This window comes from Peromyscus maniculatus, chromosome 11 (genome assembly GCF_049852395.1).
Source record: "Peromyscus maniculatus bairdii isolate BWxNUB_F1_BW_parent chromosome 11, HU_Pman_BW_mat_3.1, whole genome shotgun sequence".
NCBI lineage: Eukaryota > Metazoa > Chordata > Mammalia > Rodentia > Cricetidae > Peromyscus > Peromyscus maniculatus.
The window spans coordinates 101047554-101101959 of NC_134862.1; the positions used below are offsets into that span (position 1 = coordinate 101047554).

Consider the following 54406-nt stretch of genomic DNA (forward strand, 5'->3'; position numbering starts at 1 on the left):
GGACTAAGAATATTTAAGGGGCAAGAGGGAACGTTAATATAACATACTTACCTAATAATTGAACTTTGTACTTTTAGCCAAAGTACTTCATATTTTTAGAAATAACAACTGTTATCCCTGGCTTACCCCCATATCTATTACTAACTAAAGGAGGTCCACATTAAGACATTGCGCTCTTTCACTTTCTTGTATGTTCTGTTTGACTCAATTGTAAGTTTATTCTTGACCATAATTTACCTTTGTTTCTATCCATATTACCATTATTTCCATACTGGAATTAAATACTTTTTTCATTAGTTTTAACAGATGTAGCAACAGTGTGATTTATTTTTAGTTATGCTATAAAAACACTTTGGTGTAGATCTCTCAAAAAAGGTAACTTCAGAATGAACGAAAATGGTCATTAAGAGATTTCTAGGCTTTGCTTTTTACATATATAAAAACCTGTATTTAGAATTTCACAGTGAAGAGGTCCTAAATTCTCACACAACACAAGGTCATATAAAAATAGAAGACATGGACACCTTTAAATCTTTAATCCTTTAAGCGGCAAGCATATTTCTCTTCCAGGCCAAACACTGCTCCAACAGAAAGGAAAATAATGACGTGCAAATTATTTACAAAGTATGCAAAGCACACAATAAAGACATCTCACTATATACATGTGTCATATCACGAACGAGTCTACGGTTTTCCTGCCGTGTGCTCTAGTGTTTATGAGTAGAACTGCAACACATCCCTCAGGTACAGCACCAAGGCCCATGTCTGCGACAGAGCAGATTTTAAATGAATCACAAGATACTGAACATCTGGGCAGAGGGTGCTGACGGACTTACTGACATTTCCCGACAGGAGACAAGACAATGAGAGCTGTCCAGGTGGAATATGTACACACACAAGACAAGAGCTTCAAAGAGAACGCTCTAGACAGTTCACGATACATAACCGTCTTCCATGGCTTTTAAAGTAAAAATAAGTATAAACTCTTTAATATTACTTTTAAATCAGTTACATTTTATATGGGGCATAAACGATTAAGGTGATCCAATGAGAAAAAGGGGCCTCTCCTGCAGGCCGCTTTCAGTTATGTCGGAATGGAGGGACCTTATGAAGGGAAACCTGAAAGTTAAAACTGACCAATGACTTTAAATCTAGGGCTCCTTAAGGCTGGGGAGCCTTTACATAAAGGGACTATTTTCTCAACACTTAGGGAATGCATGACCCCTTTGAGGTGGGCAGCCTGCCACACTAGCAATCTGTCCCTCTGCAACAAGCCATGCTTCCAATCTGAAATCATTCTATCAAAACTATCAGGACACACTGTCGAAATGCTACCATTGTAAAGTATTCTTTGTGGTGCTAATGATTTCATGTTGGAATAAAAAGACTTTCAGTCTGTTTCTTCAAAACAAAAACCTGGGTCTCAGTACTTTAGTTAACAGCACAATTATTGCAATAACACAACAGACTCTCAAGTTCATCTTGTGAAGGGTGCTGATGATTTAACCGTAAATCAAACCACAAGCACAGGTTGGCTGCAAGAATTGCACAAATGCACAGTAGAGATTCATCAAAAAAAGGAAAAACACCCTTCGTATTAAATGAAGACCTTACTAATGAGTGTGAGAGCAACTTGAAGTTCAGAAGATAGACTGTAAATAAACGCTGCTGTAGCCACCGTCTCTACATAACTGACAAAATATATATTCTGTCCTAAATTTCCAACACAGGCAGATACTAGCTAGAAGCGAATAGCATTTAGAAACATTTTTTTTTCAAAATTAACATTTTCAAAGAACTTAAAAAACATATCTCACCAAATTTTAAGTCCTTTTTCTGCAAGTAAATGATTCCAAACCTCTATTACTGATAGACAACAGGGTCAATGACCTTTAAACAAGGACTTTGAGCTAGGACCCCAAACTATGTTAAAGGATTAGCAGGTTCAATACATTCTTTGTGGTTTCATATAATTGCTTTGCAATTGATTTAATTGCTTTCTTTTAAAGGAATATATTAGAATTCCTTTAGAAAAAAAGCAACATATTTTGAAAAAAGGGTTATGAAGCTATAATTTCTTAAATATGAATATGAACATATCAAAATCTGAAATGCAGGCTATTTATTCTTGCACTCCTAACATAGGAAAGTGTTTTTTTAAAAAATTTAAATTAAAGAAAAAAGCAAAAAGCTAAAAATCCTTAAGGAACTTAAGGAGTTTTTACAATTCTTAAGTCAATATTTTTGTACTAACAGCTTTGAGTAAGAAGAGGCAGGAAAATAAGAAACCTCAACAAAATAAATAGAGTGAAAATAAACAAAACCCCCTTGGTATATAGAATCCTTTTCCTCCCATGAGATCCCACTGGTGAACACTGGAAAGGAGGCTCCCTGGGTGTCACTCCCACTCACTCTAGTCCACGGCCACAGAACTAGTCTGCAGCCTCAGTATCTAGGAAGGATGCTTTCCTCTTTTGGAGCAGATGAGCACTGGGATAATGATGGCTGAAAAAGAACCGCCACTTTGTCCAGTTTGATTTTTAGTGCAGTGAGGACTGTGAATCTGTCTGGATTCCAATGAGTGAAGGTGGCTGCTGAGCACCAACCGTGGTCAGCACTGGTCTTGGGTTTAGGCGGGGTGGCATAGGGTTAGCAGGGCGAATGAGAGGTGGTGGAGGCTGGTTGAGAGTTGGCCGGGGCTGGATGAACCGAGCCTGCTGCTGGAGTGGAGGAGGTTGCCGGTGAAGAGCAGGGGCAGCAGGCAGTGCGGGACGAAGAAGTGGTGGAGGCTGGTTCAGAGTGGCAGTGGGGACTGATGGTGTTGGAGTGGGTGATGGGGCAGGAGGTGATGGACCCAGAGTCCGAGGAGCCTGTGGGGTCTGTGCCTAGAGGTGAGGAAACAAAAATACACGTATGAGGTTTGAGTCCTAACAAACTTGACACACTATAGTTCGGGCTGTCACAGGAAAAAAAAAAACCAAAACAAATAAAAACAAAACAAAACCATAACACCAGTGTTTATTGGAAGCCCAAGTTTCTTTCTTTTATTTTTAACAAAACAAAAAATAAACCCTTCCTTCCCCACAAAAAAAAAAAAAAAAACCCAAAAAACAAAAAACCCAAAACAAAACAAACAAAAACCCGACAAAGCTACCAAACGGACATCTTTATTAGTAAACAGCTTAACAGTAGAAATAATACACTTTCCGCTCTGCTAGGACCAGAAATCGGCAAGTCATTGTGACTTAGCAGTCACAAGAGAAGCGTCACTGAGGAAGTGTATTGTCAGCCTCGTGCTCATGTACTAGTCCTCACAGATCACCCTCACGGAACACCACACACAAGGTGACTCCTCAGCTCAGAGCAGCTCATACTCCAGACACAAACACACCTCCTCTTCTTCGTCAGTGCTCTTTCCTGACGGCACATTAGAAGCACTTTTTGTCTCCTCCCCTAAAGCGGAGGCATCACCATTAGAAGCCTGGATTCCTTGTTCTGCTTCCCACTCCTGCAATACCTCCTCTAAGTTAAACCGACGCCTGTAGTTTACAAAGAAGTTCTTCACTTGGCCAACAGTCTTGTTGCCAATTACATCTGCAATAGCTTGAAAATCTTTACCATATCTGCGGACACCTGGAAGGCAAAGTAGACAACACACCTGTGAAGGGTCGGTGAGGAGAGCTGTGTGTACTACACATCATGCACACGCACATACCAGCAACCACCAACCTTCTGATAACTCTGCTCACGTCTCAGCTCTGAGACAGAGGCTAAGCTACTACTCAAGGTCACAGATGAAAACCGTCAGTTACGTCATTTCATGGAGCCGGCCACTTGCCTCAACTGAACAATCAGAAACTTACCATTTTTACATACTCAGTTATTTTCTCCCATCCTCTCTTGAACTCTGACACAGTCCATTTATTGTAAAGCACTGAGTTCTTTGCTCCATCCTCAATCCACATTCATTTATTTCCCTAGTAGCCAGCCACCTAAATTTGAGCAACACTGTTGGTGAACAAACTGGATGGGAAGGCGCCATCTCTTTATCCCCTCAATGGACCAAGTGTGCCGTATGGTTCCCCCGTAATGAAAAGCAATTTAATTTGGGGCTTAATAGCAACTTCACCACGACTGCTTGCCTAGCCCACCAAGTTACCAACAAATAGAAGTAATTAAATTATAAAATCAGAATTACCACAATCCATCACTTTTAGCCCATCCAATAGCTCTAAGACCTTGTGTGTGAAGACTGCTAGTACTCTCTTCGGGGAGACTCAGGTCTGTGCTCATCACCTTGAGCTTAAGAAGGGCACACACTGCTACTAGAACATCTTAGGAATAAGGAAAGGCAGTAGTTGGCTTATGGGTTGAGATCAACAATTGTGCTTCAGATCTTAAAATGGGAGATAATCTGTTGAGGTGAATTCCAAGAGATACAAGGATTCATATTTAGAAATAGATGTACCTGACTCAAAATACAAGTCAAAAGTTTTTTATTTATACTTGGGTAACTGTATTGATATCAGAAAATAATCATTCATGAAAGAGATGAGAAAGACGACAAAAAGGAGGCGTAATAAACACCACGTAGTCAAAGATGAGAGCGTAAGATAAAGCCTGTCAAACTCTCCAGAAATACCATGTTCTTACTGACACTGACTGACATGAAATACCCAAAATACCAATACAATGGGGAGTGATTCTGCTCGAAAATTCTACTCTTATTTAGAACTGAGAATTTGGGAACAAATATCTCCAAATAAATTCACCCAGCTGGGCTTGGCCAATGGGGAGTCAGTCTCATGACTTCAGAGCTTTTTGGATGAGAAGTCTGACATCACCACTAACTACATCCCACTGTAAACAGAAGAGGGTTTATAAGCTATGCTCACATTCTGTTCTAAAGGAAAGCCGTGCATGCCAACACAGACATCAGTTACAATGTTTAATCAACATAAACAAGTGTATACTTTCTTTAAACCCAAACTGATTTTCATGGTTCAAGATGAATTCTAACAGTGGCCTAGTTACACTGAGGGTTTGTATGGCAACAGAAATCCCAGGTTACCCATAATAGTTACTGTTAACACTCAAGTGTCCCCCCACCCAGTGTTCTTCAGGAAGCAGTAGCTGTAAAGGGCTCTGTGCCATCTACACACAACCTTGAGAAAGCTACACTGATGAGCAGCCAGACAGGATGCTCTCTCGGCACTCATCTTCACAAGGGCTACTTAATTTACACACGCACTCCTCCCGGAACTTGATTACTTTTGACTGTTCCTTCCTCCTCAATTCTCTCTTGTTAACAAGCCTGATTGTGGCATCAGCACTGTTACACGTGCAAACAAATTCCAGCCTCTAAGCTGAAAACTCTTCCCATGAGAGCGCAGTGTTTCTGAAGACTCTGCTACAGGCTTTCCTCTGTTCACCCAGGCAGGCTTATGGTGAACCCAAGAGAGGCTCTCACTACCCTGCAGACCCTCTGGTTGTGTGGATGACCCCAACTGGTGTCCCAAGGACAAATGCACCCAGATACCAATCTCCTCGGCCTGCAGGGCAGGCTTTGAACTAGCCGAAGCTCCTTGTGGTTGCCTCGAGACTGCAGCTGTCCTGTCTGCTTGCTTCTATGTTCTGACAAACTCCAGAGTTTCTCACCACGAGGTGGAAAAGTCCAGAGAAAATGCAGAGCAGCACAGGTATTACTAAAATACTAAGTCTGTGCAGTGTGCCCAGGAAAAGGGATTTTCTTTATCATAAGGCTTTCTTCTCTTGTTCTTCCTCAAACTCTGGTGGCCACCACACACAGTGGCTTGGTGTGTAGGTGTGTGTGTGTGTGTGTGTGTGTGTGTGTGTGTGTGTGTGTACACGCATGTGTGCGCACAATCATATGGAAACCAGAGGACTAGTTTAAATGTTGTTCCTCAAGTACCATCCACCTAGTTTTCCGAGCCAGGGTCTCCCTGTGCCCTGGAGCTCACCAAGCATGCTAGGTTGGCAGGCCAGAATCCCCCGGATCGGCCAGTCGCTCCTCCCGGCACGGGGACGGCAGGTGCGCACTCCCACACCTGGCTTGTTTTTTTAACCTTGGTTCTAGGGATTGAACCACGGCCCTTGTGCCTTGCACTTCTCTGGCCAATGGAGGGCTGCTTCATCGTCTTTGCACTCCCTGATGACTCCACAGTTTGTTTTATCTGAAGATGGAATCCTTTAAAAATCTACACAAAGTAACAGCCGTCAGCACATTATCTAGAAACTCTTAAGGTCTATATCGTGGTGACAGCCAGCTGGTGTCCTGGGACTGCTTCTTCAGAAGGGTCTCCATCAGCCAGCCAGAGGACAACCTGGTGCAGGCAGTGGCCAGGAACAACCAGACTAAAGACGTGGCACCAGAGCCACTGAGTGGCCCTCCCTCTTCATGTGGTCAGCAAGGGACTCAAATACAATGGTTAAGTCCATCAAATGGTTTAAGGCACATCTGAATGGAAAGTCCCTCTGCTAAGGTCAGGGGGCAAACATCTGCAGACCCCTCCAGAACCACAGCTGTAAATCCTGAGAGGAAAATACTGTTTCTAGTCAACTTTCTAAACTCCTTGCTCTTGCAAATAATTACTTTCAACCCTTGATAAAATTTTAAAAATTTTGTCTGGGAGTTCAGAAAAAATGGAATTGTCACTATCATATTTTATGAAGGTCCCATTTTCCCATCACTATTCTACATTACTCAATATAAATACACCACTACACATACACTTTCAAACATTTCCTGTTTCTCTTTTGTTAAAGGTAATTTTCTTTCTAGTAAAGTGACACACACAGGCAGACTCTGAGTTGGGGGGTCGTGTCCGCTCACACTCTAGGAGCATGTAGACAGTGGTTTCCAGTGACAGTCGTGGACTCTGAGAGCCGGACGACAGCACGGTGTGACCCGCTTCTGGTGTCTGGAGACAACAGAACGCTGAGCACCCACAGCGCCGAGGGACTTGAAGGCAGCAAAACTTCAGGGCACTTACTTTCTCCTGCTTCTCACATCAAAATTTCTTAGAAGAGAGATTTAATATACTTAATATATTTTATCAAAAGTCTATTTTTGAAATAGAGTATGGCATCTAGAACCTCTGAGAATGTGGCTCTTGTCAATAACCAAGAGATACATTTGGACAGTGAAGTCCAAATCATGGCTTCTCCTTCCATTGTCTCCTGCTGCCCTCTGGGTCCTGGACTCACACCTTCCATGCTGTAAATTTAATCCCACTCCAAAAAGCAATGGGAAATTTGAATGGTTACCTGAAGTAAGCATGCCAGAGGCTGGCGGACTCAAAGATGCCCACTCTTACAGCCTCTGTTATAACGCAAAGGCTACTCAAAATCAAAAGCGAGTCTTTAAGACAGAAAAGTAAGTTTTCTATCTCCATCTCCTTTTGATTACTCACACACTAGATTTACTAATCTTTGCATTTTTAATCAAAGATCAAACCAACTGCCTTCTACTTTATGAACCACTCCAGTCTTGGGTTTAACTATGAGACAAATCTGAAAAGGCCGTTTCTAGATCTGCAACCTCACTTCTCTTTGAAGGCTCACCACTGTGGGCTGCAGAGGAGACAGTGGCTTCTGCGCAGGCGCAGCCCTCGACACGGTGCTTCCTTCCAGTCCCCGACTCAGAAGCCACGGCAGGGAAAAGGAAAACTAAAAACTAAAGCTGGTATCTTGATAAAATTTTGTTTTTCCTGAAATAGCATAAAGATCAGAGAGCTGAATCTTTTAAGCACTAGGAAATGATTATACTTCCGAGGTGGACTAAAATAACAAGGGTGAATATTCACACCACACTCCTCCTGTGCTGTCACATAAATGCATGTTTTTCTGAGAATAGCCAATTGCCAATAACCGCTTCATCCCATGAAAAAGGCCATGCACAGGGGGGAAATGGGGTGAGAGCTTCTTACTGGCGCACTACTGATGTCCCCTTGGACTCCTAAAGAACACCACTGAGATCACACAGGACTAGAATGCACACAAGGAAGATACAAAAGGACACAGAGTCCTGCCAGAGCCGACTGATCCCTGGTTCCACTTTCCACTAGGGGAGAAAGGAAGGGAAAATGCTTCAACTGTCAGTAATCAGTTGGTAACCACAGGAAAGGTGGGATATACTATTTAAAACCTAGGAATGAGGCGGGCGGTGGTGGCGCACGCCTTTAATCCCAGCACTTGGGGGCAGAGCCAGGCGGATCTCTGTGAGTTTGAGGCCAGCCTGGACTACAGAGTGAGATCCAGGAAAGGCGCAAAGCTACACAGAGAAACCCTGTCTCGAAAAACAAACAAACAAAAAAGCTAGGGATGAAAATTATCTTGTTATGCTTTTCGGTTTTAAAAGAGTTACCAAAGATGCCTACTCAGATTGAGTTACTGATCTCAACAATGGCATCGCTCTTTTCTCTAGGTCACTATAACAGTCCACTATGAGCAAGACAAAGCATTTTACATAAGGTGTCATAGCAACATACATGTATTAAATATCCCGAATATAAAGTGCCACACAAATTAAAACATGTCAAAACAATTTATTATTGCTTTGCAATACTGAAGCGGCTGTTAAAGGATTTACCACGTAAAAGTTTATCATAAATACTAAAGAAAAAAATTCTTGCTAAGTAGCATCTTACTAGCAAAGTCTACATGTTAAACCGACACTGTAGTTAGATGCACACCTCAACCAGTGAGACTCAGGGCATTGCCCCAGTACACTGTCTATAAGATACACTTCTAGGTTATTTACGCAAATGTGTGGGCATACAGGACAAAACAGACCTTTTAGTCCTTTCTAGAACAACTGCTTTAGACACAAATAGATAAATATTGTTTTATTTTATGAACTAACAAAGAAACAAAAAGTTCAAACAAAATGAAAACAAAAATTCCAAATAATTTTAGTCTAAAGAACTAAAAATGAGGTATTAACATATTGTTTTAGAAAGACCTTCAAAATCCTAAGAGCAAGCATATTTCCATGAAAACTGCTGTTAGAGTAACTTATTTAAAGGTCACTTTCTAAATGTGTATCACAGAACCCTGCACAGGCCTCAGCAGGAAGGAACTGCTGGGCTCTGGGCATCAGCACTCTCTTGTTTCGGTACCTTTGAGCTATGTGCACATAAACAGCCCAGGCCACACACAGGAGCCTTACCACTCCCTTCCCTTGACTGCAGCTCTGTACAGTCCAACCAAGCTGTCTGATTCGGTGGACTCTACCCCTGAAAGCTATCAACCTCAAGTGCTATGTGGAGAACGATTACCCCAAATTTCCCTTGGAGATCCTCTTCAGAAAATCCTTTGCTGGAATAATTTCTATTGTGGTACAGAATTAACATACTAGCCAAACACTAGAAGTCAGGGTTCGGTTGTCATCAGGCCACACTGCAGGGGAGGAGAACGGGCTTTGCATGGATAAAAAGAAGGCCTGCTCAAACTCCTGGCAGAGTTCTAAGGCCCAGTTCTAAATGCACATAATGCCACCTCTAAACAAAGAAGGATGAGTGTTTGGAAATATTATCAACTCTGTGCCCACACTTCACAGAAGCCCCCCCTCACAGCAGTTAACCTCGGTAGAAAGCTCTTAGTACTCAACACAATGAGGGCTCACCAAACAATAAGCAGACCACATTTAATTCACACAACAAATTCTGCAGATAGTTCATCATAAAGAGAAATAAATCCATGCTGGACACAAAAACTATACAATTTGCCCTTAAGCAGCTCAAACAGAAGAAAACCCAAGTTTACAATGTTCCCCATTTGCCCAGGGGTGTGAGCCATTGAGTGTTCGCACGAACAGCCGGTACGCTAGCGCACCTCCCAGGGTGGACAGCCCCTTACAGGTACTCCGTGGGCTCTCTCTTTGAAGGGATGACACAGAAAGCACATCGTTGACATTTTCATAACCTCGCACTTATCAAGTAGAGGAACAAAGAGCAATCAGACAAGTCAGAACTTATAGTTTATGTTCACAGGCGTCATCAGTGTGACAGTGACAAGCGGCACACCCTCAAGCTGAGCCGCAGAGCGCCATGGGATTGCTTGTGCTCCTCAGCACCCTAAATCAACAGATTCAGTATGCCACACCAGAGACACAACACAGGACCCCTGGTCACCAGGACGGTGTGGTGGACGCAGCCCTTTCTCGTCACCTTTCAGGACAGTCAAGAATAAACAACAATAACTGCTTATCTTTAGTATACCTTGCACTGCTAGAAGCTGCTCCTCTGTGGTCCAACGGGCATTAATTTTCTGATTTGACTACAAAATTAAAAAGAAGTTTCCTAATGAGGATATGAAGACAGACATTTTTCCAACTTGCTTTTTTAAAAACTTTTCACCAAATCATAGACATGAGACTAATATGCTGACTCTTGGAGGTTTCATTTTCAGAAGGATTAAATACATCTTGAGTTACCTTTTATCCACACAGAAAGATAACAAAGGAAAAATGCACTCATTTGGGAGACTGAACAACACGGATATTTCATTCATTTTTCCTATTACAATGTTCCTGTTACACACCACAGATACTGGTTTAGCCAGCTTTTAACATTTAAGAGACTGTTTAATCTCGAGAGAGCCTGTGACTCTAAAGTTTCTTCACTTCATGTGAAATAAAACCTATGCTTTCTCCTGTAACAGTTGTACAAACCAGACTAAGGATGGAGGATAAGCCCAAGCCCTAAAATATTCCTTTAAATTTCTGAAGCAGAAAATGATTTATTGATAAGACCTTTTATTTTTTTTTTTAAATCCCAGGACTTCCTAATGTTGCTCTCAAAGTCACGGTTAAAAACCCCACAGCAATCACCACCTCGCCAGATTTCAGGAGCTCAGTCGGCTGGTGAGTAAGTCAAGGACCTTTAGTTAGAAGGAGAGAAACGGTACAGCAGCTCACAGATGACCACCGGGGAGACTGCCAGGGTGAAGTCCAGATGACCACCGGGGAGACTGCCAGGGTGAAGTCCGCTGGCACAGGGCCTGGACTTAGGACGAGTGAGCGGGCAGCGAGCGTCCTTTGAGACGGCACATCAGCTCTCACCTCCGGGGGCACCAATGAGATGAGGTTTACACCTCCTTATAAACAAGTACTCAGAAGAAAGAAACAACTTCAAAGCCAGAAACAAAATTTGAGAGGACAAAAGGAAAAGGATACAGAGCAAGGAAGGAACAAAACCAAAAACCAGCAATGACTGAATTTCAGGAGAGATAAAGGGGGCAGCAGACAGCCCGGGCAGCAACCAGATAACAAGCTTCGAGGACACCGATGGAGGCAGAGGAGCACAGGTTCTGAGACACACAGAGTTGGCCAGCTGGGCCTGGGGTCACAGGACTGTAATTCCAGGGGCGCGGGAGGCTGAGGCAGGAGGAGCTCGAGTTCCAGATCAGGATGGCTACAGTGTACAAGGATAACTAGACAAGATAGGATAGACCTATCTCAAAATGAAATACACAAAGAGGTCTAGGGACCCCAGGACCCTCCCTCAGTGAAAAGGAATCAATAAAACAAACCCGGAAACTCAAGCAGGTTCACAGAAAGAGAGCAGCATGGAGGAAGGGCAGAAGCTGAGCTGGTGTGAGTGCTCTGAAGCTGTTAAGTCAAAACCAAAGGAACTCACTGTCATCTCCTCGAAATTGGTCCTGGAACCATTTAAAATGGGTCCAAATATTTCAGAGTGAATGGTGGAAAAATAAAGGGCTTACTGCAACTTAATCTGACCTAGAAACAAAAACATTACAGACTGGCTCATCCCTGTTATAAAATTAGGCTCTTATTTATTACTGTTGTGTGTGTGATGCATGTCTATGCTGTGCACACAAGCGGCTAGGTGGAGGTCTGAGAACAACCTCGGAGAGCTGGCTCTCTCCTTCCACCTCTATGTGAGTTCCAGGGACGAAACTCAGGGCTCCAGGCCTGTGTGGCAGGTTCCTTCCCAGATGAGTCCTCTGGAGGCCTGGTTCATCCTTTGAGGCAGTTAGTGACTTGGTCACCATGCTTTCTCTTCATTTTTGACACTGCTTCTTGGACTACAGAATGGACCTTATCCTTTGGTTGTGAAAACCACGTGGGGCTTTGTTCTTTGAAGGCTTCACTGTTTTTCTCACGCCCTTTAACTCTTTGTTGACCTAATCATTCTTTCAGAAGTGCTTGGTTATTATTTTTTAACTGTTGCTTCTGAGGGAGTTATCTGTCAACAGTCTTGTAGACAACAGAATTGGTTCTCTTACATAGACATCATCAGGTTTTCATCTGGGCAAAGTCTAGAGTTTCATTTGGTTTGTACCGTATTTGCATTTTATTAACTACGGTAATGGACATGCACAGTGCTGTGATGGTCAGGACAGACAGACAGCAACTGAAGTTAATGGGGAGAGTGAGCACGTCCTTGTTGGCTAGCTTCTCTGGTCCAGTTTTGATACTGGGTCTCTCCTGCACAAACAGCGACCCTTACTTCAGAAATTGCTGAGGATGATACAGAGATAGTGCCTGAGTCAGTGAAGGCTGATTGGTGACTGAAATCTGCTGAAGCTTGTGGGAAAAATATCACGAAAAGGGAACAAAAATGAAACAGAAATATGTACACTATAAAAATGCATTTTCATGTAAACTTTAGAAGTGTCGGAAAGGCATGGTCCATGTGCAGAGTCCTGAGGTCTGTGCGGGAAGAAGGGCCAAGTTCTCTCAGCAGCTCTGCAGGGTTTAAAGCAGAACTTACTTACTGCCGCTCACCACAGGAAGGCAAAGAACAGGGCTGGGGGTCTGCACTAGGCCTGACAAGCCACAGCCAAGCCACAGCGGTGCGGGGGAGGGGAGGGGGAGGGTGTGCAGTGGGGCGTGACTTGACCAGAACCAGACTCGTAAGCTGGAGAGCCAGCAGAAGGCGGTGCAGCCGGGAAGTGCTCATCGGGGAGATGATGGGGAAAGGTGAAGCCAAGATGAGTTTCATTTGGGACACACTGAATGTGAGGTACTGGGATATTCAGGTAGAATTCAGGTTTCACACGGATGAAAACACAATATTCATGTATCCAAACCATTTTTGAAGGTTTGAGAAAATTTTATAATAAGAGAGTCATTCACACATTGCTTAAATGTGAAGTTCTTACACTAGGCTACAAGTTGTAAAAAATCTTATGCTGTGTCCCCTCCTAATGGCTCCTGAACGTTCTCCCAAAGGCAGCCGAGGACACACACTGTCCTAACACATCTACCAGCACTGGGACAGAGCACTAGGTTTTTAGCTGAACCCCAATATGACTGCTAAACTGATTTGGGCCAGTGTTGCATACAGACATGCATCATATACTAGGAATCGCTCGCTCTCCAAAGGGATACACCGGGCTGTGTGAAAACGAAGAAGAACTGAAGGAATGGCACTCAGTTTGCAGTCGTGACTGTGCGGTCTGGCGCATGCCCGTGGCGCATGCCCCGTGACGCGGTCCAGGGGAACTGCCGGTGTTGCCGCGGCGGCACTGCTGTGGCTACTACCACACATGCCTGCTGGTCCCTCCCTTCCCTAGCCGGCTGAACAAATTCATTTTAATGTATTTATAATGTAACTTTAACACTGTGAAGGGATGAGATCATATATCTCCAGGAGAAAAAGAAAAACAAGAATCCTGAGCATAAGAACTTAGACCACGCCTGCATACACGTGTGTGAAAACTACTGTTGAGGGAAGACAGTACTAACAAGAGAAGGCACCATCTCAATGGCTGAAAAAGGAGGAGGAAAAGGAAGGCTAACCACCTAAAACAGAGCTTAGGAAAGGGCCCGGGAACCCAGTTCACGTTGTTGGGTCTGGCCTTCAGCGACGACAAGTCAGTTAGCCTTTAAACCATAGCTCTGGTGGCAAACTGCAGGAAGGAGATGCTGAAACTGGTTAGGACTGAGTGTTTGATAGAATGGAGACGGGAGCAGGGGAGACTGAGGGAAACAGGACAACGTATTTTAAACATACAGGAGGTCTTTACGTTATTGACCCCAGAAACTTTAATTTAAAGAAAGGATAACTAGAATTTGACTCATGACGAAAACTAAACTCTGTAGCTGTCGTAGCAACCCCTAGTCTGAAATGCCTGTTTTAAAAGTAACTATACAAAATCAGACAGTAACAGTAACAATGTGGAAGGTCACAAAGGGCAGGCCGACCAAACACCAGACACTTGCAGTGACCCTCCCTGTCACATCAGCTTGTCTTATCTGATCTCCATTTTGTCACTGGCACGTCATATTATCTCAGAAGAGCTGGAAAAAGTTACCAGGTTCAACTTCCTGCTCAAAGCTGGAAACTTGAGCACCCACCATAACGGTCGGAAGCGAACACACGGGATGGGAATCCCAGTGCCATCCCTTTCGGTTACAGCTCTTCCTTCCCAGGCCCACGGATGTCACTGCTGCCACCTATCTGCCACAGTCATAGCCAAACACGCCTCCTCCACCCAACACCGAGTTTCAAGGAGACCCACGCATCTCTAACTTTGAAGTGGAGGTGTCTCTTGTTCTCCTACGGCTAAACCATTCCACTCACTTCTTACTTCACACCTCAAGCATGCTTGCCTATTCTAGTTTACCTCGCCTGGACACTGCCAAAACAATTTTCCTATAATGACATCATTTCGCCACCTGCAGGGATCTCCCCTGTACCTGATTTAAAGGTATACTTCTCCTAGCTCTCCCAAAAGCATTGACACCCTGGCCCCTGCCTAACAATCTCTATAACAAACACCCTTGTTTATATTTCCCATTCCATGTGTTCGTTCTTCTCTGCATCTACGATCGCCTTTCTAGACAGAGAAGATTCTCGACATAGTACCAGGTTACCAGCTAGCCTCCATCACTGTCACCCTCTCTCTGCCTGGAAGGCCTTTGAACTGTGCACATGTGCACTGTTGCTGGATAACCCCATTTATCCCTGTCCTCATCAGGTCTTTCCTGATGGTCCAGCCAGACGAGTAATGTCCAGTTGCTTCCCTACAGCATGTTTCTAAGTCTAACTTCCATCAGTTTATCAGATAATATCTGGATTACAAATATTTTTTTGTGCAAGGGAGGGTGATTACCCTATCTCTATGTGTTCTCCCCTCCTCCCACATTTTCCACGGCACCTAAATACTGCCTCACACAAACAGGTATGCAATAAATAGCTGTAGAAGTGAAAGTACTTTCTTCATTGATTTTTATTCTAGATAAAATAAAAAATCTAAAGCCAAATTCATAAGTAAAGCTCCTTAATAACAATGAGCACTACTCTTAATGACATAATTACTCAAAGGTTATTAACAGTTTTGATTGGGTGAAGTCTAATCCAAGAGTGAAAGGTTGTCTTTCAGTGTCTTTGATGTGATATAACTGGTATTTCAGAATATATCCATTCATGTTGCCTGGTCCCGAAAGCAACAGACTATGACAAACAAATACACTGTGGAGGCTTTCTGGATGATGGTGCTTTATGTACTTCAAGTCAGATGAGATCATTAAATCAGCCAAATGCATCCAGACTTCGGGGAACCCATATACGAGGCTAAGATTTTGATGATTTCATTTTGCTCATTGTTCTTATATCAAAAGATATAATAAATGTTTGATAACTTCTCTCCCAGTAGCTGACGGTTCTGCTATTCTCTGATGCTTTCTGCAAGTTTCTGGCAGCACCATGCACACTGACCAATCGGGTCTAACCCTGGCTACAGGAGATGCTACTCTGCAGTACTTGGTGATCTTGAGTAAGTCAGCAACCCCTGAGGTGCCATCTCCTCACATGCAGCAGCTGTACCTGCTTCAGTTGCCCGTGTAGAAACCAAAGAGGGAGTCACAGTCAGACAGGCTGCTTCCGGCACTCCCCCGTCTTACACCATGGTAATGAGTGAAACTACCCTGCAATACTGTGGAAAAAGAATTCACTTTTCCTTGAGATTTCTACTTCTTCTGTAAATTATCTGGGCCTATTTTCTTGTGAGAGAAAAATGTTGTTTATAAGTTATTTAGCCTTTCCCCATACCTTTTGGGAACTTTAGTAGAACATCTAGAAATTCTCTATTTTATTCAAATTCTTAAATTTTTTTTTGTTTTTAAATTTTATTTGTGTGGGTGTTTTTGCCTGCATGTATGTCTATATACCATGTACATGCCTGATGCCTGTGGAGGCCAGAAGACAGCTTCAGACTCCCTGGAACTGGAGTTACAGAGAGTTGTGAGCCATATTGTAGGTGCTGGGAATTGAACCCAGGTCCTCTGGAAGAACAGCCAGTGCTCTTAACTAATGAGCCATCTCTCTATCCTCTAAATTTTCAAACTTTTGCATGTAAGTTCTTAGTAGTAGTCTCATAGTTTTGTTTTTTATATATAACATTTATTCACTTATTTATTTAGTGGGGGAGTATGCATGTACCAGGGTATATATACAGAAGTCAGAAGACAACTTCCAGGACTCAGTTGTTTCCATCATGTGGATCCTGGGAATCAAACTGAAGTTGCCAGAATCGGCAGCAAGCGCCCTTACTCACTGCGCCATGCCGTTACCACACCCTCCCCCCACCTGCCAAGTTTGGTGGTTTTTTTTTTTTTTTTTTTGAGACAAGATCTCTCTATGAAGTGCTGGCTGTCCCTCTGGTCTCTGCCTCCTGAGCACTGATATTAAAGGTCTGCACCACCACACCTGGACCCTGCCCTGTGTTTAATACCTGCTGTACTCATATAATTTTTAAATTAAGAATCTGTTAGAATATGAGATTTTATTTTATATGTATTTAGTGTATGATTAAGTACAACATTAAAATAACTAATTCAAATTTTAAAGTTTCATCTTGCAATAATAAAGGAAAATAAAATATTTTGTATTATACCTCCCTTAATTCCATGTCACTGGAATGTATTTAGTTTACTTATGGGGCTTGAAATGAGATCCTGATCTATGTGTTTTTCTTTGCTTCCCATAACCTAACCTTGATGTGCAGAGCACTGCTCTATTGTCCCCCTCCATTTTATCTGCAGATATTTCAGTCAAATGTAGAAAGCATGGAAAGGACCCACAGGAACATATACAATGATTTGGTCATTATACACATAGAAAGGCCAATTCAGAATATGAATTGTAACTTGGGAATCTTTAAAAAAAAAATCAAAAATTTTACAGCTGGAAATTTTGTAAAGAGACTTGTTTGGATTTCAGGGGCATTCAAGTTCTACTATAATTACCATGAACACAGAAACAAATCACAAATAAGGCTGAAAAAATGGGTAATGTATATAATCTTTATATATGAGATTTTATATTTTCAGGCAGAGTGTAAAAAAAATAAATACACAAAGTAAAATCCTCATTGAAATTTGAGCCCAAAACAAGTGTTTTAAAATAAGATTTTGTTTAAGATTTGTGATTTATTCGTGTTATCAAGTCACATGGCGGGAAAGTGCTCTGAACAAACACTGCTTGTCCCCAGACAAGTACCGCCTTCCCACAGACCTTCCAGCTCATCAATGTTTTTCAAAGTACTTGCTGAGGGCAGGAGGAAGTGAATTAACTTAAATATGAAAAGACTCAAGTCACTCAAGACTCAAAAGATAACTATGTAAGTGAAAAATTAGGCACAATAAATTGTTCATATTGTGAAAACTTCAAAAAGGACCAGAACTCAAAAGAACAAGGTGCTCACACATGGATTTTCAGCATCATACCTCAGGAGGTTTGAACTCTTCAATTCCACCTTCCATTTTCTGCTTAAGGGCACTGTTTACTTGCTTAGCATTCTGAACCTTCACAAAATAACAAAATGTGAGTCAGACCATGTTCTCAGTACATTTTTATGAGCATTCCATAGTGAACAGGACATATATCAAAACCATCTTAGGTTTTAGTTCAGGAGAAGGACATAATTATCACACCGAAGCGTGCCTTGCTGCTGCCATTCAAGCAGCATATACTTGATGGATTGGTAAGACCTTGAACAAGACAATAACACGGATTTTTTGGAGGGGCGGGGGCAGTGCTGAGTACTGGCTGGGGCTTCACTCCTGGTAGGCAAGCACTTCACCACTGAGCCACTCTCAAATTAAATCACACACTTTTTTTCTTTAAGAAATAAAAAATTTTATTTAAAAATCCAGATATGCTTCAAATGAAAAGTCCTGTCGTTCTTTTTGTTTGTTTTATTTTTCAAAGCAGGGTTTCTGTGTAGCCCTGGCTAGCCTGGAACTCCCTCTATTGACCAGGCTGGCCTTGAACTCAAAGATCCTCCTGCCTCTGCCTCCTGAGTGCTGGGATTAAAAGTGTGAGCCACCACTGCCCGGCTAGTTCTGTCGTTCTTTAAGCACTCAGAGTCTAAATCCATCTTTAAACGTCATTTAATAGTTGACTTTTATAACCAAAGGCAGCTGGCACACAAAGATTAAACTCTATCACCACTTCTCATTACTATAATGTCCTCACAAAATGGCAAATGTTCCTGTAATAATGATGATGATCATGTTTAATATTTGCTAGGTATAAAACATCATTCTTGATACATTAAAAATTGCTAAATTCTTACAACCATTCTGTGTGGTCAATACAATTAGTTCTGCTATAACACAACAAACATGTTCTTAAAAGTTATTATATTATATAAACTATTCAATTAAAAAAACCTACATCTTATGGGGAAAGGATACTTATTGGACTGAACATTCAAAACCTTCAATGAGAAACATGAAAAGACAGGAATCTAGCAAAAATGGGAATTTGATTACTCTAAATGGTTAAAAAATGTATAACTGCTACAATAAAGATGGCACTGGACCTGATAAAGATATCCAGGCTGAGTGTGGAGATGGGGATGGGAATCAAACTGACTGCAGCTTCTGAGTTACTTGTAATTCTCCCCCAGCTGGCAGGTGTGCGGTTCCCAACACACAGCGAACTGATGTGGCTGCCACACAACGAGGTGTGTGACAGTGGTCGGTTACTGACAAAAACCATATTTGGCCAACACAAAATTCATTCTACGCTCAAACTGTTTCCCAGTCTATCAAAGTCCTGGAACAAACTCAGGTTTTCAGAACAAGAGCTGGAGCAGAACTGGCTGCTTCCCCTGGGCCCATTCACAGAAGATAGAACATAAGGCATGCGGAGGTGAAAAACCTTCCAGGGTAATACATGTAAGAAGTACACTCTAAACGGAAACCAAGTTTCAAAGTATTACTCTATGGTTTAGAGTACACACGTGAGAACTACCCCCTGCTTGGTCTGTTTTTCACCAGTACGGGCAGCCAAATATCATTAGGTTATTCATCACTTTTTTTCAGCCAGAGTATCTGGAATAAATCAAGGGATGATTTAGAGTAAATTAGTTGGCCATGTTAGAAAGACACACAGAGGAAAAGAGAGAGGAAGAGAGGATAAGAAAATAAAGTGTACTGGGTGGGTGGTGGGGAGGAATGTTCCAGAAGAGATAAAACCTAAACCAAGTTTTAAAGCATTCAGCTGGCAGCTAAGGTTGGGGAGACAAAATGAATTCTAGGCAAATAGCATTTAGGAAAATAAAAATGTAAGACCCGGGCAAAGAACCAAAGGACCATGTTGTATGCCAAAGAATTTCCAATTTGCCTAAAGACTGAAGGAAACTGAAGATTTTTAGTCAAGAGCACACGATCACACTTGCCTTTCAGAAAGACCTTTCAAATAGCAATGCAGGAGACAGGGTGAGATGAGAGTTTAGATTAACATGGCTCAAGTCAGAAATATTAATTACAGGGGTTGGGGATTTAGCTCAGTGGTACAAGACCCTGGGTTCGGTCCTCAGCTCCGGAAAAAAAAAAAAAAGGAAGAAATATTAATTACAAAATTAAGAAACTTCTCCTTCAGAACAGGAATGATGGAGTGGCGGTGGTGACACAGACCTTTAATCCCATCACTCAGGAGGCAGAAGCAGCCAGATCTCTGTGAGTTCAAGGTCAGCCTGGTGTACATAGTAAATTCCATGACAGCAAGAGCTATGTAGAATGACACTGTCAAGAAACAACAACAAAAACCAACCCCAAACAAACAACAACAAACCAAGAAATAAAAAATGAGAGTAACTCAGAAACGAAATTGAGATCCTTTCATCAAGCTGACCGTGGAAACTTAAGGGAATCATGGAGGACGGTCAGCTGAGTAGGTAAATGTGTGTGGTCCTGCTCACAGATGGGAAACACAAAACAACAAAAACAGATGCCAGGGAAGCATGGTGTAAGATGAGGCGCTACTAATATAAGCCTTTACTATGTCACATATCACACGAATACCCAAGGAAAGAAACTGAAAACAGCCCACAAGGGACTGGTAGGATGGCTCAGTGGCCAAGTGCTTGAGCCACCAGGGTTGATGACCAAGATGTAAGGAGACAACTGAGTCGGGCAGGTTGTCCTCTGACTTCCACACGGGTGCTGTGCTATATGGACACACACAGACACAAACAAATAAGTAAACAAGCGAATGAATGAATGGATAGATGTTAAAATAAATGATGAGGAAAGGCCATAGTACAGAAGTAGAATTGCAAATGAAGATAATGGGCCTCTTCCCTCCCTTCTATAAATTCTCAAAAGATTATAGGCAAAGCAGCTAGAACAATGGTTCTCAACTTGTGGGGTGCCACCCTTTTGGAGGGAGGTTAAACAGTCTTCCACCACAGCATGAGGAACTGTATTAAAGGGTCACAGCACTAGGAAGGCTGAGGACCACTGACACAGAAGACACCCATGGAGAAGTGCTATGGTTTGGAAGACAGGAGTCTTTGATACAAAACCAAACAAGAAACAGGCTAAGAAGATAAGAAAGGCCAGATGCCTAAAAGCCAGTGGACAGGTCACGTGTCGGACACTGCTCTGAATTCTCATCGTGTGTGACCTTGTTTCCAACCCCGTATGCTGACTTGCTTTCAGAGGCCATGGAAGCCGAAGGAAGGTTAAAAAGCCCCTAAGGGAAGACAAGCTGTAGTCTGGTTAGATGAGCTGACTGAGGTTGTTCATAATTGTGGCCACTTCATTATGGTAACACTCTTCCTTACTAATAGCAGAAATGATCAGTTGATTTTTATAAGGTCTTATGGGTAATCCTCAAAGTTTACATACTAGGGTCTTATCTTTAAAAAGCCATGTGGACGTTTTAAAAACACTGTTACTACAAGAACACCCAGTGAGGACAGCAGCAGTGATGCCTCCCCGAGGAGCCACAGTGTACCAAACAACCCACACATATCAGTGCAGACAGCTTTCAACAACTTGAAAGACAGGATGGGTATTGTTCCCTATTTTACAGCAAAATTGAAGGCCTGGGAGCTACGGAATTTGTTAGAATCAATGCTGATAGGTAGCTATGCTGGGATTTGCATCCAAATTTCCTAAGCTATACCAAGCTCAGTAGTACAGTACCATAGTTGAGGCTTCGGGGTCAAGTCTGCATCCCAAAACAAATACCACCCCCCAAAAACCAAAAAACGTAACTTCTAGAAAAGAACACCTGCAAACTACAGCGTTCGATCTAAACAAAAGCAGATGAACAAAGTCATAAAAGACACCACTTTTATAAGATACCTGACGCTTTAGAGAGATCAGCTCCATGTCCAGTTGCCTCAGGATGGTGTTGGCTGCATTGGGACTACAGGAAACAGCCACCACGTCCTCCTGGGTTAGATACATGCCCTTGGGTGGGCGGCACTTGGCTCGCTGTGAGTGATGGCGATGCTGTAAGCTCTGGTACTCTCTCCTCCCGAGGCCGACCTTGCTGGTTTGGATAGGCTGTTCAGTGTTACCCTAGGGGAACACAGGCAGAAGAGTGAGGCCTTTGGTTTTCATAAATGTACACAGAGTAAACAGTCTACTACAAATAGCAAAATCTTCTGCACTGCAAAATACTCCCAACAAATTTTATTATTTACAAGTCCAGATAACACAAACACACTGGGGTGTAGGTGACACCAGGACAAAATATATTTTTGATTAATTCAATAAAATGTTTTAGTTTCTACATCCTGAGGACTACACAGAAAAAATAAATTACACTGTAAATCCTTCCCATTTGCTTATGCAATGAAGAACAGAGCAACAACCTTGCTCCAAACTACAAATTTTGCATATAAAGATCTACAAAAAGAACAATACAAAAAGACAATTTAGGAATTACATGTGCATATTAGGAAGCCGGTAAAAAGAGAAAGTTTTTATTTTACTTGGAGTTTCAGACCAATGTATGGCTCTGGAGGTCAGAACGGACACAAGATGACCTTGACTCTGATGATATGGACACAGTCAAATGTGTGTATGTGGCTTGTAGATAATAAAACTCCAAACCCAAGTATCAGGTATCATGTCACACCTCAGAAGAGTTAAAAAAGTTGTTCCAGTAATGATGACACTGAACCATTAAGTAGCATTAATACTTAATGTCCTAAACTGGAAACACCACTGTCCCTCTGTGCTTCTGAGAGGAATCCATTAAGACCTGACACATATCTTACTGATACATTGAGGAACTTCGTTCTTTAGGAAGTGGAGTTGAATCCAGAGAACTGTGTAGTCAAGGGTAATTCACCTTACTGCTTGAAACTCAAAGCAATTAAGGCAAATCTGATGTTCTGAGAGATGCCTCCTAAAATTTTTGGATCAAAGGTTTTCCAAGCTGGCCGTGAAGTAAGGCCATTCCTCAGTGGCCTGGAACATGAGGGAAGCATTCAGAGGGAGCTCCAGGCTTCAGTGGGGGGCATGCAGGGCACAGAAGACAAGGCAGAATGCTAGAAAGTGCACCTATCAATGTGCAAAGCGGGAAATACCCCCACTTGCTCTGCCACAGGAGAGGGTAGAAGCAGTCGGGCCTGTGCCAGTCTTGGCTTAAGAAAAGAAACCTTGAAAAGTCTCCCCTGAGAATCCCCAACCAGAGTCCTGCCTCAGACAGGTTTAGGCCCTAAACTTACATGATCTTTGTAGCCTGAGAAGTCCCAAATAAAACATTTTAGAGGCTTAGGATAGCAATGCCTACACACAGTTAGAAGCAAATGCAGAAGTTGTTTGGAAGAACATAGTCTAATCTCAGGTCTTAGAGATGTGTATGAACTTCTAAAGGATATTCCTCATGAAAAAAACAAAGAAAAGACTGAATCAATAAAGAATAGTGACCCAGATAATCAATAAATATATATGTTAAAAAAATGCCAAATTTAAGTTTGAATAAGTTAAAAACAAACAAACAAACAAAACCAAGATGTGACTAAAACTGTGGGTTTTTACACAAATCACAAACAGCAGGGTTTGGAGTCCAAGTGTCTGCTGATTGGAAAGTCACTGGGAATACCAGCTCTAGAATCTGACCTAAATATAGAAGACAGAATCTCCTGAGGACACAAGAATAGAAATACAGGAATAGAGGACAGTAAAATAACGGAATATATACTTCTCTAAAACAGGCCACAAAGCAAAGAGGCCAGAAAGGCAAAGACAGGCTTGGGGAGTGGGCTCGGCAAGGACAGTCTGCTGTCCTCGAGGGCACGGGTTGGGAACCCCAGTTCCCACATGAAAGCTTGGCACAGCAGCATATGCCCATAACCCTAGCACTGGGGTGCAGAGAGACAGGAATCCTGGCAGCCCATTGGCCAGCTTGTCTAGTTAGAACAGCAAGCTCAGTGAGAGACCTTGCCTATAAAAGAAGAAGAGAGGAAGAAAAAGGGGGGAGGAGGAAGAAAGGAAGGAAGATGGAAACTATGGCCTCCACACCTGGAAGTATGGATGAGTGCACTTGAGACAGACAGACAGACACACACACACACACACACACACACACACACACACACACACACACACACACGCGCGCGCCTGAATAAGCACTTTGGTTCTAAGAAGGCTACACAGACAGACAGACACACACATACACACCTGAATAAGCACTTTGGTTCTAAGAAGGCTACACAGACAGACAGACAGACAGACAGACACACACACACACACACACACACACACCCCTGAATAAGCACTTTGGTTCTAAGAAGGCTACACACACACACATACACACACCTGAATAAGCACTTTGGTTTTAAGAAGGCTACACAGACAGACAGACAGACAGACAGACAGACAGACACACACACACACACACACACACACACACACGCCTGAATAAGCACTTTGGTTCTAATAAGGCTACACAGACAGACAGACACACACATACACACCTGAATAAGCACTTTGGTTCTAAGAAGGCTTCACAGACAGACAGACAGACAGACACACACACACACACACACACACACACACACACACACCTGAATAAGCACTTTGGTTTTAAGAAGGCTACACAGACAGACAGACAGACAGACAGACAGACAGACACACACACACACATACACACACACACACACACACACACACACACACACACACACACACACACCTGAATAAGCACTTTGGTTCTAAGGCTACAGTAAGCAAAGTGTAAGGGGGAGTTAAAAAAATACAGGAAGAACTCGATTTCAAAAGTGAATCCTGGGGCTGAAGAGACGCTCAGTGGTTAAAAGCACACCCTGCTCTGTTTCCAGCACCAACAATAGGTGGCTCACAACCGCCTGAAACTCCAGGTCCAGCTCCAACACCCTCTTTCGGCTTCCACAAGTACCTGTACTCACAATGCACATATTCACACACAGCCACACATACACACACGTGATTAAATCTGTCTACGGTTCAAGGAAGCAAAAGTAGAGTGGACAGGAGTGATGAAGAAACTGAGGGAGCTGAAATTAGCTGGCGTTTGGAAATTATTAAAATCTAAGAGTTAGGGAAGTTAGCAAGCATCAAGCTGAGGTCATTTAGGATTTTAAAATGTCCATGGAGAAACTCAAGGGAAGGGAAGGACTAACAGAATCTTCTGACAGTGACTGCTGTGAGGAAACAGGGCGGCCACCTTCACTCCAGTGCTCACCGCTGACTCCAAAGCTGCCTCACCTCACCAGCCTTCACCTGTCAACACTTGGAACACTTTACAAATCGGGATTCCTTACCTCATCCAACGGCATGTGTATCAATTTAGCCTTTTCTTAATGACTGTAAGTCTCCTTATCATCAGCACACTGAGGCAGCTGAGCACTGTCCTATGGGTTCTTCACCTCTCACTGAGCCAGCGTTCAGTGTTCACTGCTCTCCATATACCTGCTACTACTTTCTAATTTGCTATAACATGGAAAAAACAGTTCTGAGAAAAAGTGGGTAACAAAACCAGAAACCCTGAAATTTTACCTAACAAATTTTACCATGTAAAGGTGAGTTTAATTTTTTTTAATGGATTATGGACTAAGAATTGCGACAGGGCCGTTCCATCTGTGACTAAGGGAGATATCCCAACACTTCTACTTCACAGCTAGTAGAGGTTCTAAAAATTACAATAGTTCCCAAACTTGAAAGCCACTTTCGAAACCATTATAGAAAAGTCTTTCTTCATTTTCCCCAAGGTTTATTTTTAATTATTTGTATGTAAGTGTGTTTGTGTGTATGCACACTGAGGCAGAGGTGGCGGATCTCCTGGAGGAGTGTGTTTATGTGTATGCACACTGAGGCCAGAGGTGGTGGATCTCCTGGAGGAGTGTGTTTATGTGTATGCACACTGAGGCCAGAGGTGGTGGATCTCCTGGAGGAGTGTGTTTATGTGTATGCACACTGAGGCAGAGGTGGCGGATCTCCTGGAGGAGTGTGTTTATGTGTATGCACACTGAGGCCAGAGGTGGCAGATCTCCTGGAGGAGTGTGTTTGTGTGTATGCACACTGAGGCAGAGGTGGTGGATCTCCTGAAGCTGGAGTTACAGGACAGACCTGAGCGCTGAGAACCAGATTCCAGTCCTGAAAGGGCAATAAGTGCTCTTAACCACCAAGTCATCTCTCCAACCCCCTTTTCATCTTATTTTTGAGACAGGGTCTCATTGTGTAGTCCTCGATGGCCTGGAACTCTCTAAGTAGATTACGCTGGCCCCAAACGCACAGAGATCTGCCTGCCTTTGCCTCCCAAGTGCTGGGATTAAAGGCGTGCGCCACCACACCTGGCTCTAGGCCTCTTTACCCCCTTAATGTAAAGTGTTAGGTCCATCTTTATGAGTAGGCTACTGTAACAAGAACAAGGACTCCTAAATCTTTAATGTAAAGTGTTAGGTCCATCTTTATGAGTAGGCTACTGTAACAAGAACAAGGACTCCTAAATCCTTAATGTAGAGCATTAGGTCAATCTTCATGAGTAGGCTACTGTAACAAGAACAAGGACTCCTAAATCCTTAATGTAAAGTGTTAGGTCCATCTTTATGAGTAGGCTACTGTAACAAGAACAAGGACTTCTAAGGATCATCACCTCTTTCTTGGCTTCTTTTTTTGGGTCATAGTCACTGTCATTCCCGTCCATTGGATGTGTTTCTTCCACATCATCATCACTGAAAGAAACAAGATTAGTGGATCGTCTAGTAACTTTACTACACATTCCTAACAACTGTCACTGGGAAGAACAGCTATAACCCAGATTTCTAAGCAACATTCATCCTTTGGGGCTTACAGAACCATTTAAGCAACACTGTTAGCTAAAAAGTAAGAGATTCAGTGGGGAAGAAATTTACAAGTACCACTTGGGGAGAGAACATATGCAGTTTGATGTAATGCTAGTAACTTCCGCTCTGTGTACTTGGTGTAAACAGACAAAATGCAGTCATAGTAATGGGGACCTTAACTAGTCAGGAATGTCACTTCAGTAACCGTACAAAGGCCCTCTTGCAAAGAACATACTCTTTAACATATATCTGTGTGTGGAGGACTGGGGATGAACCCAGGCCTCACAAATGCCAGTGCTCTACCACTGAGTTACATCTACAGGACGTCTCTAATTCACACTGAACGGTCAACACTAAAAAAGCTGCAGAGTAGAGAAGTTGACAATCACGACTCCTGACCATGTGACTCTTCCTCGTAGCACAGACGGTGCTGGCCACGTGGCTCTTCCTCAGGACAAACAGTTCTGTAGCAGCTTTCCGTCTCACGAAAAATACACAACCCAGTGACAAGTCCCCAACAAGGGAAGCATTCAACCTACCTGTCACCCTGATTGTGTCTATTGGCTAGTTTACGGGCCTGGCGATCCATCAAACTTGTCCTTGAACGAGTTTTTTTCCAAGAATAATAATACTTTACAAGACTTGCAATTGTCTTATCTGGAAGCTTAAAAAAAAATCCCCGTTATTATTGGAAAGCTTAATTCACAAATTCTGATCAACAAATGAATATCAATATCATATTCTTTGATAATCAAGGCATAAGTAAAAACTATGTCATGGGTACCGTTATGAATGATAAGAACCTAGACTTCTGAGTGGCTGGGCGGTGTTGGTGCACATCTTTAATCCCAGCACTCAGTAGGCAGAGACAGGTGGATCTCTGTGAGTTCAAGGCCAACCTGGTCTACTGAGCGAGTTCCAGGACAGCCAAGGTTATTATTACACAGAGAAACCCTGTCTTGAAAAAAACCAAAAAGACTTCTGAGCAGCAGGGGAGATTTAAGGAATAAGCTTGTGAGTCATGAATGACAAGAACTAAAAAGCACTGTGATCATCACAGAACTAACTCCATTACACCAGTGTCCATTACACTGCTGAGCCAATGTTACTGTCTTTTCTGGGGGTGTGGGTTGGGGGTGTGTGTCACAAACTAACTTAATGAGAACGTCCCCCAAGGTCCCCAGCACAGCCATGCTGGCATTCAGCATTTGCTTCCTTACATCATTTGTTTCCTTAGGGTTACTCAACTGTCTTTTCTCTCCTTCAGAGCTTTGGTATATGACTGAAATCAAGTTTCATACCATAGACTCATACAGTGTGGCCTTTGGAGTCTGACCTCTTTCATGTAGCAAAGAAGAGCTACTCAGTACTTCACAATGAACTTTAAAATCACTTTAGTTTTAAATCTGGATCTTAGTAAATAATGCAGACAGATCTTAACCACTGAACAGCCCTTGACTATTACAGTGGCTGACGATCATAAGTCCAGGTCTATTACACTGGCAAGTAGGATGTGAACTACCTACCAAAATGTTCCCTTCAATTACAGAAGTCATGCAGGTGCAGAAACATTGCTTAAAATGTACAAAGTGCCAACTGCTCAGATGTACATTATTTTGATGCAACACTAAAAATTTAAGAGCTAGCAACACAGACCATACCATTAGCAATATAGATATTTTCCCTTGAAAAAAACGAAAGTCAAAATAGCACCAACAACCCCCAAGAGTTCCCAGACAATGCTGACATAACACACAGACTTAAATGGACTTCCATGTTGGAATTATGCCAGTCTTTAAATTTCTGTGTTATTTCAGTATTGTCCAGGTACCGCCTTTTAATTAGTCTGTCTAATTCCAAGTGGTCAGCCCTGGACACACAGACATATGAGTAACACTAAATGGTTTCAGTGGGTTGTATGTACATATATGTGGGAATATATACACACATGTATGTAACAACAGTGATTAAAGTGGTCATAAACTTGAAAGGGAGGTGGGGAACATGGGAAGAGTCTAGAGGAGAAGTGATGTAGTTACAGTGCTCACGCAATCTCTCAAAAATTAGATTAAAAATATGGATTTTCACATACAAAATGAAAGAAAATCCTAAAGTTAAAAATTGAAACATTAAAAAATAAAGTTAAATTATTATTTCCCCATAAAAAACAACCACCAAACTTAGTAGCGATTACTCACTTGAGACCAGATAAAAACCAATTTACTAATGAAAAAGCACACACCTGCTATGCACGGATGATTGCAGGGGATATTGTATGCAAATATACCTATTTCAAATACCTTTTAATATTAAAATAGAAACATTTTATATTTAATAGGTGGGCAGTGTTCAATAGTATCAAAAGATAATTACCATAATGATAATTCAAGACCAAAATCACCATACCATTTGTTGAATCCTGTGGAAGCTCTTCCCGTGAAAACTAAAGGCTTGTTCAAATAGGACTTTGTCTTCCACTGTCCACTCATCCGGAAAGGGAGTGAAATTCGGGAGATCCGCAAGGGACTTCTCAATGTTATGTTTGTGCCAGAACAACATGCCAAGTGCCTTGGAAGAGAAACCATCCCCTTTATTTTAAAGGACTTACTTCCACCACTCTTAAGAGTTACACATAAATCAGATTAAAATTTTGAGCCTAGGATTTCAACTTAAGATAAATTTAGTTTGGGCCTCTAACAGGGTAACAACCTGTTTATTTATTTTAAGTTGGGGCCTCAGAACAAGTGTTTCTATGTGTCATATGTGTGGAATGACTCTAAAGCTCACTACAAGACTTTTGCTCACGTTTTATCAATATGTCATTTGTCAACATGTGGGGAAAATAGTCTAAAAGAAAGCTATCCAGTAAGTGACTGCGATCATTAACTGAATAAAATTATCAATTTTAACACAGGAACCAGAAATATTCAGTTAGCAGATGGATATCAAGCTTTAACCTTTTATAATTATGTTGTACATTAAACAGTTCTAAGATTAAGGGTACTTTCACTGCAACTACTCCAGTTTAATTATTTTATCACATATTTAATAAAATAGTTGTATATTTATTTTGCTGTTACCATAATATATACATACAATTATTAGAAGTTATCTAAATAACTTCAATGACTTCACTGGCAAGTCATTTCTAAAAATGCATTATTCTTCCCTCTATTTTAGTAGCAAGGCTCTACTTTTACTCTAAGGTATTAAGTATTATTTAATGAATAAGCTTTCACTCTGTTAAAAAAGAGACAGAATTTTAGTGTTGAGTTTAAAAGTAAGTTTCTATATTTTAATAATGGAATTGTAACATAAACATGAAAATAAACCAATATATATACTCATATTTTGGAAGATTAACTTTCTCAAAGATTAACAAAGAAGGCAGGCCCCTAATCTCAACACTGGGGGGTCAGAGACAGGAGAACTCTGAGTTTGAGGCCAGGCTGGTCTATATACTGAGCTCTAGGACAGCCGGGAATACATTGAGACCCCGCCTCAAACAAACAAACAAACAAACAAACAAAGGTAATCCAAACAAGATGGGCAATAGGCATGGCTATAATCTCAGCACTGGGGAGTCAGAGGCAGGAGGATCACTGCAAATTCCAGGCCAGTCAAGGTTATACAGCAAAACACTGTCTCAAAATCAAACAAAAACCACTCTCCAAACAAGCAAACAAACAAAAAAACTAAAACCATAAAATAGTCCACCAAAAGCTTCACAAAAGCTTCAAAAGGTCAATTTATGTTTAGCTCTATAGGTATGCATGTCAATTTCAAAAAACTTTATTTTTAGTGTAGCACTGTGATGTGAGCGCCCAGCAATCCACTCACACAGACTTGACCTTTCTCTCTAAAAACAAGCCCATGGATGGTTCTGGCCAAGCGTGGGTCTCTACTTCAAAGCAGGGGCTGGGGCCATACACCTGCAGTCCCAGCTAAGGCAGCGTGACTGCCAACTTGAGGAATGTAACGAGACCTGGTCGAAAAAGTGGATGTGATCAAGAAGGCAGCCTGACGCTGACCTCTGGCCTCCACAGGCTTACACATGGGTGCACGCTCCAACACGCACATGTGCACACATAAACATACACACACACTTCTCTACGTACCTGTTCCACATTGTAACCATGCCTCTCTTTTGCAATGGCGATGTATTCATCCACTGTAATGGAACAATGCTACGTCATTACTTTCATAAACTTCAATTTCTCAGATCTAGTTTTTTTTTTAAACATGGCAAAATAATTTATTATTCTGAGTAAAAAAAAAAAAAAAAAAGCCAAAGCTAGCATCCATGAAATGTTACTAAAGGAGACTTACACACAGAATCAGTGGCCCCTCACCTGGCTTAAAATTTCATTTAACCTGATAACCCTATGGCTATATATGATATAATTATTACTAAATTAAGTGACATTACTATAATTATTTTTGTATGTGACAATCACCCGTGTGAAAGTAGACAATGGAACCTAATTACACTGTAAAATCCTAAGATACTCCTTGAGATACTTGGCTGTGTAAGACCCTTTCTCATATTTATAGATGAGGACGACTCATTGACAGTTAATTTTACAAGCTACACAGAACGGTGTGCCGATGTGCACAGATATCCTTAAACGCTCCTCCTGGCTTTTCTGCTTCTTTCCAAGCGCTCGGGGATTCTGTTTTCACTCATCTGCCACATGTAATTCAGTGGATGGAATAATTCAGATGAGCAATTTTACTAGTGATGTGCTTGCTATCTCAAGGCCTCATTATCAAGGAATCTGTTACGTTCAAGATTCTCTTTTATGTGGTGTCCATGGTCACTCCTTTACCCTTTTAAAATTATTTTTTACACATATGTACATGTAATTAGTTTTTGTTTTTTTTTTTTTTTGGTTTTTTGAGACAGGGTTTCTCTGTGTAGCTTTGCGCCTTTCCTGGAACTCACTTGGTAGCCCAGGCTGGCCTCGAACTCACAGAGATCCGCCTGGCTCTGCCTCCCGAGTGCTGGGATTAAAGGCGTGCGCCACCACCGCCCGGCTATGTAATTAGTTCTTTAAACATGTTTCTAAGAGGCAGAAATCTTAAGAATTCTGACCCTGCAATAGCTACTGTCTACCTGAACTTGCTTTTCTATTCATTTCTAGTACTTTTAACTTTGTGGGGTAATTTGAACGTTTGTATCTTAGTTTCCTGCTCTAAATTCAGGATAAAACAATACAGTCTCTCAAGATTGAATGAGTTAACACTCAGAAGATGCTCAGGAGTACTTGGTACTTCCTAAGTACTTCTAAGGATCTGCTATTATTATTGAACATTACAATTTAATATATTAATATGCTATTATAAATATGCTAGAATAGTTATTTTTAAATGGATTCCATATTATACCCTCCCCCAAGTATAATCTGATACAGAAAATCCAAGTATTATATTTTGCTTAGAATTAACTTAAGTACACTACAGACCTAGATAGATGCTGGATAAATATAACAAAAGCATTTTACAGTCCTTTCTATAGCAAGTTATGTCACTTGTCCAGAAGTGGTCTCAGGCCTGGCTGGGCATTAGAACCATGACAGAGCTTTAAAAGTTTGTTCAGGCTTTGCCTCCGAAGATGTGGGCTAGTCAGACACCAATACTTTTTAAGAGATTCTATCACACAATATACCCAGGGTTGATCACTGCCATAGACTTGCTCTGGACATCCCTATGGCCACCACCCTAATGGTCATGTCACCTTCCTGAATTTCGTTTTTCACTTTGTTACAAATGCACTATCGTACCAAATAGCGAAATCCATGACACCCTGATGCCCGTTTTATGAATGAAAACCTCTGCATGTGATAATGAGCAAACTACTTTCTCTATACACATTTTTTATTGAAAGCCTCCAGGGTACAGGATCCCTAGTTTAACACTGGGCGAAGCTTGACCTAGTATTCTAAAGCTTTTAAGTTAGGGGGATTACTAAGTATGCAGACACATACTCACTTTCCATTTTTTTTTTGCTCTTAATTGCATCGATTAGCATGATTAGACTCTATGCACAGGATAGATAGGACATGGCCATTTCTCTCAAGACTAAATAAATCACAACGAGACATATGTTCAAATGATGCTAGGAAATACTTTTAAAGACAAGCGTATTTTATGTCTGCTAGAATGGCTGCTTAGTGTAGCTGCTGTTGTTATTTCATAAATTTGATAGCTGAATGGAGGGGTGGGGATCTTAGTGTTGTTACCTGTATGTTTCCTATATCTGATGTGCCGCAAAGGATTCAGGTCCGCTACATCACACTGAAGTCTAAAGCCACACATGATTCAAGAAGTGCGTGGTCAAGGATCCAGAAGGTCTCAGTCCAGAAATGGAGAGCACAAGATGACCTGATGGCTGCTGAAGTCAGTTCTCACCTTCCCTCTTTAAAATGGTAATGAGTGGGCTCTCTGAAGTCTGAAGGCATGTCTTTACTGCTCCATGGACAGGAAAGCCTGGGCAGTGGTCTACATAGTAACTCCCTCCCCTGCTTGAGGATTTAAGCAGCAAAGCCATCAGAGCCTAGGTTTTTGCATTCTTCATGGGCCTGACACAAACTGAAATGATCAAATTTACTATCTGTCAAAAGGAAAAGCATTCTAATATCATGGAGGTTTCCATTAAAAAAAAAAAAGAAAAAAGAAAAGAAAACAAAGGCAATTCAGTTCTTAAGAGAACCTAAAAGACTAAAAAAACAAAGGCAAATTATATTTTGAACAGGCTGCTTCCCTACGCATCTTAACACTCAATCTCAGAAGAAAACTTACATTTGGCATCTGGGACACTGTGGTAAGGCGACCACACAAGCATCCCTCCATTGTCTTTATCTGTGTACTTGGTAGCACCTGAGGAAAAATTAATTATTTTGAATATGATAGTTTTTTACTTATATTCCAAGTAAACACAAGCAAAATTTTATTTGTTTTAGAATCATACCTGCAATGAAGGACAAAGACAGAAAGGAAAGACTTACACGGGACAGGAAATCACCTAGTTTTAGAGGAAGGAAGTTGTTGTACAGCTCTGCTCCCACTGTGAAGACTTCCTGGAGCAACCACACCTCTGGTCACCTGAGAGAGGTGGCTAACTCATCTGGCTTCTGTATGCGAAGTAGGGATATTCACTCCAAACTGGCCCTTCCCCCAGAACACCTGCCTCAACAGTGCTCTGCTTGTGTCTAGACGGCCACCGCTGCTCTGACTTAAAACACTAGCGCTTCCGTTATGGCTTGTATTTTATCTTATTCCCAAGTCTGCCAGCTTACCTTTTCAAACTTAATTTTATTACACTTCATATTTATAAAGACATGTGCTCCAAGTCAAAGGCATGAAAGTTAACACAATTCCTTCTTCACATGATCTGGGTAAGTCTAGAAGTACACTGTCCTTTCCTATGTATTATTTCTCATGGTATAATCTATAAAGTCCAAAACATCAAGTCTTATCACTGTAGGTTGAAATTAATCGGATGAATGGAACCTACACAGCTAACCAGGGCTACTTCACGCCTGTAGAGACTTTTAATTAAACAGGAGTCTTTCTTCTGGCTTCTACCCAGTCCCTAGGTTAGTTAAATCTATGAACACACTAAGCACTGCTGCCATGTTTAAGATCACAGCTTTTCATAAGGCAGATATCTATTTACCACTAACAGTCAGAATTTCAAATTAACCACATAAAGTAATAATAGAATTCTGAGGTTAAATTGTGATTATTATAAGGTATTTGGAATAGAGACATTCCTTATTATACTTTCTACACAGAGAAGTTAGTTATCAGTCATGTTATTTACTTCACTTTTGGAGAATTATCATACACTACTACTAAATGTTAAGAATTTTTAGTTGAAAAAATCATACTAATAAAATATAATTTTAAACCTATGAGCTGAAAAATTAAGGATGGTGAACGGGTTATCTAAGTATTAGAAAAAGCTCAACTACACAAATACAGTTAAAAGCAAAACCTTTCTATGATGTTGTGTCTTTAAGAAAAAAGTGACAAAAAGAGGAACTTAAAATCTTCACAAAAAATCTGCGTCAGAAGCTTATTAAGATGCCTAGTCAATGAAAACAAACTTCGGAGCCATTCTTTAAAAACTGGTGCCTATCTGTAATCCCACTGTTTGAGAGGCAGATGCAGAGGATTGGGAGTTCCAGGCCAGCTTGGGTTATCTCAAAACAAATCCACTCCAGTGCCAGCACGGTGTGAGACACAAGGGGTGGAGGACTAGGTGGGAAGACCTGGAGTTTGAAGTAGGCTTCCGTAAGTGAAAATCTTCCAACCAACCAAGCAAGCGAACAAAAGGCCAAACAATAAGGTTAAAAAGAAAACCAAATACACCAAAACCAAAACACTTTCAGCATTAAGAGTTTTAATTCTGAGTCATGGGCCTGACAGGTTAAAACAAAACAAAACAAAACAAAACAAAACAAAAAACCAAACAACAAAAGCTTATAAATGCAAAAGTCAAGTAACTCAATGGAAAGGAAACAAATGCCATCCAAGCCTTTACCTTAGAAAATCAAATGTTTCCAGTGAATAGCCTAACTTCAATTCTTTACCACGGAACAGATTCTTTTTACACATTGTGTGAAATTGTGACAATAAGACCATTAAAAAATCTTTCCTAATAGAACATGACACAGCAAATAAAAGCTTCTATTAAGTCTCAAGTCTTAATAGCACTCCATGATAAATAAATGTATTTTCTTGAACCCCTTCTTTAAAAACATTTTTTCACATTAGCATGTGTACTATGACTGTATTCATGCCATGGACCATGTGTGGCAGAGACAGAACCCATGCTTGGTGGCCAGCATCCATCTCCACTGAGCCTTCGCTCCAGCCCATGGAACTCATTCTTGAATTACAGAAAGTGATGTGTCTCATTAAATAGCTCCTCTTAAACGAATATTGTTTTTTCTCCACTTAAAATACCAGTTATGCTGGGTGGTGGTGGTGGTGCACGCCTTTAATCCCAGCACTCGGGAGGCAGAGCCAGGCGGATCTTTGTGAGTTCGAGGCCAGCCTGGTCTACAGAGTGAGATCCAGGAAAGGCGCAAAGCTACATAGAGAAACCCTGTCTCGAAAAAATAAAAAAATACCAGTTACGATTCTCCCCCAAATTTTCCATATTGCAATTAAGGGTCTAATATGACAGAAACCAGTATCCTCCTTGAGGACACTAACTGTTCTTCTAATGTGGGATGATAAAGGTGTTTATGTAAGTGGCCTGACAACCAAGAATGCCCAAGTTGGCATTTCAGTGTTCTTTCCCCAGTTATGGACCCCAACTTTTTCAATTATATACCACCTGTCAACTAGGCCCAAGAAATAAAGACCTTTACAGGAAAGAGTATAGATTACAGACTTCAGACTCCCAGTCACAGCAAGTGTGCCACCTTGGAGATATCTTCTCGTGCCTCAGTTTCCCTCATCTATAATAACAGGAAATAGTTGGGTGGCAGTGGCGCACACCTTTAATCCCAGCACTCAGGAGGCAGAGCCAGGCGGATCTCTGTGAGTTCCAGGCCAGCCTGGGCTACAGAGTGAGATCCACGACAGGAACCAAAACTTCACAGAAAAACCCTGTCTCAAAAAACAAAACAAAACAAAAACCCAGAGTATAAGTATCTACCTTCAGAGCTGCTCAAAAATAAAATTGGTAAGTTTGGTAATGTACACATATGGGACAATCAACTACTACTAAGATACAAAGTATAAGGAATAAGGTAGGATTTCTAGCCAAGTGCAAAATGCAAAAACAACAATCTAACTTTCCAAGACTGTCTTTGAGAAATTAAAGGACTTTGGTGAACAAATATACTAAGCTGAGAATTTATATCGTGACACTAAGATACTCTCAACACTTAAAAACTGTTTATAAACGAGGTTCTATATTATATTCTGGGTGTATATCTTCAAATGGGGGGGATTAAAGACTTTCCTCATGACATAGAAACATGAATAAATTTTGTGGTATGTGTGTGCACATGCATGTGTCTGTGTGCGTGTATACACAAATCATGTAGTGGTCAGAGGTCAACAGAGAGTGTCTTCTGTCAGGCTCCTGTATTTTTATGTTTCCTAAGACAGGGTCTGTCTATGTAGGCCTAGGTGTTCCAGAACTCACTACCACTCTGTAGACCAGGTTGACCTCAAACTCACCAGCAATCCCCTGCCTCTGCTAGAACCAAAGGCATTCACTACCACACCTGACTACACTTTTTTTTTTAAATTTTTTTTATTTTTAGATAAGATTTCTCACTAAACTTAGAACTCACTGCTCCAGCCGGGCTGGCTAGTCAATGAGTTCCAAGAATTGTTTCACCTTCCCAGAAGTTGGTATGCACCACCATCCCTGGCCTTTCTGTGGTGCCAAGAACCTGAGCTGAGGTCCTCACGCTTTGTGGGGTACACACTTTGTCTACTGCACTATCTCAACAGCACCACAAGTTTTAAGGAATTCAACTTTCAGACTTGTAAGTTTCCTGTTCTTTCTCAACATAATCTGCCTGAAAACTCACCTGAAATCTAAGCTACACTGTGGTCTCCCCATATCTGAGGTTTTGCCTCCTATCACCAACTGTAGTTTGAAAGACACTAAATGGTCAAACCCAGATAAAGAGCACCTAAGTTTACACTCTGAAGCAATCTGAGGAGTGTCATGAACTTTCACAGCCCCACTCAGTGCAACCCAGGAAACCTGTGACCCTGTATGCAAAGAGGACTGTATCGAGCTGACATTCTAGCAGTAAATGTCCTCTCACGTTAAACAAACATGTTTCTTATCTTACAGAGAGAACATTTCCTAAAAATGTAAAACTCCCAGGGTTCCAAGCTTCTCATTAAAGCTCTCCTTTACTGAGGAAACCACAACACTGCAGTTTTAATTGATTATGCACTAATTTGAGCCAGAAGAGACTTAACACTCGGAACTTTATGTTCACTAGGATGTATGCTATGGAAAGTTGGACAGGCAATCAATCAAGCACTTGTGTGTCTGTCTCAGTGTACCTGAGCCCCTGTGAAAGCCAGAGGAAGACATCAACAGGATATCTATGTCTTTCTTCCTCTACCCCCTTCTGCCTCATCGCCAAGAGACAGAATCTCTCACTGAACTCAAGCTTGCCATTATGGTTAGACTGGCTGGCCAGGGCGCTCCCTGGATCTATCTGCCTGTCTCCAGTTCCCGAGGCTGGAGTTACAGGCATGTGCAGTTAGTTCTGGCTTTTATGTAGATGCTGGCGATTCAGATTCAAGTCTCCTTGCCAGCACAGCTCTTATCGACTGAGCTATCTCTCCAGTCCCCAGTAATACGCTTTTAAGTATGCAAATATATTATGGGAGATTCTGTGGGGAAGATGCACAAAAATGACTTCAAAGACAAAAAAAATCCATGTATTTTATAAAATGGATACTATCACATTAATGTTTATAAATAGATGAATTTAAAAGTAAAGAGTATAATTGTTTCAAAGTACTAATATTTTAATACACCAAAGATTACATACTTCATCAGTTATTTAACTCGGCAACAAATATGAGATGTCAACTTTAAAATATGTCACTCTTTGTCTCTTCAAACTTCTTTTATGGGTCAGCATATTACTGCTTCATACATATTTTCACTTACTCTGGTGATGTACTTAACAATCTCCCTTTTATGAACAAGAAAACAAGCCTGGAGAAGTCGGGTAGTTCATCTCAGATAACTAACTGTACCCCCCAGACTATAAGGCATATGGTCACCAGGCAAAGCTACTCCCCAGGGGCAGCACAGCATATAAGAACTAGTAAAACAACTGATTTACAACTGATAACCTTCAGAACTAGTTAACGATTGATTTACAACTGGAAGATAACAATCAGGAGTCTAGTTAGTAAATCATGAAGACATCAGCATGACCACTTAAGGTAAACTGCCCCAACCCATAAACTGATTTACAACCGGAAGATAACAATCAGGAGTCTAGTTAGTAAATCATGAAGACATCAGCATGACCACTTAAGGTAAACTGTCCCTAATGGCCCAGCTTCGGGAACTCCAACCAAACCTCCACTCTACCTGGCAGCTCCGGCTTTGTCCAGGTTTCTGACACCTAACAGTAATTCATCTCTATATCTACGGTGCGATTTCTACACCACCATTATCATCTCTTCTAACACACTCACTTTCCTACATTCGCATCAGAACAGTCCCAGCACCTAAGGAATTTTTCTTCCAAGGGACTTATATCTGTGGCTATAGTGAATAATTTCCATAGAAATAGTGGTTTGTGGGGGAAGGAGTGGGATGCACACCTTTAATCCCAGTACTGGAGAGGCAGAGGCAGGTGGATCTCTGAGTTCGAGGCCCCTGGCTCTAACCCTGAGTTCCAGGACAGCCAGGGCTATGTAGAAAGACCCTGTCTTGAAAAAACAAAAAACAAGCAAACAAAAGGGGGTAATGAAGGAGAAAAGGAGAGCTTACTATTTCTCAATTTCTATCATTAACTAATAATTTTTTCTTCTATTATCTTTTCCACAGAAATGCTTAAATTTTCATCTAATTATACTAAGCAAACACGAAATAAAACCTTTGCAAAATAGTACGGCACTTAGAGCAAAACAGCAGTGAGAGGCATCTTTGAGAAAAGCATCTTAGTGATTCACACAAAGTACGTGCTTTTAACTGCATCCGTGGACTGCACTGTTAAGCAGAAGATAAGTGAATTTAAGTAATATGAGGTGTATCCTTATTCTATTAGGAATGCCAATTACAAGTCAGAGTAAATACATCGGACATTCTAATCTAGAAACATTTTGTCACCTTTCACAAATGCTCTATGTAGGTGGAACAAGCAAATGATCAGTTAGTAAATCCAAATAGTGGCATGTAAAACCACCTAAACAGATGAACTATTCTTCCCAGTTTGAAATCTGTTGCACGATTTACATTTAAAACGACAAATTCTTTGGTGCTAACATACACACAAGCAAGCCCCTCATCACAGCACACAACCAGGGAAACACACATTGACTGAAATCGACCTAACTGGACAGAAAGATAGGTGTGTTTATGACATAATTCAGCTGCTTAGTGCCATCTGGAAATGACTTCACCAATATTAAAAAAAAAAAAAAAAGTAAAAGCTCCAAACCGTTCTTCCTAATTATGAAATCTAATCTTCACTGAGTAACTGCCATATGCCTAGTCATTTAATCCTGGCAAGAACTCCATGCAATCGCTTTTTACAGCTAGGAAAACTGAAGCCCAGAGAAGGCCAGTGACTTGCTCAGAGAACAAAAACAAGAGTTGAGAATTAAATTCGGTCTGTGCTTAGCCTAAGGTGTGTTCTTTCCAACATCTAAGCCCCGAAGCATCTTCATAATGTGAAGGGACCCACTCACTAGCTAGCTATGCCAACAAAAAGAATAAATTTTCACAAAAATATATAATACTATTAGAAGCCCACCACTGAGGGCACCGATAGTCTTCCAACAAAACATTCCAACAGCTGTGTCCCTTTGAAGCTAACCCAAATCTGGTGAGCACTCTGAAGTCAATCCCCAGCTGAAGGAAGCTTCCTAGTCATGCTTTTAACTCGTTACTTCATCCTTCTCCCTCCCGAGAGGGGCTGTTGCCTAGCTGGTGAATATCACATATTGCATTGTCCTAATGGGGAGAAGGACCTAAGCTCTCTAGAATTCCCTTACAACTAGACAGACACGACTGTTTTCCCTGTGAAATTACAAGTAAGCCCTGTCTGTGCATGGCTAACTACAACTCAAACGACTGACTCTCGCAACGCTGCTAGAATGCTCTCTGGACAAAAACTGACTGCAGGAAAAGTGAGAGGGCGGTCCAGGCGGGGCAGAGCCGGCGGGGCGGCGAGTCTGGCTGGGTTAGAGCAGCCGAGCACTCCAGGCCCAGAGGCTCCGGCAAGGGCGCCTCCATATGCGGAACTCTCGCCCAATCCCCGAGCAGCCTCACATCCCGTGACCGCCGGGGAGCCTGTTTGGAGAAAAGTAGAGAGGGAGCCCGCAAGCTGCGCTGGCGGAGGGCGCTGGAACCTGGCTGCTCCGGAGAAAATGTCTCCTTGGCAGCCGCGGCCGCTATCCTGCGGTCTGGCTCCCCCGGGCCGGGTCGGCGCTGGGGGAGGGAGAGCAGAGGGGCGGTGTCGGGCGCGGGCGTTTCCCCGCCCAGGTCCACACCGCCGCGAAGGAAAGAAAAGCAAGGATCCCGCGTGCCCGGGGGGTCGCAGGGCTCGCCCTTGGCCGGGGCGGATGACAGCAGCCCGGGGCTGCGGAGCATGGGCCTCCGGAGCGCGGCTGAGCCCCTGGTTCCCCGGGTGGGTCGGTGTGGCATCTGACCTGGGGTAGGTTCATGCACACACCCCGTACGCCCTCTTCTGCAGCCCTCGGCTCTGCAGCCCCCGCGCCCCGGGCCTTGGACCCGCGACCTCGGTGAGATGCCAGCAGCGTGCAAGTGCCGCGGGAGGGAACCATGTTCACCTTGCCATGCACACATCCACCCCCACGCCCTGTGTCACAGCCCAGCGAGCCTTTCTGCTTCCCAGCCCGCGATGCCCCGCGATGCCCTGCCCTCCTGCCCTGCCCTGCCCGGCCCGGCCCAGCCCTCTCTTGGTGCTCCCCACACCCGCATCCGTAACTGCCCCATTCCGATGCCGGCCACCCCAGAGCAAGCATGGGGAAAAAGAGGGAGAGAGACGGGTTTTTCCTGTGAGCAAATATATCTACCTGGATCGAATTCAGGGATCCGAGCTTGGTATTCAGCTCCGACTCTCATCCCAACATCTGCAAAGCAATGCCAAGAAATATGGTAAAATGATAATAAATTCGGAGAGGCGCGGGGAAAGGCGAGGCGGAGGCTCTCAAGCCGCGGGAGCGCGGGCGAGGCCGCGGCCGGGTGGGGGCGGGGAGGCGCGGGTCGCGGGGCTGCGGCGGCACCGGGAGTTCCGGCGGCCGCGGCTCGGCTCCGAGGGGAGGAGGGCGCGGGGAGGGGGCCGGGCGGGCGGGCGGGGCGGGGAGCGCGGCGAGGTACCCCCGTGCTCGTCGTCGCTGCTGCAGCCGCTCTCGGGCTCCGAGAAGTGCAGCCCGCCGTTGGCCGAGGAGCCGCCGCCGCCGCCGCCGCCGCCCGCCGGGCTCTTGGCGCCGCCGTTGGCCGATCGGTTCTTCCCCAGTAATTCGGGCCCTTTCTCCATCATGCCGGGCATGGTAGAGGAGGGGGAGAGGTGGCGTCAGGGAAGGGGGAGACGGCTGACGGGCGCGGGCGGGAGCGCGGAGGAGGAGGAGGAGGTGTTAATATGGAGCCGCCATCACCGCCCCGGTCGGGCCGTAGCGCAGTCGCCCCACAACAACCCGCCCCGGCCCCGCCTCTGTCCCCTCCCCCGCCGCCGCCGCCCCGCGCCACCCGGCCGGCCGAGCGCCCCTCGCGGCCGCGCGCTCCTCGCGGGGCGGCCCCGATCTCCCCGCCCTTGGGAGGTTCCGGCTGGAGACCCGAGACCCTGCGCGTCCCCGGCCGGTTCCGCGAGCGCACGACCGCTCGCGGCCGAGAGGCGACGCCGGGGCTCTGGCCTCGCGGCTAGGACGCACGGAGGGCAGCGAGCCCTACTCTGCCCTGTCCGAGCGGAAGGACGTTGGCCAGCTGAGGCCGGCGCGGCCTGGGTGGCGTCCGCCGCCCCAGACGGGCGCTGCCCGGGTGACGAGCGGCCGGGGGTGGCGGCCGCTCCCGGGACGAGCGGTCGGGGGTGGCGGCCGCTCCCGGGACGAGCGGCCGGGGTTGGCGGCCGCTCCCGGGGCGAGCGGCCGGGGGTGGCGGCCGCTCCCGGGGCGAGCGGCCGGGGGTGGCGGCCGCTCCCGGGGCGAGCGGCCGACGATGGCCTCAGGTTGGCGGCTACTCGGGTGAGGAGGAGATGGCGGCCTCGGGTTGGTGGCGGGCCGCGTTCACTCCCTCTGGTCTCCTAGTGGCCCTTGCACGGCGACCCCGGAACCCGGGTCCCACCTGATGCGAGGAGACCTGGCCCTAACGACCTGGCAAGGCAGCTCATCTCTGTAATGAGGTCAAGAGGGACTGAGGGGACAGACTTTCCACTTTGCTTTTTCTCTTTTGCTGTTTAAGAAGTGAATGCCGTGAGTGGAGAAATAAAATGAGGACCGAACCCTGCCCTCCCCAGTGAGTGCATCTGGGTCGACGCTGGCCTGAAGTAGTGGCCTGGAGCGGTTCTTGAGAGAGTCCTGCTGCAGACAGGAGAGGCCAGCTGCCATCCAGCTGGAAGAAGATTCGCTGGGTAGACTCGGCTGATCTGCATTTCTTCACCAGATTTAAGGGTATCTGTTTTATGACATGCTGCCTGGCCTTGGAGGGCTATTTGTGTCAGCCTTTCTGTCTGTAGGTGTGTGTCCTGCAGAATTTGGGAACAACAGTAAAATAGTTTTTGAAGGTCAAAAACTGTTCTTGAGAATTCCGTAACCGAGAAATAATGTATCTACTGAAGAATTCAGCCAAGAAAACGCTGGGATACAATTAGGCAGGTTACATGTCTAAAGGAGGGAGAATTTTGCCCAGGTGCAGAAACTGGTTCTGGTAATGGAAATAGTTGAATTTCTCTTTGGAAGCCTTATGTGTCCATTACTTATTTAAATCACAATTAACCACTTTTTAAACAAATACATTCCTGAAGAATATTTTAATTCCATGATTTTTATTTTCTGCAAGGAGAAACATCATGGACAAATGAATAGCAATTGCCTTGGACAGTTACATTTTTCGTTGTGAATGGTACATTGATATTTTGGTTTTTGTGTTCTGGCTTCTAATGAACGTGACACATCTCAGTCCTGTAGCATCAGCCCCTTTGCTCCTGGGACACAAGCCAGACCCGATGGAGAGGAAACACTCGAGGCCTCTTGATAGGCAAGCTTTCTGACACCCCGACTCTGCAACACTGTCCATGCATTTTCTGTGGAAAGAAATCTGCATATAGACTAAGAATCAAAACACTGAAGAATCAAGGGCCTTTGTGACAATTTCATTTCAATTTGAAGTAAAATGGTTCTATTGGAATATAGAAAAGGACAGAGCAAAGGTGGCTACATTCACCTTTGGGGAAAGAACTTGGGGTGAAGGGGTGTGCGTGCACGTTGTTTAAGGAAAGCAAATTCCTGTTTTGCTTCTCAAGAAAAGGAAATCTTAAGCTTGCCTGACTCCGAAGGATGATAATAATGGACCTTAAAATGGTTTCTCAACAGCTAATAAGGACATTACAGAAGAGAGAGCCCTAGGGAGAAAACCTGGAGAATGCCTCTTTTTTTTTTTTTAAATTTAATTTTATTTTATTTTACAATACCATTCAGTTCTACATATCAGCCATGGGTTCCCCTATTCTCCCCCCTCCCACCCCCTCCCCTTACCCCCAGCCTAACCCCCATTCCCACCTCCTCCAGGGCAAGTCCTCCCCTGAGGACTTCGATCAACCTGGTAGACTCAGTCCAGGCAGGTCCAGTCCCTTCCTCCCAGACTGAGCCAAGTGTCCCTGCATAAGCTCCAGGTTTCAAACAGCCAACTCATGCAATGAGCACAGGCCTTGGTCCCACTGCCTGGATGCCTCCCAAACTGATCAAGCCAATCAACTGTCTCACCTGAGAATGCCTCTTCTAAGTGATTAGGAAAGTGAGCACCCGGGTGGAGAAGAGAGCTTTAAGAGTTAGTGATATCCATCGAGATGGGTGGAAGGTACTGGTCTGTTGGCAGTATTTAAGTTTTTTTTTTTTTCTTCCTATTTTAACATTTTCTCAGAGTCACAAAGATAAGGTAAAGGTTGAGGATTGGCTAATTTAGCTGTAAGTTTCTCCATTCCCCCAGCTCCTGTGGTCCTGCAGACACTTATAAAATAATCACTCAGAGGCTTAGATTAATTACCAATTGTATTGCCTATGGCAGGCTTCTTGCTGGCTAGCTCTTCTTTTTTAATGTTGCACAAATTTTCTCTCCATTTTTAAAAATAATTTATTTAAATTCATTTTATGTGCATTGGTATAAAGGTATCAGATCCCCTGGAACTGGACAGTTGTGAGTGGCCATGTGGGTGCTGGGAATTGTACCTGGGTCCTCTGGAATTGCAGCCAGTGCTCTTAACTGCTGAGCCATCTCTCCAGCCCGCTAGCTAGCTCTTATAACTTAACCCATTTCTATTAATCTATAAGTTGCCACGTGGCTGTGGCATTACCAGTCTGCTGGCATCTTGCTGCTCCTTTGGTGGTGCTGGCGTCTCCCTCCTCTCTTCTCTCTTGGATTTCTCGCCTGCCTTTAAGCTGCCTTGCCATAGGCCAGTGCAGCTTTATTTATCAACCAATCAGAGCAACATATTCATAGCATACAGAAAGACATCCTGCAGCAGGTTAACTTGCATGGTGCTTATGTTGGTTTCAGAAGAAGCCAGGACATAGACAGACCTTCGTTTCAAATAATACAACATTTAGAAGGCCAAGGGATTAAGATCCACTAGCTTTTGGGATGACTTGTCATGTTACATCTAGGAATGAGTCTTGGGAAAGACACCCAAGAACTCTGCTGAAAATAATGCTATTGAGAAAGAATACCAACTGAATGCTTACAGTGATCAGATCCCCCATAGGAATCTATGTGTCTAATCTCATCTTAATGAATCCCAGCAGGTTGTGTGTATATGTGTGTAAATTGGCTAACTCATTCTAAAATTTAAATGGAATAATGTAAAGGTTAAAGACAGCCAAGACAATCTAGAATAGTGGTTCTCAACTTGTGGGTCAAAACTTCTTTGGCGGGTCGAACAACACTTTCATGGGAGTCTCCTAAGACCATCAGGAAACAGATATTTACGATTCATAACCAAAGCAAAATTACAGTTATATAGTAGCAACAAAAATGTTCTGGTCACCACAGCATGAGGAACTACATAAAAAGGTTGAAAACCACAGATCTAGAAGACAGTAAAGCTGGAGGATTTATCCTATCAGCTATTAATAATTTTAAAAAGTATAGGCCTTGGGGCCAGGCGGTGGTGGCCCTCGCCTTTAATCCCAGCACTCAGGAGGCAGAGCCAGGTGGATCTCTGTGAGCTTGAGGCCAGCCTGGTCTACATTGCAAGACCCAGGACAGGCACCAAAACTACACAGAGAAATCCTGTCCTCGAAAAAAACAAAAAAGTATAGGCCTTGGAAGGAATCCCAGTTAATAAAGTCATTGTCATGCAAACAGGACCTGAATTCAGTCCTCAGAACTCATGTGAAAAAACCAAGCCTGTTGTGGCTTGGGCAAGGTGGAGACAGGTGAATTTCTGGGGCTCCTTAGCGGGCCAGCCTAGCCTAATTGGCGAGTTCTAGAGACCATGTCTTAAAAAGCAAGATGGTGGCACCTAAAGTGTAACTTGGGCCACAGAACTGGGATAAGGACAGAGAGTAAACCAGTGACAAGTAGGAAAAAATGATGGTTGTAATAAATAGTTCTGGGGCAACTGAATACTCATGTGTTAAAAAAAATCCTTGTTACTTCCTCATTTAAAGGGCTGGAGAGATGGTTCACCCTGCATGGTGGCTCACAGCTATCCATAACTCCAGTTCCAGGGGAGCCATCGCCCTCTTCTGATTCTGAGGGCACCAGGCACACACATGGCCCACATAAGTGCATTTAACAAAAAAAAAAAAAAAATTGATTGTGGACCTTGTTATAAAAGACAGTACCCAAAGTATTTCAACATAATTTGTAAAGAAAGCATTCTAGGTACAGAAAATAATATAGGAAAGAGCAAACCCTGAGTTCAGATACTATACCAGAGAACTAAAAATAGTTGGGTATTCCTGGAATGGAAGAGAACTCAGAGCAGACAATGCCTGAGCCACATTAAGCCTCTTACAATAATAGACAGAGGGTTAGGCAAATTACCCTACAGATAAAGAACCATCGGAGAGGTCTCAGCAGAAGAGCCATTGGATCCAATCAGTATTTTAGAGGGGAAATGGGAATTTGACAGATCTGACTATTAAAGTGGTCAATAAATGAGGCTGGAGTTGTAGCAATAGTAGCAAGACTGGAGGAAGGCCAGACAGACACACTCAGTAGGTGGGATGAGCACAGTCTGGGAACTTGAGCTGGGGTAAAATGGAATGAAGGTGAGCTGGTGCTGGGTTTGTGGGTGACTGTGTCAGCCACTGAGATGGTAAACAACACTTCATAGTTCACAACTTCAGGAGAAACAAGGTGAGTTTATTTTGGGGTGTATTGGGTGCTTAATGAGATAGCCAGCATGCAGCTGGATGTGTAATTGAGATCAGAGCAGGAGAGGGATTTCTTAGGGGTTGATTGTAGCTAATCAGTCTTGAGATCAATCTTACTCTATTTGCACTACTATAACAGTTAGCCTGGGTAATTTGCAAACAGTATAAACTGTTTTTTACAGTTAGAAAACAGTTCAAGATCAAGGTGCTAGTATGTTTGATGTCCAGTGAGGGCTTTCTGCTTCATAGGAACACTAATTCTGCCAATGAAAGCAGAGCCTGTGACTTAATCACCTCATTGAGGGGCCAGCCCTCTCAATACTACTTATTGCACTGGGTTTCCAGCATAATGGATCTCAAAGAAGCACATTTAAATCACAGCAAGACTTAACAGATCCCAGGAAGGGCAAGTAGAAAGCAAAAACCAAGAGCACCAACATTGAAAGATCAAAAGGCAAAGGAATCCTCAAAGGCCTGAGGACATAGGGGAATCTGAAGATGACTGGACATCATTTATTCAAACCGTACAGAGAGGTCTGAAGAGACCCGTAATGACCAGAAGTCCAGGAGATAGGCCTCAAGTGCTTGCACAGGAAAGAGGTCACGAGTTGTCTGGATAAGAGCAGTTCCACTGCAGTGGACCGAGAAGGAAATAGGAAGAAATACAGTAAAAGTGAGTCTACTCCAGAAACGTTTTCATGGAAACAAAAAGCTCCAGAAAATAAATGACTACATTTTTGAAACAGTTTGAGCCCTCCCCGCCCCCACCCCGTGTGTGTGTGTGTGTGTGTGTGTGTGTGTGTGTGTGCGCGCGCGCACGCGCGCGCGCGCGCACGCGCGCGCGCATAAAAGTTGAGGTGTTAATTTTTTCCTAGCTATGATAAAATTCCCAACTAAAGCAGCTGAAGGGTGAGGGTCTGTTTTGGCTCACAGTTCGAGGGCTGTAGTCCTGAGATTAAAGGCATGCACCACCATGCCTGTCTGCAAGGCTTTTAGCTTTTTAAAAACAACACACATATGGAATGTAAGATCTTTTCAAAAACAGTGAAGCATACCTGCTTATATCAAATGTAGACAAATCTTGAAAATATTTTAAGTGGAAAATCAGTGTGCAGGGCTGGGATGATAGCTCGGCCAGTAAATAGTTCTATTGACCTTAGATCAGCCCCACAACCCACATAAAGAGCGGTCAGCCAGCCTGGTGGACTGGAACTGTAGACAAGTGAGAGACCCTGTCTCAAAAAATCTGTAGTGGTTTCGAGACATGGCTCAGGGGCTAAGAGCATGTACTGCTCTTCCAGAGCACCAGGATTCAGTTACCAGCACTCAAATCAGATAGCTCAAAACCACGTGTGACTCCAGCTCCAGACACTTCTGGCCACTGCCTTCGCAAATATAAACACATAATTTAAAATAATAAAAACACATAATGCCTAAGGTTGTCTTGTGGCCTCTACCTGCTGTCACATGAGGGTGCACGCACAAGGTCAGTGTGCAAATAGTAATATAGCATTCCTACATGTGTGTGTCCTTCATAAAGTATCACTAAATATGTATGTATAGCTAACCACATATACTCAGAATATTTCAAGAGTACGTAAGAACTGGTTACCTCAGGAGGATGTGCCAGGATCTGGGATGAAAGGGGGTCTTTCTTGTGTACTCTTTATGGCTGGACTCTTTACCATGGGTATATGTTACTGTTTAGGGAATACATGTTTAAAGATTCAACTAACAGATAAAACAGATTGTTAGAGTGTAAATAAAATAACAACCAATTTAAAAGAACCGTAACAGAACTTCAGAAGTAGAATGGAAGAGGAGAGTGGTGTCTGCGTGCTTATTTTACAAACTAACGCCGCACCACAGCGATCATGGGCTGCACCTCGAACCGCCAGCTCCTGGAGGTTTATAGAAAGAATAGAAGTCCTGTGTTTTCATTTTACCCAGTTTTCAAATGATTCCCTTTCTGTTTCAAATTTTGCCAAAGAATTTATTAATTCTCTTGCCTTATTCAGAAATGTTTATCTTGGTATAAGTTTAATTACGAAAACAGTCAAACAGTGTTGTGAAGTATGGCCTAAGGTTGAGCCAGCTCATGTTGGGTTCAATCTGCCTTGCCCCTCCATTTATTTATTTGTTTATTTACAAGATGGTGGCAAGCAAATAACCTTTAGTTTGCTTGTTTTTTTATTTTTTTTTTTTTTTTTTTTTTTTTTTTTTTTTTTTTTTTTTTTTAGTTTGCTTGTTTTTTGAGATAGGATTTTTCGTTACCCACGACTGGCTTTGAACTCACTGTATATCCAGGTATGGCCCTGGGCTCTTGACCTGCCTGCCTCTGTCTCCCAGTTGTTAGTAAGTATCATCATGCCAGCTCACCCATACAATCTTAATAGCTAAAAGAAACCGACAAAGGTCTTTGTCTTAGTTACAGTTTTTGTTTTTTGTTTTTTTGGGGTTTTTTTGTTTGTTTGTTTGTTTGTTTTTTTTTGAGACAGGGTTTCTCTGTGTAGCTTTGTTCCTTTCCTGGAACTCACTTTAGCCCAGGCTGGCCTTGAACTCAGAGATCTGCCAGCCTTTGCCTCCCAAGTGCTGGGATTAAAGGCATGCGCCACCACTGCCCAGATTAGTTACGGTTTTTATTGCTGTGAAAAGACACCATGACCACAGCAACACCTATAAAACATTTAATTGGGGTGGCTTTACAATTTCTTAGGTTCAGTCCATTATCATTATGATGGGGAACATGGCAGCCTGTAGGCTACATCTTGACCAGAAGGCAGCAGGAAGTTGACTGACAGACACATTAAGGGAAGCTTGAGCAGAAGAGACCTCAAAGCCCACCCACACGGTGACACACTTCCTCCAACAAGGCCACACCTTTTCTTCCCAGTCACCAGTCTTGTGACTCCTTTTCTTGGAACAGTATTTCTGAGGCCAGTCTGTCCCCATTTACACAGTTATACAGATGGATACCTGTCCCAGCGCAGGCCACCTTTTAAGATGGCTAAGTCTTTTGTTGTTATTCAAACTTAAGCCACCTAAAGAAGAAACCGGGATAGCAGTGCCTTCATGGGAAAGTTCCAGAGTGACAGCTGCAAATGGCTTGTCAGGGTGACCCAGGCATCCTCCAGCTAACCCCTGGTCAGTTCCTGGGGTGTGTTCTGTGCACTGTGCTAACTCCTGGTCAGTCCCTGGGGTGTGTTCTGTGCTCTGTGCTAACCAGCTGGTCAGTTCCTGGGGTGTGTTTTGTGCACTGTGCTAACCAGCTGGTCAGTTCCTGGGGTGTGTTCTGTGCACTGTGCTAACCCCTGGTCAGTTCCTGGGGTGTGTTCTGTGCTCTGTGCTAACCCCTGGTCAGTTCCTGGAGTGTGTTCTGTGCACTGTGCTAACCAGCTGGTCAGCTGAGGTCCTTTTACTCCGGCGTATTGTGCCTAGGCCAAAAGAAGCTCAGGTGCTAGTCTTTGGTACCTTTTGTCTCCTTTGGCATTTAACAACAGCAAGCTTCTGCGGGCTAGTGGGTGTTACAGCTCTCCTGCAGCCCCAGGTAACAGGACCATTCAATAGCTCTACAGGAGTCTTGATCCTTCAGCTCATGGCAGCAGACCTGGTTTCTCTTTCTGGCTCTTTATGAGCTTCCACCCAGCTGTCAAGCAGCTGGCCACCATAACCACCAGTGTAGCAGCTGCCTGCTCCTCCCTGGCCGCCTCTGCCGCTCCACCAGCTGCTGTCACCACTGTTCCACTGTTTTTGCGGCTACCTTCTTCCTGTTGCCAGCCCAAGTGCTGAAAAGAGGTAAGAAAAGGCCTCTGAGGGGAGCCTTTTATTGAGGCTGATGTTTCGATGCCAGAGGAGGCAGCACAGGGTGTTTTTCATCAGTTACAATGGTTTCGTCATAAGCAACTACTGTCCTAATTAGCAATTGCAACGCCTCAGCCACCAGCAGCTGTTAGGCAGCAAGGGCCGCAGCCTGCAGGGATTCTGTTCCCCCAGGCACGGACTCTCCCAAGGCCACTAAGGGAAACTTCATCTAGATCTCCACCCTTCTCTAGAACTCAGGATTTGAAGGCTGAGGTGAAATTCTGCTTGCTCAAAGAGACTGACTAGCAAGTAGCTAACCTTTTCTCCTAGCTTGTGTCTCCCCAAAATGCAGCACCTTGCCCTGCTCTCACTTAGGAACCCTAGCCACACATGGCTCCTCCCTACCACTTCCTGTCAGTTAGTTGCTGACTCAGCCTCTTGACCAAAGGTTAATTTTATTTAATCAAACAATTGTAACATGTCTTTGCATTATTAAATATTTCACAGCACAAACAAATATAACACATCTTATAATATTCTACAACATAGGACACTCCTGTAACTCCAGCTTCAGTGGATCTAATACCCTGTTGAACTTCATCTGCATATATAACCCCCAACGTGCACATATAATTGAAAAGAAAAAAGAAAACCAACAAACAGGATCAGACCACCACGACAAAGGAGGGAATGAGTCCTGAAAGACGCCGACAATCGGTTATACTAGCTCAGTACTTGAAAACAACCACTTCCTACTTACACTGCCTTTACAGACTAAACATTGCCTTTGACAAATCGTCCCTGGGAGTGTTTCACATCCCACACCTTTTTTTAAAATTGTCCTATGAATATATTCTAATATATCTTAAACTATAAACTCCAAGATCTAGTTGGTATAAAAATCTATTGAAAATATGTTAAATCCCTTTTCTTTGTATATTTATACTAACCCATCCTAAAATTAGCTTCCTTAGCAGCAACCACACCTAGTTCCTAGATGTGAATGAAATCCATTGGGTCTTACCTGTCATATATAGCCAGCAATTTCCTCACTTAGATCCACCAGGCCTTTCCTGACACCTCTGAGCATAAATGTTTTGCTATTTAATTTTAGCTGGCTCATTTATTGTCCCTAAAGTTGTGTAAACTTATTGAATTCAAACTTTATTGCTCAATATAGACATTTATATTGCTCAAGGTGGACATTTGCACCTGAAGAAAATGAATTCCTTTAAAAACTATTACATTTATATATATATATATATATATATATATATATATATATATTGTGTGTGTATTTATATATTGTGTATGTATGTTTGGGTAGGGGATCCATGAACTTTCAGGAGTTGGTTCTCTCCTTCCAACATGTAGGTCCCACCAATTGAATTCAGGTCATCAGACTAACTAGCAAACACCTTTATCTGCAATGTCTAATGCATAGTTTATTCCTAGTTTTTGTTTGATGAGTGAATATTACAGTTAGAGATCATTTTTATTCAATATTTGTGTGTGTTATGGGGGAAGTGCTGTGGGATGTTCTTTCTGTACACTGTGAATATGTGTTGCTCTCATAGGTTGAGAAATAAAGCTGTTTTGGCCAATAACATGGCAGAATAAGTTTAGGTGGTACATTCAAACTGAAGATGGAGATGAAGAAGGGTGGAGTAGAGAGAAGCCAGCCAGCTGCCCAAGGAACAAGATGCCAGAGAATCAGTAGGCCACAGATCACATGGCAATAAATAGATTATTAGAAATGGGTTAATTTAAATGTAAGAGCTAGTTGGTAATAAGCCTGAACTACCGGCCAAGCATTTATAATTAATACAAGTCTCTGAGTGATTATTTGGAAGCAGCTGTGGGATGGGGCAGGACAAAGAAAAGCCTCTGTTTACAGGGAAGTAGGAGTGTACCATAGCATGTATGTGGAGGTCAGGCACAACTTTGCGGAACAGGTTTTCTCCCTTCACCTTTACACTGGCTCCAGGGATCGAACTCAGGTTGACAGGATTTACCTGCCGTCTTAGTTTGGGTTTTTATTGGGTCTCTTTGGAGAGACACCATGACCAAGGCAACTCTTATAAAGGAAACCATTTAACTGGGGCTGACTTAGAGTTTCAGAGGTTTTGTCCAATGTCATTATGGGGGGAAATGGTGGCATGCAGTCCAACAGGGTGCTGGAGAAGGAGCTGAGAGTTGTAATCTTGATCCACAGGCAGCAGCAGGAGAGACTGTGCTGAGCATGGCTTGAGCATAGGAGACCTCAAAGCCCACCTCCACAGTGACGCACTTCCTCTAATAAGACCACACCTCCTAATAATGCTGCTTCCTATGGGCCAAGCATTCAAACACATGAGTCTATGGGAGCCATACCTATTCAAACCAGCATACCTGCTGAGCTATCTAACTGACCTGTAGCTGGACTTTCCTTTGGGCCACTGAGAGAGCAAGACAAACTCCATTTTAAAGAAAACTTCATTTCTAGCAATACCAAGATAAAAGCTGAACCAAGTTCTAGAGTCACAGACACCCAGCTAAGACTTTGGTCAAGGTGACACCCTCCACCCCCCAGGGTGGGTAGGCTGCTGGCCAAAAAATAGTTATGAAGCTAAAACAAAGGCTTAATCCATCAAAGTCTCCAATAGTGCTGGGACAGTCTCCAAATGTATTTTGTCTTCTGTAGTTCTTCTTTTGGCTAAATGATCCTGTTAACTGAAGTATGACCCTGAAATACAAAGGCTTGTACCCCCTAGCTTGTGGTTTTTCCCTTTAAAAACCCTTCACTCTGAGAGCTCAGAGCCATCCTCCTTCACCTGCAGACCAATCCCAGGCTTGCTTGTTATCAATAAACCCCTTTGTACTTGCATTGGATATTGGCTCTGTGGTTGTCTTGCTTGGGGCTCTTGTAACATGGGCACACCACCACCAGCTCACAAATGATGACACAGAGACTTATTGATTATGAAAACTCCGCCTTTGCTTAGGCTTGTCTCACTAGCTCTTATAACTTAAATACCTGCTTTTATTAATCTGCATTTTACCTTGTGGCTTTTTATTTTTCTTTCATTCTGTATGTCCAACTCCCTCCATGTCTCATTGGCGTCTCCCTGCTCCTTGATTATCTTCTACTTCCTCTTTCTGCCTAGAAGTTCCACCTATACCTCCTGCCTAGCTATTGGCTAGTCTGCTCTTTATTAAACCAATCACAGCAATATATCTTCACACAGTGTGCAAATAGCCCACAACACTGGCCCAAGAATAGTTTTTAAATTCTCAAATTATTTGTGTAGAAATTGTGAAATTTCCATATATTTAAAAACAATACATTTGTCTGAGATAGTTACATTTGAATGTTTATACAGCCTTCTAAACATGGTTTGTGACTTTGCTACACTTCTTCCTTTCTTTTTCTTTTTTCTTCCTTCCTTCCTTCCTTCCTTCCTTCCTTCCTTCCTTCCTTCCTTCCTTCCTTTCTTTCTTTCTTTCTTTTTGGCTTTTTTTTTTTTTTATTCTCTGTGTAGCTTTGGAACCTGTCCTGGAACAAACTCTATAGATCAGGCTGGCCTTACAGAGATCACCTGCCTTTGCCTCCCGAGTGCTGGGATTAAAGGCTGGGCCAACACCGCCTGGCATTCTTCCTGTTTTGTAACAATGTATTTGGCTAAAGTTACTAGACAGTTAAAGTTCAGAGTTTACATCTTAGCTTACTCATGATACACTGTAACTTTACTTATTCTCTTCCTCA

The 54406-nt window shown here is 43.0% G+C and overlaps 1 protein-coding gene and 1 long non-coding RNA gene across 6 annotated transcripts; one reads left to right on the forward strand and one right to left on the reverse strand.

Moving 5' to 3' along the window:
• Nucleotides 1-521: 521 nt before the first annotated feature.
• Nucleotides 522-42002, reverse strand: Rcor3 (REST corepressor 3). Of its 5 annotated transcripts, XM_076548228.1 has the most exons (12): nt 41651-42002; nt 41347-41403; nt 33370-33447; nt 30687-30739; nt 28975-29136; nt 27108-27232; nt 26379-26457; nt 21596-21814; nt 17720-17797; nt 10242-10299; nt 3392-3633; nt 522-2885 (listed from the first exon to the last, which is right to left on the reverse strand). In XM_076548228.1, exons 1-12 carry the CDS (start codon nt 41820-41822, stop codon nt 2541-2543), a joined length of 1668 nt encoding a protein of 555 aa, XP_076404343.1. In that variant the 5' UTR covers nt 41823-42002; the 3' UTR covers nt 522-2540. The 5 variants fall into 5 exon arrangements, with proteins under 5 accessions (XP_076404343.1, XP_076404346.1, XP_006988208.1 ...); XM_076548231.1 differs by lacking the exon at nt 3392-3633 and having other exon boundaries at nt 41651-41999; XM_006988146.4 differs by lacking the exons at nt 41347-41403; nt 41651-42002 and adding an exon at nt 32811-32986 and having other exon boundaries at nt 33370-33438.
• On the forward strand, nt 41288-49093 carry LOC143267871 (uncharacterized). The gene is made up of 2 exons (XR_013043515.1): nt 41288-41428; nt 42728-49093. It is a non-coding gene; the product is annotated as an uncharacterized LOC143267871 (long non-coding RNA).
• Nucleotides 49094-54406: the final 5313 nt, after the last annotated feature.

Coding starts and splice junctions, on each gene's coding strand:
- Rcor3 (XM_076548228.1), bottom strand. CDS start 41,822: ATGCCCGGCATGATGGAGAAAGGGCCCGAATTACTGGGGAAGAACCGA. Junction 21,815..26,378: donor AAAAAGAAGCCAAGAAAGAG/GTGATGATCCTT, acceptor GTGTTCCCCTAG/GGTAACACTGAACAGCCTAT. Junction 10,300..17,719: donor AAGAGTTCAAACCTCCTGAG/GTATGATGCTGA, acceptor TTAATTTTGTAG/TCAAATCAGAAAATTAATGC.